Source organism: Lathyrus oleraceus, chromosome 6 (assembly GCF_024323335.1).
Source record: "Lathyrus oleraceus cultivar Zhongwan6 chromosome 6, CAAS_Psat_ZW6_1.0, whole genome shotgun sequence".
Lineage (NCBI taxonomy): Eukaryota > Viridiplantae > Streptophyta > Magnoliopsida > Fabales > Fabaceae > Lathyrus > Lathyrus oleraceus.
In genome coordinates, this window is record NC_066584.1 from 308,801,377 (window position 1) to 308,853,241 (window position 51,865).

Here is a 51,865-nt window from a genome sequence, read left to right on the forward strand (position 1 = left end):
AGTGATAGAATCGTTACCTCTTGTGACGATTGAAACCTTTGATGCAGATCTACGGAGCGATCACGAAAGTTGAACGATGACAACGCCTTTACTCAGTCCACACGAACAGATTCCTTCAATCTCAGTGCTAGGTGCTACAAATGAAGGCTTTGAGTGTGTGTGTGTGTGTGTGTGTGCATGTGTGTGTGTGTGTGTGTGTGTGTGTGAGAGAGAGAGAGAGAGAGAGAGAGAGAAAGAGAGAACTAAATTGCAACTGCAAAAATACTTCTACACAAGGGTTCTATTTATAAAACCACTTGTGTGGGCTGCAAGCTAAAAAGCCCACTCAAGTGTATGTGACCCATATCTCATAATATGCCAAATTCACTTAAGCACGTGGTACCTTACCATATTTCGTATTCTACTTAAGTACATCGTACCTTACGATGTTCTACAATTCACTTAAGTGCACCGTACCTTACGGTGTTCCTTAGTTACTCTATCTCTCATCAATCCGTCCTTTTGTGTGTGACCCCGTAGGTTTTCGCGGCATTGACAATTATATTAAATCACGCATTTAACATAATAAACAGTGAGCGGTATCTAGCAACATATCACTGCTACCTAAGACACGAAAAATGTCATGTGATCTAACAAATCCTTCTGTGATAATACTTATGTGTATAATTACCCTTTTCCCCTTATGTCTATATTTAACACAAGGCATAGACTGTGTCATCCTTGTCCAGTTCAATATTGGGCCCATAGACATTTATCCTGTTACGCAGGATGGGCAAATTCCATCTAGGTCACTCATGTCCCTTAGCATGCTTCGTGGAGTACCCATCAACTGTCTTTATGGTCATCTAGTTACAGACAATGTTTGATCAGCAACAAGGCACTCAACTCTACATCTAGGGTCCATAGTGGTTTCAGGTCGAAGGGTGGTATACACCATTATCACCATGAGAATAACTTATGATACTTTGCATAACATTCTATATAGTATTCTCATAGCGGGTCAATCCAGTATAAATATTACTCTTAATATTCATACCTATGTTTAAGACTTGATAACTCCTTATCCATGATCCATGAGATGTGATCATCAGTCTATATACATAATAGTCTTATGCTTTAATGTTATCCCACTTCACAATAAAGCTCGACTACGGATACTTTAAGAATAGTGTCCTTATGTTTAATGTGATCTTATGATTAAGTCACACTTGATACATTAAACGGACTAGCTATCCTAGGGACTTTATTAAACAAACATTATAAAGGAAAAGCTTTTTATAATTAATAAATAATTCGATACAAGTACCAAAAGTATTTGCCTCTAGGGCTTACACCAACATGGATATCCTTAATAAAGGTGGAAACCCTTGGGATTCTAACAAAACCTTTATAAGCCTCGTTCCTAAAGTGAAGAACCCTATTAATCCTACTGAATATAGGCTTATAGCCATGTGAAATGTTTATATGAAGATTATTACTAAGGTCCAAGCTAATAGAATTAAACACATTCTCCCTAGCATCATATCTAAGAACCAAAGTTCCTTTGTCAAAAATAGGCTTATTACAAATAATATTATGATAGCATTTGAGATACTTAATTACTTAAACAAGTCCAAAAGCAAGCAAGGTTATGTTGGGATTAAAATGGATAGGGAGAAAGCTTATGACAAACTAGAATGAAATTTTATAAATAAGACGTTCTCTAATGTTGGTTTTCCTAATAGATTCATCAACAACATCATGCAATGTGTGACTACAATTACTATGCCTATACTTATCATTGGCTATCCAACAAATTGGATTATCCCCTCTAGTGGAATTCATCAGGGAGATCCTTTGTCCCCTTATCTTTTTATATTATGTGTTGATGTTTTTTCTAAACCTAATCATAAAGTCTCAAAGAAATAATTAGTTTATAGGTATGGCTATTGCTAAAAGTGCTCCTAACATAACTCACTTATTCTTTGCATATGATAGTCTATTTTTTTTTGCAAATCAAATGAAAAAAAGGCACAAAATGAGATGATGTTCAGTAAGAACATAAATCAGAGTCAGAAGCAGAATTTCAAGAATTGGCTTGGTATTCTTATTGTGAGCAAGATTCAGAATTATCTAGAGATGCCTACTCTTATTGGCCATTCTAATAATATTTGCTTCTCTTGTCTTATGGATATAATCAGGAATAAATTCAAGGTTTGGAAAACCAAAATTTTATCTTATATTGGTAGAACCATCCTCATAAAAGTAGTGGCAAGTGTTATTCCTATCTATGAGATGAGTTATTTCCAACTTCCTAGGAATCTTTGTCACAAGATGGATAGTCTTTTAGCTTAGTTTTAGTGGGGTGAATCTAAAATCCATTAGAAGAGATGGAGCTATTTGTGCATCCATAAGAGTAAATGTGGTAGGGGATTCATAAACTTTGAATATTTTAATAAGGATATGATAGTTAAGCTAGTATGGAGGCTTCACACTGACCTTAAGGCTTTGATGGCTAAATTGCTAAAGTCTAAATACTACCCCAAGTTGTAAGACCCCAATTTTGTCCCTAAGATCCCTCATGGCATCATAACATTGCATTGCATAGCCTCAAGGATCATTGAGCATCTTGGCTCCCTTTCCCTTTGGGTAGGGATCTCTTGTGAGTGGTTTGAGATCACCAGGCATGCTTGAATTGTATATCATTGCTTTTCTTGTTTTATTCACTAACCAAAAGCACAAAAATATGTCATTAACATCTTTGTTTGTAGCTTAAGCAGTCACCAGGTCAAGAGCTTCAAGGAGATCCTTTGTGCAAGAGATGAGGTATTTTCTTGGGATGAGGACCACATGATTATTATATGGAGCTTACATGAGCTAGGATTTCATTTTGAAGCAATTTCCCCAAGTGGCTCTTCTCGCATTTTTCTTCTCATGACATTTAGAGCACTGGGCAGAAATTACATTGCGTCAACATCCGCAAGGACCATCGCAATCTTTCATTTTCAAATACAGAATCTCCTCGTCTGGGAAGTCGTACTGAACAAACTGATGATCTTCAATCGGCTGGTGTGCCAAATGGTCAGCCAAGATACTACCTTTGATAGCTTTCTGAGCTCGATACTCGATATCATACTCAGATAACAACATCTGCCAACGGGCAAACCTCCCGGTTAAAGCAGGCTTCTCAAAGATATAATTGATTGGATCCATTCTGGATATCAACCAAGTTGTATGATTTATCATGTACTGGCGTAAACGCTTAGCGGCCCAAGCCAAAGCACAACACGTCTTCTCAAGCATAGAGTATCGAGACTCACAATCAGTGAACTTCTTACTTAGGTAGTAGATAACAGATTCTTTCTTTCCTGATTCGTCTTGCTGACCAAGGACACAACCCATCGAGTCTTCAAGAACAGTCAGATACATGATCAGAGGTCTTCCTTCCACAGGCGGAGACAAGATTGGAGGTTCAGACATATATTCTTTGATACTGTCGAAAGCTTTTTGGCAATCCTCGGTCCAATCATGAGACTGATCTTTCCGGAGGAGCTTGAATATCGGCGCACATGTGGCAGTCATGTGGGATATAAATCTGGAAATATAATTCAAGCAGCCAAGAAAACCTCGGACTTGCTTTTCAGTTTTGGGCGCAGGCATCTCTTGTATTGCTTTGACCTTTGCAGGATCAATCTCAATACCTCTTTCGCTGATTATAAAGCCCAATAACTTGCCAGAACGGACTCCAAATGTACATTTGTTCGGATTCAGACGAAGTCTAAACTTCCTTAAACGCTGAAAAAGCTTCAACAAATGCTCAACATGTTCAACTTCCGTTCGTGACTTAGCAATCATATCATCAACATAGAGCTTTATCTCCTTGTGCATCATATCATGGAACAAGGTAGTCATAGCTCGTTGATACGTGGCTCCGGCGTTCTTCAAACCGAAGGGCATCACTCGATAACAGAATGTTCCCCAAGGTGTGATGAATGTTGTCTTCTCCATATCCTCGGGTGCCATCTTGATTTGATTATATCCGGAAAATCCGTCCATAAACGAAAAGACTTTGAATTTGGCTGTATTGTCTACCAACATATCAATGTGTGGTAGAGGGAAATCATCTTTCGGACTAGCTTTATTCAAATCTCTGTAATCAACACACATACGGACTTTTCCGTCTTTCTTAGGCACAAGCACAATATTGGCCACCCATTGAGGATATGTGGAAATCACCAGAAACCCCGCATCAATTTGCTTCTGAACTTCCTCTTTGATCTTCACTGTCATATCTGGATGAGTTCTTCTGAGCTTCTGCTTCACTGGCACGCACTCAGGCTTCAAAGGCAGGAAATGTTGCACAATATATGTATCTAGACCTGGCATGTCTTCATATGACCAAGCAAAGATATCAGAATATTCTCGCAGCAAACTGATCAACCCCTTCTTGACAGACTCTTCCAGGAGTGCCCCAATCTTCACCATTCGAACACAATCTTCAGACCCCAAGTTGATTGTTTCCAGATTCTCGAGATGCGGCTGAATGATCTTCTCTTCGTGCTCAAGAAGACGGGTAATCTCATCAGGAATCCCTTCAACATCATCTTCCTCTGCTTCGAATACAGGGAATTCAAAATTGGGAGATGGCGTTGGATCATTATGTTCAATGGGTTTTAGAATCAACCTGCATAATGATTTTGGTTAATGAAAAACTTTAGAATTTAAACAAACAAATCATTATGCAGATGAAAAGATTGCTTTTATTCTTGTTTTTAGGGTTTTTTGTGATCACCAATTTCATGCAAAAAGCGAAAAGGGAAAAAAAATGGAAAAATAAATGTTTAACATGCATTAATCGAATGAAAACATCATTGTATAAATGCTGCCAACAATGTCATCATTTCTCCTTTTGGCATGGGAGAAGGGTTTTTAAACAAAGTGAACCATTACTCTGATCTATGAATGACCGTAGGAACATCTACATCGACCCAATTGTGGTAGATCCCGCCAGGGATGACAAAATTGCCAGCATCCTCTGCATCCTCTTCCAAGATAGCAGCGGCTTCCTCAGCTTGATCGGCGTGGATGAAACCTCCACTCTTGAACAACCCTTTGTCGTTGAAGACCCCAGAAGAATAGCCAATGCCAGCCCGGGATTTATTATCTTCAAGCTCGATCATCTTTCCTAGACCAGCAACTGCACCACATTCAATGGCCAGTTTCGCACCTCGATAGGAAGCAAATGAAGGAGACTTCTTCTCAATTGGCTCAGCAATAGACAAAGCTTGGAAGGGAGTTCCAACTTCATCCTCAGCATCAATGTATGAGAAAGAAGACAAGTGGCTAACCAGGAGAGCCTTTTCTCCCCCTACCACAACCAGTTTCTTATTCTTAACGAATTTTAGCTTCTGGTGTAGGGTGAATGTCACGGCGCCAGCCTCGTGAATCCATGGTCTACCAAGGAGACAACTATAAGATGGGTGGATATCCATAACCTGAAAGGTAATTTGGAAATCACTTGGTCCAATCTTGATTGGGAGATCAACTTCCCCAATCACGGTCTTATGCGACCCATCGAAAGCTTTCACAACAACACCACTCTGCCTCATGGGAGGCCCTTGATATGACAATCTAGAGAGAGTGGATTTCGGCAATACATTCAAAGATGACCCAGTGTCCACCAGCACGTTGGACATGGCGTCGCTCTTGCAATTCATGGATATATGTAAAGCCATATTGTGGTCTCTTCCCTCCTCAGGGAGATCAGCGTCACAGAAACTCAAAGTGTTGCAAGCAGTGATGTTTGCAACAATACTGTCAAACTGTTCAATAGTGACATAATGATCAACATAAGCCAAATCCAAAACTTTCTGCAGAGCCTCCCTATGGGGTTCTGAATTCAGAAGCAAAGATAACACGGAGATTTTGGACGGTGTTTGTAGAAGCTGGTCTACAACGTTGTACTCACTCTTCTTGATGAGCCTCAGCATCTCATCACAGTCTTCATTCACTGTGCCACTAGGGACAACAAAAGAAGTAGGAGTCTTTTGTACAAAGGAGGGTTTAACAACAGGTGCCGGATTCGGAGAATTAACCGCATTCCCAACCGGACGCACATCAGAGTCAGCAACAACCTGAGGCTTCAGAGGTGCAGAAAACACACGACTGCTACGGGTCAACCCACTGACATTAGCTATATTCACAATAGAGGATGAAGGCAACGACACTTCTTTCCCATCTTCAACAGCAACTGGATTATAGTGGAAGGGCACTGCTTTGTCAGACGAATAAGGCACAGGACCTGCAGGCTTGATAATCAGCGAAGGAGAAACCTTATGCTTGCTACCATCGTATCGGATGACAACAGGCTCAGGTATCTTAAACACAGGAGAAATCACATTCACCTCTGGTTCATCTTCATCAACATTTATGTTCTGAAGAATCTCAATAGTCCCATCATCTAGCAATTCTTGCAACTCTCTACGCACTTGGCGACAACCCAATCTGTTGACAGAGCAGATACGACATTTGTCATGGTCGTGCTCCATATGACTGTAATCACACAGTAGACGATGCAACTCAACCAACGAATGTCGAATATGGCTTACATATTTGACTTTGTATTTGCCAGGGCAACCCTGGACCATGTTAACCGACTTCCCATGCTCGGGCAATGGGTTCTTCGTAACATTAGGGCCTGAGTCCTCAAAGCTCAGAATGCCGCATCTCATAAGGTCTTGAACCTTAGTCTTCAAAGGAAAGCAGTTTTCCACATCATGACCCGGAGCATCGGAGTGGTAAACACAATGTTGATCAGGCTTATACCACCACTGCGGGTTAACCGATACAGCCGGAGGATCCCTTGGAGTAATCAATTTCCGCTCTATCAAATAGGGATACAGCTCTGCATATGATACCGGAATCGGATCAAAAGTGATCTTCTTCCTTTCATAACTCGGACCAGCTGGATTACTATTGCGAGGCTGGTAGGCCTGCTGTTGAGGGCGATGTTGTTGCTGATGATACTGTTGAGATTGTTGTTGATTGTGCTGATTATCACGGAAAACAGGTGCTATGTGAGCCACCTGGTGCTGATTGCTGGCATGACGCACAGGCTTCCTCTTGACAGAGGGTCTTCTGGATATGACATGGGATTGCACAGCATGTGCCTCCCCATCTTTCTTCTTCGCAAACGCCCCATACCGCTTGCTAGAAGAGCCTTCATCCTTGGATAACCGTCCTTCACGGACTCCTTCCTCCAATCGCATCCCCATGTTCACCATCTCGGTGAAATCAGAGGGAGCACTAGCAATCATCCGCTCATAATAAAATGAACTAAGAGTCTTCAAAAAGATCTTAGTCATTTCCTTCTCTTCCAGCGGAGGAGTAATCTGAGCTGCCAGCTCTCGCCACCTCTGGGCGTACTCTTTAAATGTCTCTTTGTCCTTCTGAGACATGGCTCTGAGCTGATCACGGTCGGGAGCCATATCCACATTGTATTTGTATTGCTTGACGAAGGCTTCGCCAAGATCATTGAAGGAACGGATATTTGCACTGTCCAAACTCATATACCATCTTAGTGCAGCACCGGACAGACTGTCCTGGAAATAATGAATCAGCAGTTGATCATTATCCGTTTGAGTAGACATTTTCCTGGCATGCATAACCAGGTGGCTGAGAGGGCATGTGTTCCCCTTGTACTTCTCAAAGTCTGGGACTTTGAATTTGACAGGTATTTTCACACCGGGAACTAAACACAACTCGGCTGCAGACTTGCCGAACAAATCCTTTCCTCGAAGGGTCTTCAATTCCTTACGGAGTTCAAGGAATTGGTCATTCATTGCATCCATCTTCTCATGAAAATCTGGGCCCTCAGACGGCTCAGAATGATAGATGGTGTCGTCTACCCTAGGAATGGTATGTACGACAGGAGGAGGCATTGCAAGGACCGGGCTAGATGCCGGCATGGAAGCAAATGTTGGAGCTGGAATATCAGGCATATAACCAGGAGGCATCCCCCACGGAAACCCGGGCGGCATGGCTGTTGGCATAAAATGGGCACTGGCAGCTGGCACAGTTGGCATAATCGCATATGGAAAATATCTCATCAAATATATTTGAACAAAGAAGTACAACATTGTCAATTACACTACAAGAGAGAAGGAAAATAAACATCCTATGGATCCCTAAAAGCTCGGGATGCCGGAAGATAAGCTGCACGAAGCCTCTTAATCTCTCTCTCTCATATGCCGCTTCCATATCCGCCTTATCTTCGGCGAGTCTGTCATACCTCCTTTTCCAGAACTGGGAAGACTGAGGAAGTAGAGAAGTCCAAGTATCGTTCGGATCGTCAATGACCTGATGCTCAAGGAACTCGATCAGAGCATCCTTCTCCTTAAGTTGTTGAAGCAACTCTTCTCTTTCACGGATCCAGGCACGTGAAAGGTCTTCGTCTCTCAACTCCTCTACGCCTTGGTTAGGGAGGGTTGAAGGCCCAGCCACAACCAAAGGTGTAGGTCTCGGATAATCATAAGGCATGAGATACTCAGAGGCTCTCTTCCTCACCCAAGTAGTATATAGCTCCAAAGCAATGCAGTTCTTCGGACCCAACTCATTTCTACCCTTCTTGTGAATCTTGCGCCAAGCGCGGACCATCCTTGCTTTCAAGCCTTGGGGATCTTTACCCTCCTGAAAGAACACACCTTCTAACAGAATGTTATTAGGTTTATCCTTTAGGGGGAACCCAAGCTGACGACGTGCTAACACAGGGTTGTAGCTAATCCCACCACATGTACCAAGAAGAGGCACATTGGAGAATTCACCACAAGAATCAATAATCTGGACACCGTCATATGCACGATCATACCAAGAGATATCATCATTAGTGAGAGACATGAGTCTCGTAGACCACCGTAGACATCCCCTGTTCTCCTTAAAAGCAACCGTCTTAGGTAAGTGAGAAATAAACCACTTATACAACAGAGGCAAACAGCACACAATAGCACCACCACTCTTTGCATTCCTCAAGTGCAAAGAGACATAGGCATCACCCAACAGAGTCGGAATGGGATTAAGAACAGAGAAGATCCTAATAGCATTCACATCCACAAATTTGTCGATGTTGGGGAACAATACCAGTCCATAGATGAGAAGCACAAATATGGCCTCAAAGGCATCCTCACTCATGGCCTTCCCATAAACGGTAGCTTGAGCGATGAGGAACTCAGAAGGGAGACCTTGAATTCCACCTTTGGTAGTCATATGAGCTTTAACCAATGATTCATCTATGTGCAACATGTCATCTATCTCTTGAGAAGTAGGAATACTCTCCAAGCCACTGAACGACACCTGATCCAGAATCGGGATACCCACAAGATGAGCATATTCCTCAAGGGTAGGCAATAGCTGAAAGTCTGGAAAAGAGAAGCAGTGATACAAAGGATCATAGAACTGCGCCAAAGTACTCATCAATCCTTCATCAACCTGAGTAGTCAGAAGAAGCAGAAGCTTCCCATAACGAGCTTTGAAACCCAAGGGATCTAATACATAAGATGTCAGATTCCTTAACTCTTTCAAATCGGGTTGTCTGAAAGCTGTACTTCTTTGTATGCCTTTTTGGTCTTTCCATATCTGAAAATTTTGCAAATAAACCCCTTAAGTTCCTTGAAAATTTTCTTTTTCTGATGATATGGATGCAGATGAATGCATGAATGCATGAGTGCAGCAATCACACTCAAGGATCAAGCAAAGCACACCAGACAAAGGTCATGGGATAGCTCGTATTATCCTTAATATCAATCATCCATTTTAGTGGATTATGGTTTTCACCTTATCGACACCCAAGTTCCATTGATATTAACGATATATGAACGGTTCAACCATCTTTAATATCAATCATCCATTTTGGTGGATTATGGTTTGCACCTTATCAACACCCAAGTTCCATTGATATTAACGATGGGTGAACGGATCAACCATGAATCACGGGTTTGTTGTGAGTCACGAGCATGGAGTCTCGGTTAAGAACCACCCAAAGGGAGTGTACTATGGTTTAAACCTGCCGAACATGTTCTACCAGAGGTTCCCATAGTCATCATCCCATCTTTCGAATATTATCGGAGGAACGAATACTCGTATTCCAAAAATATTCTCAAGAGAGACTCTTATGAGTGTAGTATCGCGTAACAATCGCATCAAATCTGACATCTGAACGACCTCCGCACTACATCCTAAAAATAGGCCAAGATGGGCTTGGTAAACTAAGGTCCTTGGCTTCTACGACACATATCGGAAGAATAATGCCTAACCACAAATAACTTGTGTGACACCATTAATCCAACATGACCTCCACCAAGTGAATGGACTCGCAAGTCAACTTGCTAAGGAATAACTCCACACAAGTCGACAAGACTATGCCATTCTCCTATCATAGGGTGCACTCGAGTTCGGGTATAGAACTCATCTCACAGAGATCACCAAGCAAGCAAGCAATTGATATATCAAGCAAATCAATCATTACAAGCAATACAGTAATCCCAAATTGTACAAAAATATGTCATAAACAATATATCACAACAAATGTGAAAAGTTGGCAAACCCGCCAGGAAGATTCTCTCCCCAGCAGAGTCGCCACTTTTCTGTAGCGGTGTATTCGTCACTTTATGATTTATTGACTAAATCAAAAGCAAAGCATACAAAGATAGAGTCGCCACCGCACTTTTATTTATCCAAAGGAATGGCTAAAAAGCGAACAAAAGCCTAAGAAGTTTTACACGAGAAAACTAATGAAAAGGTCAGAGATCTGGGTAAGGGGGTAATTATGCAAAAGGAAGGTGTTAGGCACCCAATGCATCCTAGGTACTCCTAGGGAGCCCTTTTCACAACTTGTTGTACGAATGTTATTTGTTTATGAAATTTTATTGTGCAAACATGATGGAAGAGATGAGAAAAGAATGTACAAATTTTATTATTTTTGTGTTTGGATGGAAACATCCATTGCCTACGTACCTTTACAGGATCAAAACCTCGTAGTTCGGCTAAAAGATTTCCAAAAAGTAAGTGGATTGATTTTAAACAAAAGCCCTAAGGTCTTTCATTATCCATGGGAGAAAACTCAACCTATACAACCACAAGTCCACCATGTGAGAAAAGCTTCAACTTGCTAGTGAGGGACCGTGCCCTATAATAAGCAAGGAAGTCTTACAATTCAATCACTAAGGACAAAAGGTGAGATTCACATCAACCACTAAGATAATTGAGATCTATGGCTAATGTACGAAAACTTATCAAGAAGTGGACAAGGGCCACAAAAGCAATTTGAATGAGTGGAATTAACCATTTAGGAATATTCATAAAAGATGGTCAAAGTTGGTATTAGATTCAATTCAGAAGAAGTATTGTGAAAATGAAGTTTGAAAATCAAAGGCTTAAGGCCTAGGTTTCTAATTTGAAAACAGATGAAAATGTTTGCACAAAGTTTTCTGGTTTCGGTTAACATGCAAATGGAGGTTGTAAAGAAACAAAAGGTGGGGATGAGGAGTAAAACTTCTTAGGAGTTCACCTCTTGAGATCATATGTAGATGATCCAAGTGATTCCTTTGGAATAGGCAACAAAGCAATAAGCAAATAAGCAGGCTCAAAGGAGCAACAAAACTGGAAATGGATTGCCAATAAATGGTCTTATACCCAACTCCACAACAAGAAACAAAATAGGTAACCAGTTGCCAATCAATGGTCTTATACCTACTCCACAAAAAGAATGATCACAGGAAACGGATAGCCAATCAATGGTCTTACATCTGACTCCTCACAAGACAAAACTAGGAAATGGAGTGCCAATCAATGGTCTTATATCCTCCTCCACAAAACAAAGATGGATACCAGATGCCAATCTATGGACTTACACTAGCCTCACAAAGCAAAGAAACAAATGCAATAAGCAAGAGGAAACAAGTTGCCAATAAATGGTCTTACACTCGACTCCTAGGAAATGGAAAGCCAATCAATGGTCTTAGTTCCAACTCCTACCAAATCACAAGAAACAAATGCCAATAACTGGACTTACAATTGACTCCTCAATGGATAAAACAAAATGTCACACAATATGAACAATGATCATGAAATGATATACAATTAATACTCAAAGATGAAAACAATGCACAGAGGCACACACAAACAAATATGCACAGATGGCCAAACAAGCCAACAAGCAGTCAATTAGCACACACTATACACAAGCAATGGGCTCAAGCAAGGTTGGGCTTTAGTCAAGGGGTCACATCAACCTCGACAAACAAGCCAACTAGAAATGGGTGTTTTGAGCTCTTAACCCTAACATTGAGAGTTAGGGTGAAGTAGATGAAATGGAGATGAGGGTTATGCCTCATAGCTCTTATCCCTGGCCTGGGAAAGCTTTAATCAATAGAAAGTGTGGGAGTTCAGAATGAAGGAACTCTTCTCCATAATGACTGACTCTATGTACAAGATTTTTGGTTTTATTCAAAGTGCATCAACACATGGTGTGAGCAAAATGAATGACACAACTGAGTAGCAGGGGATGGATTGCACATCCCTTGTATCTGCCAATTGCCTTTTAAGAGGACTAAACCTGCTTGGCACAAAATTTAAACAAACAAAGACATGGCCTCTTAAGGAGGGCTTTAGACAGGTGCCTGCCAATAACAGCAGGTCTTCCAGACTACATGAAGAATAGGGATTATACCTAAGTGATATGCCAACCACAAGCAAAGCAAAGCAAAGTTCAAATGAACTTAAAGCAACTTAGGTACCTGTGTAAACAACTAAACAAATCAGTACAGTATTCAGACAAACAGACAACAGTCAACAACAAACAGACAATCCCAATGTACAACATATAAGCCATAAGGCAAACTCAAGTGAATTATCATCAACCTACAAAACAACCAAATGTTAGCAATCAATAGCAAATATCAACACTCAAATGATGAGGCAACCTCAATCATGGAAATTGAGTGCTTGGTCCTGAAATTCAAAGCTCACATGTAAGTACAAACCACTAGGGTCAAAGGTGAAGAAAAAATTCAAAACAGGAGCTAATATTCAACACAATGCAACTTCAAACACATATTAACATGTCCTAAAAAGGACCAAGTCAAAATCATCAAGCAAAGGCATTTCATAAGCAAGAGAAGTCAAAGACAATTTCAAAGCTCACATTTGATCATTGAGAATGAAAATTCCAAATCAAAACAGAAATGATTCAAATAATTCTGGAAAAATTCATGAGAATTCATCACATCCAATAAAATCATCATACAAAAAATCAGAATCAACAGAAGTCATTTGATATGGAAATGAAATTGCACAAGTTGATCAACCAATTGTGTGACACAAATTGACACACCATACAAACATGTACATAAAACAGAAATGGTAAATGAGAAAAATACCAAACCAAGCCTAAAACATCCATCAACATGTTAGGAACAATCATGCAAAATTTCATGGCATTTGGATCAATATTGAGCATTTTACACTAGCATGAATGAGGCAAGGTCACAAATGTACACATGATCACAAAGTCTAGCACAATTCAAAATCCAGCCATGCACAACTTCAAAATTTATCATCATCAAATAGAGGACATCTCAAGGATCAAGTAGCAAAAAACCAAGGATTTTTTGGAGCATTTTTCAATTTGTTATGGATTTTTAAAGTTGGAAAAAAATATGAAAATCAAAATGATCACATGTACATAATTTGGAGGGAAATGGCATAATGTGCATTAATTTGAAAATGTGATGCGCCAGGAATCGAAGCCGGTACAAATTTGAAATGAGCGCGCGCCAACACGAAACGATGTTGTTTCACACGCAAAACCCTAGCGAACAGAGTGGACGCTAAGACGGACGCTAGGCCGTCGCTAACCTGGAAAACATCGTCTTCCTCGTGAAGACGATGATGAACAGTATGATCTTCATACAAAAATTTCCAGAATTTCCAGAATTTTCCAGAATTCAACAAAAATGATACCAAATCAAAGCTCATGCAACGTACATCATGGGTCAACTCATAACTAAGCTTAATTCAACATCAATTAAGAGAATCGAACAAAAGAAAATTGGTGCATCAAACTTGAATCACACATAACTCACTCGATAATGCACTATTTTTCATGAAATTTTCACCAGAATCATCAGCAAGAATAGATCTACAAGAACATGCTAATGAATTGCAAAATTATGAGATTTGAATACTTGACCTCTTGAAGAGCAGATTCTTGAAACGCGCGATTCAAAGCCTTGAATGATCCAAATCCACTCTATAACACTTGTAATGATGTTTGATGAAGAAATTGAAGCTTGGCAGGTGCTGGATCTAGCTCAAATCAGAATTTCCATCTTCACCTTCATGAGCTTGCTACACTTGATTCTTGCACGAATTCCACAATCCAAAGCTTGATCTGCACTATATCAATACCAGAGAACAAGAATATGAAATAAAATTGCAATGTTATTTGAAGAAAATTTGAATTATGATTGGAAGAAAATTTTGGAGGGAGAGAGAATTTGGATCTTGAAATGGTGAAAAATGATTAACCTCTCAATTCTGTTATGATTATGGTATTTATATGCTGTACTAATCATACTGAAATGTTAATTAGCAATTGGTTAATGATGATTAGCAAAATAAGGTGTTTTAGCAAAATTTGAAAAATGCATGGTGCATGGACTAATCCCACGTGAACAATACCAATGGCAATGGTGGAAAGCTCCCATGATGCACCATTTTTGAATTTTCAAGTTTCCCTCCAAAAAAGACTTGAAATAGCAAATGATCATGTGATGCAAATTCATGCAATGTGATGGATGTTTTGGAAACTTCATGTCATGACAAGCATTTTAGAAAAAGAGGCACCAAATTTGGAGTTATGAATCAAAAGATATGGCCATTTGAAGTTCCATGTACACTTGGCAATGATTGGACCATATCTCCTCAACCATTTATCAGATGCTCATGATCTTGGACTTTTTGGAAATGGGAGAGAGAGATATTCAACTTTCATGTTGGACAAAAATTCATTTGAACCTTATTTGATGTTGGAAGGTTGAGTTGAAGTTGAACCAAAAACTTTCCATTTTTGGAAACTTGAAATTATAGGTCACTTTCCATTTTTGGAAACTTTTGACTTGACCTCAAATTCTTCAACCTTGATCTTTGGAATGATGAGTAAGAATGATTTGAACATGAATGGGATGAAGAAACTCAATTCTCACACTCAAAACCCACAGTTGACTTTTCAGTTGACTGCTTTGGCCCTTAGATGACCTGAAAACATTCTGATGAACTTGAGCTTCAACCACTTGGGAAATTTGCTCCAAAATGAACCTATAGCTCATATAAGCTCCATATGATGATCACATGATCCATATCTCAATGGAAACTTCATCTCTTGCACAAAGGATTCACTTGCATTGCCTTGAACTGTTAACTGCTTAAGCTGCAAGACAAATGTTAGATGACATATTTTTGTACATTTTTGGTTAGTGATTAAAAGAAAAACAATGATATACCAATGCAAGAAATGCTTGGTGATCAAGAACCACTCTCAAAGAAATCCCACCCACAGGGAAGGAAGCAAGGTGTCTAATGATCCTTGAGGCTATGCAATGTTATGATATGATGCCATGAGGGATCTTAGGGACAAAATTGGGGTCTTACACAAAAGATGAGGTATTTTCTTGGGATGAGGACCACATGATTATTATATGGAGCTTACATTAGCTAGGGTTTCATTTTGAAGCAATTTCCCCAAGTGGTAGAGGCTCAAGCTAATCAAAACATTTCAAGGCCATCTGAGGACCAAAAAGTCAATTGTGCAGTCAACTGAGGGCTATGAGGTGGGGAAATGAGTTGATACACCTCAATCATGTTCAAATGAGGTCCATTCATCATTCTAAACATCCATCTTGAAGATTCAAAGGTCATGGCAAAAGTTACTAAAAATGGAAAATGACCTGTAATACAAAGTTTCCAAATTTGGCAACTTTTTGGTCCACATTCAACTTAACTTGTCAATGTCAAATATGTTTCAAATGGATTTTTGGTGAACATGAAAGTTGTAGATCTTTGTCTCCCCTTTCCAAAAAGTCCTAATTCATATCCATATGATGAATGGTTGAGAAGTTATGGTCATTTGATCACAAGGTGTGCATGGAAATTCAAAATGGCCTAACTTTTGATACAATGCTTCAATTTGGTCCATTCTTTTTGCAAAATGCTTCTCATGTCCAAGGCCTCTCAAAATTAACTCATTTGGCTCAATTATGCAAAGGAATCATGGCTTGTATTCTCACTATTTCACACATGTGCATTTTGAAGAAAATATTCATTATTCATTTTTGGCTTAAGGTACAAGCAAATTGATCATCAAATCTTGACCCTTGGATGTCCATGAGTAAATTCCAAGCCTTGCATGAGAAAGAGCACGTGGATTATGGGCTCATGAGCTTAATGTGCATTTTTGCAAATTGCCTTACATCTCACTAATCATGATTAATGAATGGCTAATATGATTATATGTGTGATTAGCATGGAGTATATAAGCCAAACCCTAACCATAACTGCAAAAGAGAAGCATTTTCAGATCTGAAATTTGAAACTCCCTCCAACTTTCTCTCTCTTCGAATTTTCAATTTCTTCACACAAACACCAAAAATTCTTGTGGATTCTTGATTATCATGCTTCATTGAGCAAGAATCAACCATTGTTTTGAGCAATTCAGCTAGGTTTCGAACAATTCATGTGCAATCTCATGTTGATGGAATTTGAAAATTGAGGAAGATTCAAGTGGTTTCAAGTGATCCTATTTGCATAAAGCTTCAAGGCAAGTGTAGTGGAGTAGATCTGGAGCTGTAGAGCGCTTGAGAGCACGAATTCAGCAACCTTCACTTTAAGGTGATTCAAAATTCATCATCTCTTTTTACTGTTTTCTTGATATAGATGTGTAGATCTTGATTAGTAGAGAATGTATATGTGTTTAGATTTGATTATGGTTGAGTATTGAGCATGATATGTTGACTGAAAGTTTTGATTTCATAAATGTTTTGCTTCGATCTGGAAAATCCATGAGGAATTAGATGAAATTGATTGCATATTTGGAATGTACATGGAAAACTGGTTCGAATGATGTATGCCTCGATGAATTCTGGAAATTTTTGGTCTGGATGTCGTCGGAGATGGCCGAAGAAGACGATCGGAGACTGTAGCTCCGGCGTCTGTAATTTCTTAGGGTTTGTGCCATGTGGATGCCATGTACGCGCTTGCTTGTACAATTGATTGGCTGCAGTTTCTTTGACCTTGCCACGAGTGAGTTGAATGCTGACCATGCATGCCAACGCGTTTAATGAAACGCAGCGCTTTGATGTTTGAATATGAGCCGTTTGATTGCCATGCGCGCCATATCTAATGGCTCATGTATTTTCTGATTTTATTCAAATATTTGAATTTCCCTCCATATTTCCATGATTATTCCATTTATTTTGTTCACTTTGAAAAATTCATAAAAAATTCAAAAATGATCCAAATGAGCTCCAATTTTTTTTCATAGTTTTGTTTTGATGTCTAGTTTTTTATGGTATTAATTTCATGAATTATTGATGTCTGGTTTGTGATGTGTGAATTTTTGAATCCATGTGGTACTAATTTGATATATTGTGTTCAATGCTTTGTGAAATTCTATATGTTGAGCTTCTTGATCCAATTTTTTATGTGCATGATATTCATACATGATGTGAATTTTTGATCACTGGTTTGGAATTTTTCTCATATGCTATCATTGTTTTTGACACATAGAGAAAAGTGTGACAATTTGTGTCACATTTTTGACATTGAAATGTTGCATTTTTGTTCATATATCATTTGAATCTTTCTGGATTTGATCTTTTGCATAATGATTGTTCGTGACATGAGGAACTTGTATAAAAAATCTCCAAGCCATTGCATACATTTCTGATTTGATGTGAATTTTCTAAGTTGGAAGTTCATTTTGTGCCCATTTTGTGATCATTGCATAACATAGGCCATTTGAGATATTTGCTTTTTGATTTGATGTTGGTCCTTTTGAGAACATTTTGTGGATTGTTTGAATGTGCATTGTGTAAAAGATTGGGTTCTGTTTTGGTCATTTGATTTGGTTTTGAATCTAGTCTTTGCACTAGTGTTTTGTGCATAAACTAACTGTGCTTTGTCTTTCAGGTTTGGAAATTTAGCATTGATGGTTGATTTGTTCTCACTTTGTGAGATGCAAATGATTTGAGTTCTAACTTGTGTTTGTTTTGTAGGATATTAAGTGATGTGCATGAGCTCATGAGTTCATTTGAATGCTTGGGCATTGTGCATTGAATTGAGTAACTGTGAATGGTTTCACTGTTTGTTTGTTGGTTTTCTGACTAAAGTACTAATTGTTTAGTCTTTGTACAGGTACCTTAGTTGCTTTTTGCTCTTGCTTGAGCTTTGAATTATGGTTGATACACCACTTAGGTAGTTATCTTCTTACTTCATGTAGTCTGGAAGTCCTGTCACCTTTTTGGCAGGCATTTGGCTGGCAAGCCCTCCTTCAGAGGCTTTGTTTGTGTTTGTTTACAATTGTGCCAAAGACCTCCAAGATGAGGCATGTGTTACTTGATAAGACCTCCAAGAGTTGAGGCAATTGACGGATAGAAGGGATTAGTAGTCAATCCCCCGTTATTCAGTGAGTCGTTCTTTATGCTCGCACTACGTGCTGATGCTTCTGAACATGTACCCAAGATCTCTGTCCAGTGTCTGTCAAGTGGAATAGGATCCCACTTTCTGGATCCCCACGCTTTCTTTGTCATGAGCTCACCCTGGCCAGGGTTAATAGCATGAGGTCTCATCCTCATTTCCATTTTGATCAGCTTCACCCTAACTCTCAATGTTAGTGGTTAAGAGTTACAGATTACCCATTTCAGTTTGGCTTGTTTGTCGAGGTTGACATGACCCCTCTTGACTAAAGCCTACTCATTTGTTTGAGCTTCTTGTATGTATATAGTGTGTGATGATTGTTTACTTGTGAACTTTTGATGTGTGTGCTCTTGAACTATGAGTTTTCCCTTTGAGCTTAATTTGAGAACATTATCATGTTCATCCATGTGGAAAATGCGTTGAGGATCTCTTATGAGACTTGTGTGATTGCTTATGCTTTGTGCTTGCTTATTCCAAAGGATGCGAACCACTTGGATCATCTATATGATCTCAAGAGAGGAACTCCTAGTGTGGTTTCATTTCATATCCATCATCTTTTTGCTCTTTAGGACTTAGCCCCTTCTTCTTCATCTCTCCATTCTAACCCAAGCTAAAATCTTTTTTTGCAAACATTTAACCTTTGTTTTCAACATTAGACACCTAAGCATTATGCTTTTGATTTTCAAACTTTCTTTTCATAACACTCATTTTGAATTGAATCTTTAAGTCAACTTTGACCGTTTTTGTATATACTTCTAATTGGTAAATGTAACCCATTCAAATTTCTTTTGTGGTTCCAATGTCCACTTTCTTAATCAAAAAATTTCATAACCTTTAGCTATTAGGTTTGAGTTATCTTTGTGGTAGATGTAATACTCACCTTTGACCTTAGTGATGGACAATGAGCCTTCCATGCTTATTATAGGGTTAACCCCTCACTAGCATGTTGAAGCTATCCTCACATGGTGGACTTGTGGTTTTTCAAGTTGAGTTTTCTCCCTTTGATAACAAAAGACCTTAAGGCTTTTGGACCAATCAATCCACTCATTTTTTTTTGAGATTTTTTACCCGAACTACGAGGTTTTGATCCTAATCTTTTTATAAGAGGGTACGTAGGCAATGGGTTCATCCATCCAAACACAAAATGTAAATAATTTGTATATTCTCTTTTCATCTCTTCAATCATGTTTGCACAAATAAAATGTTCACAAAATAATAACCTTTGCAACAAATGTGAAAAGGGCTCCCTAGGAGTACCTAGGATGTTTTGGGTGCCTAACACCTTCCCATTGCATAACCAACCCCCTTACCCAGATCTTTGTTTCTTTTACTAGTTTTGTTTGTAAAACTTTTAGGTTTTTGTTCGCTTTCTAACCATTCCTTTGGATAAATAGAAGTGCGGTGGCGACTCGACTTTGTATGATTTACCTTGGATTTAGTCAATATCTCCAATGGTAACGAATACACTGCTACAGAAAAGTGGCGACTCTGCTGGGGAACAAATCCCTAGTGGGTTTTGCCAACTTTTCACCTTTGTTGTATTATATTGTTTGTGACATATTTTTTGTGCAATTTGGGATTACTGTATTGTATGTAATGCTTGATTTGCTTGATATTAATTCCTTGTGTGCTTGGTGATCTTTGTGAGATGAGTTCTATACCCGAACTCGAGTGCACCTAGGATAGGAGAATGGCGTAGTCTTGTCGACTTGTGTGGAGTTATTCCTTAGCAAGTTGACTTGTGAGTCCATTCACTTGGTGGAGGTCATGTTGGGATCAATAATGTCACACAAGTAAGTTGTGGTTAGACATTACTCTTTCCAATATAGACCTTAGAAGCCAAGGACCTTAGTTTACCAAACCCATCTTGGCCTATTTTTAGGATGTAGTGCGGAAGCCGTTCAAATGTAAGATTTGATACGATTGTTACGCGATACTACACTCAAAAGAGTCTCTCTTGAGAATATTTTTGGAATACGAGTAGTCGTTTCTCCGATAATATCCGAAAGATGGGATGATGACTATGGGAACCTCTTGTAGAACATGTTTGGCAGGTTTAAACCCTAGTACACTCCCTTTGGGTGGTTCTTAACCGAGACTCCATGCTCGTGACTTGCAACAAACCCGTGATTCATGGTTGATCCGTTCATGTATCCTTAATATCAATTGAACTTGGGTGTTGATAAGGTGTAAACCATAATCCACCAAAATGGATGATTGATATTAAGGATAATATGATCCATCCCATGACCTTTGTTTGGTGTGCTTTGCTTGATCCTTGAGTGTGATTGTTGCATTCATGCATTCATGCACCCATTTGCATCCATATCATCAATAATAAAGAAATTCTCAAGGAACTTAAGGGGTTTATTTGCAAAATTTTCAGACATGGAAAGACAAAGAAGGAATACAAAGAAGTACAGCTTCAGACAGCCAGATTTGAAAGAGTTAACGAATCTGACATCCTATGTATTAGATTCATTGGGTTTCAAAGCTCGTTTTGGGAAGCTTCTTCCTCTTCTGACTACTCAGGTGGATGAAGGGTTGATGAGCGTATTGGCGCAGTTTTATGATCCTCTGTATCGTTGCTTCACGTTTCCGGACTTTCAGCTTTTGCCTACCCTTGAGGAGTATGCTTATCTTGTGGGTATACCTATTCTGGATCAGTTGCCGTTCAGTGGCTTGGAGAGTATTCCTACTTCTCAAGAGATAGCTGACATGTTGCACATAGATGAATCTCTGGTTGGTGCTCATATGACTACCAAAGGTGGAATTCAAGGTCTCCCTTCTGAGTTCCTCATTGCTCAAGCTACTGTTTATGGGAAGGCCATGAGTGAGGATGCCTTTGAAGCCATATTTGTACTTCTCATCTATGGGTTGGTATTGTTCCCCAACATCGACACGTTTGTGGATGTGAACACTATTAAGATCTTCTCGGCTTTTAATCCCGTTCCGACTCTGTTGGGTGATACCTATTTCTCTTTGCATATGAGGAACGCAAAGGGTGGTGGTGCTATTGTGTGATGTTTGCCTCTGTTGTATAAGTGGTTTATTTCTCACTAATGATGATATCTCTTGGTATAACTGTGTATATGATGGTGTGCAGATTATTTACTCTTGTGGTGAATTCTCCAATGTGCCTCTTCTTGGTACATGTGGTGGGATTAACTACAACCTTGTTTTGGCACGTCGTCAGCTTGGGTTCCCCCTAAAGGATAAACCTAATAACATTTTGTTAGAGGGTGTGTTCTTTCAGGAGGGTAAAGATCCCCAAGGCTTGAAAGCTAAGATGGTTCGCGCTTGGCGTAAGATTCATAAGAAAGGAAGGAAAGAGTTGGGTCCTAAGAATTACATTGCTTTGGAGCTTTACACTGCTTGAGTAAGGAAGAGAGCATCTGAGTATCTCATGCCTTACGAATATCCGAGACCTACACCTTTGGTTGTGGCTGGGCCTTCAACCCTCCCTAACCAAGGAGTAGAGGAGTTGAGAGACGAAGACCTATCACGTGCCTGGATCCGTGAAAGGGAAGACTTGCTTCAGCAAATTAAGGAGAAAGATGCTTTGATAGAATTCCTCGAGCATCAGGTTATTGATGATCCTAATGATGCATGGACTTCTCTACTTCCTCAGTCTTCAAGTTTTGGAAGAGGAGGTATGACCGACTCGCCAAGGAAAAGGCAGATATGGAGGCAGCTTACGAGAGAGAGGTGAAGAGGCTTCGTGCAGCTTATCTTCCTGTGTCCCGAGCATTAGATGATTGTTTCTAGGGATCCATAGGATGATTATTTTCCTTTTCTCTTGTATATGATTGACAAATGTTGTACTTCTTTTCCCTGATGATATTTGATGATATATTTCCATATGTGATAAACAGTTAATATTTCCAAAATTTGCAAATAAAACCCTAAAGTTCCTTTGAAATAAAAACAAATCATATGCACAAACATTGCATGCATCATGTGCATAAGCAGGTTTTGTTCCCGGCTTCTGGTCCTGTGGTCTAACTCTGTGCTCTTCATTTATTTTGAAGACAAGCTGACTCACCGGTACTACACTTGAGCCAACTCTTCCAGACTGATGGATCATCTAGAGAAAGAGAACCGTGAACTCAAAGAGGAAGTCGCCAGACTGAGTGCTTTGATGGAATCGTTCTTGGCTGCCCAGAGCCCGTCTTCTCCGACACCTTCAACTCCTCCCCAGAGGGCAGTCATCTCTGAGATTGTTTCCTCAACTGTGCCTGCAGCCAGTGCACACTTTGTGCCGACAACCATGCCAACCGGGTTTCCGTGGGGGATGCCTCCCAATTTCATGTCTGAGGGCCCTGCTCCAACTTTTGCTTCTATGCCGGCATCTACCCCGATCCTTGCTGTTCCTCCTCCTATCGTGCATACCATGCCTAGGGTAGACGACACCATCTATCATTCTGAGTCGTCTGAGGGCCCAGATGTTCATGAGAAGATGGATGCTATGAATGACCAATTTCTTGAGCTTCGCAAGGAATTGAAGACTCTTAGAGGAAAGGATCTCTTTGGCAAGTCCGTTGCTGAGTTGTGCTTGGTTCCCAATGTGAAGATTCTGGTGAAATTCAAGGTCCCTGACTTTGAAAAATATAAAGGGAACACTTGTCCTCTCAGCCACCTGGTCATGTATGCCAGGAAGATGTCAACTCAGACTGATAATGACCAGTTGCTCATCCACTACTTTCAGGACAGTTTGTCTGGTGCTGCCCTGAGATGGTATATGGGGCTTGACAGTGCGAACATCTGATCCTTTAATGACCTTGGCGAGGTCTTCGTCAAGCAATACAAATACAATGTGGATATGGCTCCCGATAGGGATCAGCTAAGGGCCATGTCCCAGAAGGACAAGGAAACATTCAAAGAGTATGCCCAGAGGTGGCGAAAGTTGGCAGCACAGATCGTGCATCCGCTAGAAGAGAAGGAAATGACCAAGATCTTTCTGAAGACCTTGAGTTCATGCTATTATGAGCGGATGATTGCTAGCTCTCCTTCTGACTTCACCGAGATGGTGAATATGGGGATGCGTCTAGAAGAAGGGGTTAGAGAAGGACGTCTAACCAAAGAAGAAGGCTATTCTGCCAAACGTTATGAGGCGTTTGCAAAGAAGAAAGATGGAGAGGCACATGCTGTGACCTCCCATGTGAAACCTAGAAGACCCTCTGTGACGAGGAAGACTGGGCGTCCTGCCAGTAACCAGCACCAGGTGGCTCACATAGCACCTGTTTTCAGAGATAATCAACAATATCAGCAGCATAGCAACAATCAACAATCACCTCGGCAGTATCAACAGCAACAACACCGACCGCAACAGCAGGTCTACCAGCCTCGCAGCAGTAATCAAACCAGTATGAGTTATGAGAGGAAGAAGGTCACTTTTGATCCGATTCCGATGACATACGCATAATTATATCCCTCTTTGATAGAGAGGAAGTTGATTACTCCGAGAGACCCACCAGCTATACCTGTTAACCCTCAGTGGTGGTATAAGCCTGAATTGCATTGTGTATACCACTCTGGTGCTCCCGGCCACGACGTGGAGAATTGCTTTCCTTTGAAGACTAAGGTTCAAGACCTTGTGAGGTGTGGCATTTTGTGCTTTGAGGATGTATGTCCTAATGTGAAGAAGAACCCATTGCCCGAGCATGGGAAATCTGTCAACATGGTCCAGGGCTGCCCTGGCAAATATAAGGTCAAATATGTCAGTCATATTCGACAATCTCTGGTCGAGTTGCACCGTTTGCTGTGTGAGTACAGTCACTATGAGCACGATCATGATAGATGCCGAATCTGCCCTGTTAACAGATTGGGTTGTCGCCAGGTGCGCAAAGATCTTCAGAAAATGCTGGACGAAGGAGTTATTGAGATCCTTCAGAATAGGAATGTTGACGAAGATGAGCCAGAGGTCAACGTAATTTCCCCAGTATTTCGGATACCCGAACCTGTTATTATCAAGTACGATGGTAGCAAGCAGAAGGTTTCTCCTTCCCTGATCATTAAGCCTGCCGATCCTGTGCCTTATTCTTCCGAAAAGGCAATTCCCTATCGTTACAACGCTATTGCTGTAGAAGATGGGAAAGAGGTGACTTTGCCATCCTCCTCTGTTGTGAATATTGCTGATGTAAGTGGTTTGACCCGCAGTGGTCGTGTGTTTTCAGCACCACCGAAGCCCCAGGCTAATGCTGATTTTGTTGAGCGCCCGATTGGGAATGCTGTGAGCACCCCGAATCCGGCACCTGTTGTTAAACCCTCCTCTGTACTAAAAACTCCTGCTTCTGTTGGCCCTAGTGGCAATGTGAAAGAAGACTGTGATGAGATGCTGAAGCTCATCAAGAAGAGTGAGTACAATGTTGTAGACCAGCTTCTACAAACGCCATCCAAGATATCCGTGTTATCTTTGCTCTTGAATTCAGAACCGCATAGAGAGGCTCTGCAGAAAGTTTTGGATGTGGCATATGTAGATCATGATGTCACTATAGAACAGTTCGATAGCATTGTTGCAAACATTACTGCTTGTAACAATTTGAGTTTCTGTGACTCTGATCTCCCTGAGGAGGGAAGAGACCACAACTTGGCTTTACACATATCCATGAATTGTAAAGACGACGCCATGTCCAATGTTCTGGTGGACACTGGGTCATCCTTGAATGTATTGCCAAAATCCATTGTTTCCAGATTGTCTTATCAAGGGCCTCCCATGAGGCAAAGTGGAGTTGTTGTGAAAGCTTTTGATGGGTCGCGTAAAACTGTGATTGGGGAAGTTGATCTCCCAATCAAGATTGGACCAAGTGATTTCCAAATTACCTTCCAGGTTATGGACATTCACCCATCGTACAGCTGTCTCTTAGGCAGACCATGGATTCACGAGGCTGGCGCCGTGACATCCACCCTACACCAGAAGTTGAAATTTGTGAAGGATAAGAAACTGGCAGTGGTAGGGGGAGAAAAAGCTCTCCTGGTTAGCCACTTGTCTTCCTTCTCATACATATACGATGAGGATGAAGTTGGAACTCCTTTCCAAGCTTTATCTATAGCTGAGCCTGTTGAGAAGAGGACTCCTTCATTCGCTTCCTATAAAGATGCGAAGTTGGCCATTGAGTGTGGTGCAATTGTTGGTTTAGGAAAAATGATTGAGCTGGAAGACAATAAGTCCCGGGCTGGCATTGGTTTTTCTTCTGGGGTTTTCAACGAGAAAGGATTGTTCAAGAGTGGAGGTTTTATCCACACCGGTCAGGAGGAAAAAGTTGCTGCTATCTTGGAAGAGGATGCAGAGGATTCTGACAATTTTGTCATCCCTGGAGGGATCTGCAACAATTGGGTCGCTGTGGATATTCCTACAGTTGTCCACAAGTCAACGTAATGATCACTTTGTTTAAAAACCCTTCTCCCATGCCAAAAGGAGAAGTGATGACATTGTTGGCAACATAAATACAATGATATTTTCATTCAATAAATTCATGTTAAATGTTTGTTTTTCCAATTATTTTCCATTTTTGCTTTTTGCATGAAAATGGTGATCACATAAAACCCTAAAAATATAGAATAAAATCAATCTTTTCATCTGCATAATGATTTGCCTTGTTTGATTTCTAAAAGCTTTTCATATCTAAAATCATTATGCAGGTTAATCAAACCCATTGAACATAATGATCCAACACCATCTCCCAATTTTGAATTCCCTGTATTTGAGGCAGAGGAAGATGATGTTGAAGAGATTCCTGACGAGATTACCTGTTTACTTGAGCATGAAAAGAAGATCATTCAGCCGCATCTTGAGAATCTGGAAACAATCAACTTGGGGTCTGAGGATTGTGTGCGAGAAGTGAAGATTGGGGCACTCCTGGAAGAATCTGTTAAGAAGGGGTTGATCGAATTGCTACGAGAATATGTTGATATCTTTGCTTGGTCGTATGAAGACATGCCGGGTCTAGATACAAATATTGTGCAACATTTCCTGCCTTTGAAGCCTGAGTGCGTGCCTGTGAAGCAGAAGCTCAGAAGAACTCATCCTGATATGGCAGTGAAGATCAAAGAGGAAGTTCAGAAGCAAATTGATGTGGGGTTTCTCGTGACTTCTACATATCCTCAATGGGTGGCCAATATTGTGCCCGTGCCTAAGAAAGACGGAAAAGTCCGGATGTATGTGGACTATAGAGACTTGAATAAAGCTAGTCCGAAAGATGATTTCCCTCTACCACATATTGATATGTTGGTAGACAATACAACTAAATTCAATGTCTTCTCATTTATGGACGGATTTTTCGGATATAACCAGATTAAGATGGCACCCGAGGATATGGAGAAGACAACATTCATCACACCTTGGGGAACATTCTGTTATCGAGTGATGCCCTTCGGTTTGAAGAACGCCGGAGCCACGTATCAACAAGCTATGACCACCTTGTTCCATGATATGATGCACAAGGAGATTGAGGTCTATGTTAACGATATGATTGCTAAGTCGAGAACGGAAGTAGAACATGTAGATCACTTGTTGAAGCTTTTTCAGCGTCTGAGGAAGTATAAACTCCGTCTGAATCCCAACAAGTGTACATTTGGAGTCCGTTCTGGCAAGTTATTGGGCTTTATTATCAGCGAAAGAGGTATTGAGGTTGATCCTGCAATGGTCAAAGCAATACAAGAGATGCCTGCGCCCAAAACTGAGAAGCAAGTCCGAGGTTTTCTTGGCCGCTTGAATTATATTTCCAGATTCATATCCCACATGACTGCCACATGTGCGCCGATATTCAAGCTCCTCCGGAAAGATCAGTCCCATGATTGGACCTAGGATTGCCAGAAAGCTTTCGATAGTATCAAAGAGTATCTGTCTGAACCTCCGATCCTGTCTCCGCCTATAGAAGGAAGACCTTTGATCATGTATCTGACAGTTCTTGAAGACTCGATGGGTTGTGTCCTTGGTCAGCAAAATGAATCAAGAAAGAAAGAGTATGATATCTACTACCTGAGTAAGAAGTTCACTGATTGTGAGTCTCGATACTCAATGCTTGAGAAAACATGATGTGCTTTGGCTTGGGCTGCTAAGCGTTTACGCCAGTATATGATAAATCATACAACTTGGTTGATATCCAGAATGGATCCAATCAAGTACATATTTTAGAAGCCTGCTTTAACCGGGAGGATTTCCCGTTGGCAGATGTTGTTGTTTGAGTATGATATTGAGTATCGAGCTCAGAAGGCTATTAAAGGTAGTATCTTGGCTGACCACTTGGCACACTAGCCTATTGAGGATTATCAGTCAGTTCAGTATGACTTCCCAGATGAGGAGATTCTGTATTTGAAAATGAAAGATTGCGATGAGCCTACACTCGATGAAGGGCCAGAGCCTGGTTCCCGATGGAGTATGGTATTTGATGGTGCTGTAAATCAGTATGGAAATGGTATTGGGGCAGTGATTATTACTCCTCAGGGCACATATATTCCTTTTACAGCAAGGCTAACTTTCAAATGCACGAATAATATGACTGAGTATGAGGCCTGTATTATGGGATTGGAGGAATGCATTGATCTAAGGATCAAGCATCTCGATGTTTATGGTGATTCGGCCCTCGTTGTCAATCAGATCAAGGGTGAATGGGAAACGAATCAGCCTGGTCTCATTCCATATAGAGATTATGCGAGGAGGATTTCAACGTTCTTTACTGAGGTTGACTTCTATCATATTCCTCGAGATGATAATCGGATGGCAGATGCTCTTGCTACGCTTGCTTCGATGATTGTGGTTAAATATTGGAATGAAGTTCCCAATATCACTGTGATGCGCTTGGATAGACCAACTCATGTATTTGCAGTTGAAGAAGTAAAAGATGATAAGCCATGGTATTATGACATCAATTGTTTCCTTCAGAGTCAGGTTTACCCGCCCGGGGCATTTGTGAAAGATAGGAAGACTTTGAGGAGACTGTCAGGCAGTTTCTACCTCAATGGTGAAGTGCTTTATAAGAGAATTTTTGACATGGTTCTGCTCAGATGCGTTGATAGACACGAAGCAGACTTGTTGATGACTGAGGTCCATGAAGGTTCATTTGGTACACATTCCAATGGACATGCCATGGCTAGAAAGATGTTGAGAGCAGGCTACTATTGGCTGACAATGGAGTCTGACTGTTGCAAATACGTGAAGAAATGCCATAAGTGTCAGATTTATGCGGATAAGATTCATATTCCTCCGACACTTCTGAATGTGATTTCATCACCATGGCCTTTCTCTATGTGGGGAATTGACATGATTGGCATGATTGAGCCGAAAGCGTCCCATGGACACAAATTTATTCTCGTAGCAATTAATTACTTCACTAAGTGGGTTGAAGCAACGTCATCTGCAAATGTGACCAGGCAGGTGGTCGTGAAGTTTATCAAGAATCAACTCATATGCCGTTATGGTGTGCCAGATAAGATCATTACTGATAATGGATCTAACTTGAATAACAGGATGATGAAAGAGTTGTGTAGTGAGTTCAAGATTGCGCACCATAATTCTTCTCCTTATAGACCCAAGATGAATGGGGCTGTTGAAGCTGCTAATAAGAATATCAAGAAGATTATCCAAAAGATGGTTGTTACGTACAAAGATTGGCATGAGATGCTGCCATTTGCTTTGCATAGATATCGTACATCTGTCCGCACTTCAACAGGGGCAACCCCTTTCTCTCTTGTTTATGGCATGGAGGTCGTACTCCCAATAGAGGTGGAGATCCCATCAATGAGAGTCTTGATGGAGGCCAAGTTGACTGATGCTGAATGGATTCAGAGTCGTTATGACCAGCTGAATTTGATAGAAGAGAAGAGATTGACTGCCATGTGTCATGGTCAGTTGTATCAGCAAAGAATGAAGAAAGCTTTTGATAAGAAGGTCAAGCCTCGTGTGTTCCGAGAAGGTGACCTTATGCTCAAGAAAGTCTTGTCTTTCGCGCCGATTCCAGGGGCAAGTGGACTCCAAACTATGAAGGTCCATATGTTGTTAAGAGAGCCTTTTTAGGTGGTGCTTTGATACTTACAACTATGGATGGGGAGGATTTCACTCGTCCTGTGAATTCAGATGCAGTCAAGAAATACTTCGCCTAAAAATAAAAACAGAATGGCTCGCTAAGTTGAAAACTCGAAAGGGCGGTTTAGGCAAAAATGAGCGTCTCAGTGGATTGAAAACCCGAAAGGGCGATCCAGGCAAAAGTTAGAGACATAAAAAATGAATACATGCATTCCGCTAGATTGAGTACCTCATCCTGGGGCAATCTAGGCAAAAATTAGGGATTTGGCAAGTAACTGCATCCTGACAAGACTGTGTTCTACAACTGTCATCCATCAGAGATTCTTGTTCATTCGTCGTCAACCAAAGCTTCGAATACATCGAATCCAGAATTGGTGAAGAAATGGTCATTATGTTTAATGTAGCCCTTTTCCAATATATATCATCAATTTCAAACTTGTAAAAATCTATGGAGTCTTGCCATTTGCAGGCTACCATTCCATCAAATAAATTTGAGCTTTTATCCAATTATTTGCACTCTTATTTGTTTCTATTCAACAAATGTTTTGCATGTTTTAATTGAGAAAATATCATTGTTTTAAAATAAATAAATGGATTTTTCACAAATTGTTTTTTAACAAAGTGAACATTCACAATGATGAAAGGATACTTAAGGGATCCTCAGTGCTCTCCCAAGGGTGGCATGATTTCCAACAGGGTAAGACATTTTATTCATATCCCTGCCATTACTGTATCCTCTTCCTCCAGAGCCTTTTGTGTTTTTTCTCCCGAGCAGAGTGCTTGTTAAGGTTATTCACCTCTCCTCCCTTCAGTAGAGCAGTGGTCTTCCCTCCTCAGCAGATGTGTCCTCTTTGGAAGGTTCGGTATTTGGTGGTTGATCCCCAGTTTTCCTTCATATTCCTCGGGTAGATTCCCCAGTAGAGTGGCTTGTGTGGCAGTTTCTGCCTGTGCACTTAAGCTCTTCTCCCCAGCTGAGACTTATGGATCATCCCCGAGTGGTATGCTTGTTAAGATGTTCACATTCTCCCCTTCAGCGGAAGAGCGATCTTTTCTCCTCAGCAGGTGTGATTTCCTTGGTGAGTTTGGTACTTGGTGTTGGATCACCAGATTCCTTCATGTCCTCAGATAGATCCCCAGTAGAGTTGTTGGATTTTATCTGTGGTGATGTTATCCCCTGCAGAGATTGTTGTTTCCTGGTATCTCTGATCCCCAGTAGAGTTGCTTTTGTGGCAGTTTCTGCTTGTGCACTGAACTCCTTTTCCCAGCTGAGACTGATGATTCATCCCTGTAGAGATATTGTTATCTCTGACCCCCGGCAGATTGGATATTCTCCGGTGATCCTGGCTTTCTCTCTTGAGATGTAGTATCGGGTGGTTGATTCTTGGACCTGTGTGTGTTAGATATGTCTGTTTGTCAGCATTCATCATACATAAATCACGCATATACATGCATAATTATAACATTCAGATATTCATGTTGCATTCTTTGCCATATATCGTTGTTTGCTGTCTCCTGCTATTTGGTGATATATATATTCCCCCAAGCAGATGTGTGTGTCTGATCTCTCAATATAGAGTCAGCCCCTTAAGCAGAAAGTCTTTATCTTTCCTGCCATTTCCCCACTGAGTTATATCCTCGTGGACGACGGTTGTTTTTGCTTCCTCCCAACACATATATTGGGATGGGTTCCCCTATTGAGTTATATCCTCACTAGGATGAGTCTCGATTCAGTTTGCCTTTTTGGTTTGATCCTAAATTGGCCTCTTGTGACTGTCTCTGGTGTTTCCCTGTGGTAAATGAATAATTGTTCAGTAATCAATAATTATTCACCTTATCCTCAGCGGAGTTTGTGGTTTTCTACCCTTATACCGGTAGTTGTAAATCCTATTTTTTCCCCTCCCCAACGAAGTTTGTGGTTTTCTACCCTTATACCGATAGTTGTAAACCCTATTTTCCTCCCCTTCGCAGAGTTAACCATTGTTGTTCATCCTAGTTGATGACGGTTACTCTTCCGCGGTTTTCTACCCAGTATCCGGTAGGTGTAATCCCTCTTTGATGGTTTATCTTCATCCAGTATTCGATGTTGATATTCCCCTCTTTTTCCTGGATAATTGCCTTGCGCTCGCAATTTATCCCCAGCGAGTCATCTTTCGTCTACCCTGTTGTTGTTGGTAACGATTGTTTCTCTCCTGAATTGGTCATCATTATATACCTAGTTTTGGTATCCCGATGCCTTTTCCTTTTCGGTTGATTTATCCTTTATTAACCCAGTAACCGGTTGTGGATAATCTTCTATGCGAGTATACTATCTACGTTCCGACGATAATATATAGTATATCTCATGCACTCTCTGGTCAAAGCTTTTTGTCCTTCCCCAGTTGAGTAAGATTCATTACCCCTTTGTAGAGTTAACCATTGTTGTTCATCCTAGTTGATGATGGTTACTCTTCCGTGGTTTTCTACCCAGTATCCGGTAGATGTAATCCCCTCTTTGACGGTTATCATTATCCAATATTCGGTATTGATATTCCCTCCCTCTTTTGGATAATTGCTCTGATTAATCAATTTTATCCCCAGCGGGTCCTTTTTCATTTACCGTTTGTCAGTGATGTTTGTTGCTCCCCTTGATTGGTCATCATTATATACCTAGTTTTGGTGTCCCGATGCCTTTCTCTTTTGGTCGACTTATCCTTCATTAACCCAGTAACCGGTTGTGGATAATCTCTCACCCTTATACCGGTCTTAGATATTCATTCTTCCCGAGCTTGTTGTTCTCTCACCCTTATACCGGTGACCAGATCACATGTCTCATTGAGCTTGTTACCCAGTAACCGGTAACACCTCATCTCGCTGCTCCCCCAGGAGAGTCTTTTTTAGGCATCCCCAGCGAAGTCCCTTAGTGGATTGTTTTATCTGGATTTTTTATCCGAAGTATCCATTGCGGATAGTTTTGCTGTGTTGACATATTCCCCAATACATGCATTTTCCCCGGCAGGGATATTTTGTTCAGATTTTTCCCCAGTTTGAGTCCGGATTTTTATCCGAAGTATCCGTTGCGGATAGTTTTACTGTGTTGGTATATTCCCCAATACATGCATCTTTGAGTCAGCTCGAGTCTTTCCAATGGATTTATTCCCGTTTGGAAACTCTTTTCCCCAGCTTTGAGTCGTGACCTACTCACACATTTTCAGTCCTTTACTCCCTGAGTTCTGAGTCGTGACCTGCTCACGCATTTCTTTCTACCCCCATAAGAGTCCCCGGTAGAGTCTCTGTCCCAGTGAGTGTATTACTCATATGGATTGTCAATTTCTCCCGATGTCTTTTCTTCTTTGTGGACACATATCACCACAGAGTTTGTTTGTTTTGCATACATACATTTGCATCATGAGGTCTCTTAAGGACCAAAATTTGTCTCTTTGTTATTATTTAAGCCCATTCTACCTCGTCGAGACGAAGATTTTAACCTTCACTTCTCCGTCTATAATGACCTTAAATAGGGGCATCTGTAAGACCCCAATTTTGTCCCTAAGATCCCTCATGGCATCATAACATTGCATTGCATAGCCTCAAGGATCATTGAGCATCTTGGCTCCCTTTCCCTTTGGGTAGGGATCTCTTGTGAGTGGTTTGAGATCACCAGGCATGCTTGAATTGTATATCATTGCTTTTCTTGTTTTATTCACTAACCAAAAGCACAAAAATATGTCATTAACATCTTTGTTTGTAGCTTAAGCAGTCACCAGGTCAAGAGCTTCAAGGAGATCCTTTGTGCAAGAGATGATGTATTTTCTTGGGATGAGGACCACATGATTATTATATGGATCTTACATGAGCTAGGGTTTCATTTTGAAGCAATTTCCCCAAGTGGTAGAGGCTCAAGCTAATAAAAACATTTCAAGGTCATCTGAGGACCAAAAAGTCAACTGTGCAGTCAACTAAGGGCTATGAGGTGGGGAAATGAGTTGATACACCTCAATCATGTTCAAATGAGGTCCATTCATCATTCTAAACATCCATCTTGAAGATTCAAAGGTCATGGCAAAAGTTACTAAAAATGGAAAATGACCTGTAATTCAAAGTTTCCAAATTTGGCAAGTTTTTGGTCCACATTCAACTTGACTTGTCAATGTCAAATAAGTTTCAAATGGATTTTTGGTGAACATGAAAGTTGTAGATCTTTGTCTCCCCTTTCCAAAAAGTCCTAATTCATATCCATATGATGAATGGTTGAGAAGTTATGGTCATTTGATCACAAGGTGTGCATGGAAATTCAAAATGGCCTAACTTTTGATACAATGCTCCAATTTGGTCCATTCTTTTTGCAAAATGCTTCTCATGTCCAAGGCCTCTCAAAATGACCTCATTTGGCTCAATTATGCAAAGGAATCATGGCTTGTATTCTCACTATTTCACACATGTGCATTTTGAAGAAAATATTCATTATTCATTTTTGGCTTAAGGTACAAGCAAATTGATCATCAAATCTTGACCCTTGGATGTCCATGAGTAAATTCCAAGCCTTGCATGAGAAAGAGCACGTGGATTATGGGCTCATGAGCTTAATGTGCATTTTTGCAAATTGCCTTACATCTCACTAATCATGATTAATGAATGGCTAATGTGATTATATGTGTGATTAGCATGGAGTATATAAGCCAAACCCTAACCATAACTGCAAAAGAGAAGCATATTCAGATCTGAAATTTGAAACTCCCTCCAACTTTCTCTCTCTTCGAATTTTCAATTTCTTCACACAAACACCAAAAATTCTTGTGGATTCTTGATTATCATGCTTCATTGAGCAAGAATCAACCATTGTTTTGAGCAATTCAGCTAGGTTTCGAACAGTTCATGTGCAATCTCATGTTGATGGAATTTGAAAATTGAGGAAGATTCAAGTGGTTTCAAGTGATCCTATTTGCATAAAGCTTCAAGGCAAGTGTAGTGGAGTAGATCTGGAGCTGTAGAGCGCTTGAGAGCACGAATTCAGCAACCTTCACTTTAAGGTGATTCAAAATTCATCATCTCTTTTTACTGTTTTCTTGATATAGATGTGTAGATCTTGATTAGTAGAGAATGTACATGTGTTTAGATTTGATTATGGTTGAGTATTGAGCATGATATGTTGACTGAAAGTTTTGATTTCATAAATGTTTTGCTTCGATCTGGAAAATCCATGAGGAATTAGATGAAATTGATTGCATATTTGGAATGTACATGGAAAACTGGTTCGAATGATGTATGCCTCGATGAATTCTGGAAATTTTTGGTCTGGATGTCGCCGGAGATGGCCGAAGAAGACGATCGGAGACTGTAGCTCCGACGTCTGTAATTTCTTAGGGTTTGTGCCATGTGGATGCCATGTACGCGCTTGCTTGTACAATTGATTGGCTGCAGTTTCTTTGACCTTGCCACGAGTGAGTTAAATGCTGACCGTGCATGCCAACGCGTTTAATGAAACGCAGCGCTTTGATGTTTGAATGTGAGCCATTTGATTGCTATGCGCGCCATATCTGATGGCTCGTGTATTTTCTGATTTTATTCAAATATTTGAATTTCCCTCCATATTTCCATGATTATTCCATTTATTTTGTTCACTTTGAAAAATTCATAAAAAATTCAAAAATGATCCAAATGAGCTCCAATTTTTTTTCATAGTTTTGTTTTGATGTCTAGTTTTTTATGGTATTAATTTCATGAATTATTGATGTCTGGTTTGTGATGTGTGAATTTTTGAATCCATGTGGTACTAATTTGATATATTGTGTTCAATGCTTTGTGAAATTCTATATGTTGAGCTTCTTGATCCAATTTTTTGTGTGCATGATATTCATACATGATGTGAATTTTTGATCACTGGTTTGGAATTTTTCTCATATGCTATCATTGTTTTTGACACATAGAGAAAAGTGTGACAATTTGTGTCACATTTTTGACATTGAATTGTTGCATTTTTGTTCATATATCATTTGAACCTTTCTGGATTTGATCTTTTGTATAATGATTGTTCATGACATTAGGAACTTGTATAAAAAATCTCCAAGCCATTGCATGCATTTCTGATTTGATGTGAATTTTCTAAGTTGGAAGTTCATTTTGTGCCCATTTTGTGATCATTGCATAGCATAAGCCATTTGAGATATTTGCTTTTTGATTTGATGCTGGTCCTTTTGAGGACATTTTGTGGATTGTTTGAATATGCATTGTGTAAAAGATTGGGTTCTGTTTTGGTCATTTGATTTGGTTTTGAATCTAGTCTTCGCACTAGTGTTTTGTGCATAAACTAACTGTGCTTTGTGTTTCAGGTTTGGACATTTAGCATTGATGGTTGATTTGTTCTCACTTTGTGAGATGCAAATGATTTGAGTTCTAACTTGTGTTTGTTTTGTAGGATCTTAAGTGATGTGCATGAGCTCATGAGTTCATTTGAATGCTTGGGCATTGTGCATTGAATTGAGTAATTGTGAATGGTTTCACTGTTTGTTTGTTGGTTTTCTGACTGATGTACTAATTGTTTAGTCTTTGTACAGGTACCTTAGTTGCTTTTTGCTCTTACTTGAGCTTTGGATTATGGTTGATACACCACTTAGGTAGTTATCTTCTTACTTCATGTAGTTTGGAAGTCCTGTCACCTTTTTGGCAGGCATTTTGCTGGCAAGTCCTCCTTCAGAGGCTCTGTTTGTGTTTGTTTACAATTGTGCCAAAGACCTCCAAGATGAGGCATGTGTTACTTGATAAGACCTCCAAGAGTTGAGGCAATTGACAGATAGAAGGGATTAGTAGCCAATCCCCCGTTATTCAGTGAGTCGTTCTTTATGCTCGCACTACGTGTTGATGCTTCTGAACATGTACCCAAGATCTTTGTCCAGTGTCTGTCAAGTGGAATAGGATCCCACTTTCTGGATCCCCACGCTTTCTTTGTCATGAGCTCACCCTGGCCAGGGTTAAGAGCATGAGGTCTCATCCTCATTTCCATTTTGATCAGCTTCACCCTAACTCTCAATGTTAGTGGTTAAGAGCTACAGATTACCCATTTCAGTTTGGCTTGTTTGTCGAGGTTGACATGACCCCTCTTGACTAAAGCCCACCCATTTGTTTGAGCTTCTTGTATGTATATAGTGTTTGATGATTGTTTACTTGTGAACTTTTGATGTGTGTGCTCTTGAACTAGGAGTTTTCCCTTTGAGCTTAATTTGAGAACATTATCATGTTCATCCATGTGGAAAATGCATTGAGGATCTCTTATGAGACTTGTGTGATTGCTTATGCTTTGTGCTTGCTTATTCCAAAGGATGAGAACCACTTGGATCATCTATATGATCTCAAGAGAGGAACTCCTAGTGTGGTTTCATTTCATATCCATCATCTTTTTGCTCTTTAGGACTTAGCCCCTTCTTCTTCATCTCTCCATTCTAACCCAAGCTAAAATCTTTTTGTGCAAACATTTAACCTTTGTTTTCAACATTAGAAACCTAAGCCTTATGCTTTTGATTTTCAAACTTTCTTTTAATAACACTCATTTTGAATTGAATCTTTAAGTCAACTTTGACCATTTTTGTATATACTTCTAATTGGTAAATGTAACCCATTCAAATTTCTTTTGTGGTTCCAATGTCCACTTTCTTAATCAAAATTTTTCATAACCTTTAGCTATTAGGTTTGAGTTATCTTTGTGGTAGATGTAATACTCACCTTTGTCCTTAGTGATGGACAATGAGCCTTCCATGCTTATTATAGGGTTAACCCCTCACTAGCATGTTGAAGCTATCCTCACATGGTGGACTTGTGGTTTTTCAGGTTGAATTTTCTCCCTTTGATAACAAAAGACCTTAAGGCTTTTGGACCAATCAATCCACTCATTTTTTTGAGATTTTTTACCCGAACTACGAGGTTTTGATCCTAATCTTTTTATAAGAGGGTACGTAGGCAATGGGTTCATCCATCCAAACACAAAATGTAAATAATTTGTATATTCTCTTCTCATTTCTTCAATCATGTTTGCATAAATAAAATGTTCACAAAACAATAACCTTTGCAACAAATGTGAAAAGGGCTCCCTAGGAGTACCTAGGATGTTTTGGGTGCCTAACACCTTCCCATTGCATAACCAACCCCCTTACCCAGATCTTTGTTTCTTTTACTAGTTTTGTTTGTAAAACTTTTAGATTTTTGTTCGCTTTCTAACCATTCCTTTGGATAAATAGAAGTGCGGTGGCGACTCGACTTTGTATGATTTACCTTGGATTTAGTCAATATCTCCAATGGTAACGAATACACCGCTACACAAGTCTGACATCTTGGAAGTCAAAATAGGCAGGAATCTTAGTTATCTTTGGAGAAGTATCCAGAGCAATATTTGGGTTACTAAAAAGAGGAAGTTATTGGAGTGTTGGTAATGGTAATTACATCAAAGTATGGAAAGACAATTGGGTTCATAGTTTATGTAGGTTTAAATTCCTAACATAAAATCCATTGGAAACAACGACTTTTAGAGTTGTGGACCTCATAGACAAGGAAAAAGGTTGTTGGAAGAGGGATATTAAAACTAATAACTTCATTCATATAGACCATGAGGAAATAACAAAAACTCATTTATATCACTTAGACAAGGAAAATTGGTTACGTTTGCATGGCAAGAAAGATAAATACTGTGTAAGAACTGGATATCATTGAATCAGAGAAGAATTTAGGAACAATGGAGTGGAAGGTTCTAACGAGATTTTTGATAAGGATCTTTGGAAGAAGATTTGGAGTCGTAAAGTGACTTATAGGAAACAAATATTAATGTGGAAAATCCTAAATAATTATTTACCTACTAAGGAAAATCTGAACAACAAAATGATCAATTGTGGTCCCTTTTGTCATAGATGTAACTCAAGTTTTAAGTTTATCCAACATAGTCTCAAGGACTGCTTTATTACTAAGCAAGTGTGGATCGTTAATGTTGAGGGTGACAATAATTGCGATTTTTTATTTGTTTCGACTTTGCTCGGTAAAGGAGAAGATGATCACACACTTATCCGCCATCAACTTATCCATAATATGAGGATCCATAAAGAATCATACACGTGACTTTACAGAAAGAAAGAAAACTATGATACAAATTATGAGTCTCTTGTTCCTTGCATTAGTGGACTGACACCAGAGGAACAAGGGATGCACTTCCCTAAAGATAGGTTTTTTCAAAAACTTTTTTTCCACTACGCACCATCCCACCTCAAAATCCAAATGATCGTATTATGTATATTTGGTGGACGTCTCATTCAGTGGAGTCGGTGACTCATTCAACAACAAAAGTCGAGACTTTGTCAGGCCGATTTATGGAAAGGATGCAAAAGTTCACCAAATTGAGCGACATTGAAAGAGAATCAAATGCACAAAAGTCAAAATGAGAATCACACATACTTATAGATTTAGTCAACGACAAATTTTTCGATTGGTTTTATTTTTTTTGTCGTCAATTAAATGTATGCAATTGTGTATTAATATTAATGAAGTGTAATATATACAATTTCAAATATTTTAATACATTTTGATGTTTGTCAAAAAAATTATCCATTTGTCAAACAGAACATACATGTTTTATTTTCTGTCTGGATCAGGAGAAGTTCCAGAGATGCATCTTCGGAATAAGAGAATAGGGTGGTACCGGAGATGTATCTCTGAAACTTATGTTGATACAAGATAGAATTTTTTAGGTCTATATTTGTCTACAACTACTATAAATATAGGCTCTTGTGTCATGTCTAATTCAAATAGAAAATGTCAGAAATGTCTCAAATGAAAAACATCTGGTATGTCGCAAATGTCTCTTTTTCTAGCGCAACACTCAGGCGAGAATTTGCAAAAGGTAGTGAGGCTAATAATAGAGAAGATCAAAACAAGCACCATCGTTTAATCAAGGATTTTCTATATCACCATAATCCTAACATAAAAAAGAATATTAACAATTGCAACAATCATAGGGGAAGTAAAAACAAGCAGGAAGAGATATCTTAATGCGAGTAATGTAAAGGCAGTGGACTTTAATGTTGTTGATGATTATCCTAATTGGTTTTAAATGTTGTTCAAATTATAGGTGCTTAACCATCAGTGACAAATCTTAGCATGAAACTTTTTGACAGCTTACAAGATTTTCCATTTTGGTTATTCTTTCTGTTGGTTAATCATTTGTTTTAGTTTTGTTGTAAAATTATAAGGTTGTGCCATTTTGGCTTTGCATCTGGTGTAAGCAATTAATATTTGTGGTACAATATTTATGTTTGAGAAATTGGAAAAATGTACAAGTTTATGTTTCAGAAATCCGCAAAAAAATATGGTTTTATATGTAACGATTTCTTATTTTTATTATAATAATTATTAATAATAAAAAACCAATTTTAATGTGATCCATAGTTTTGGGATTTTGGTTCTGAAAAGGGTATGATTTAGTTTGGTTTTAATGTAAATTGATATGACCATTTAATTGGGTGGTAGTGAGTTTTAATGACTTTAAATTTTTGATGGTAGAATCAAGCCTATAAATAGTCTTGGTCCCCAAAGCTTTCTCTCATCACAAAAGAAATACACCATCTATATTGAGAGAGCAAAAGCTTGGAAGAATCAAAGGCAGTGCACTCATAACACTGCAACAATGGCTAGAGGTAAAACCTCTAATTTTATTGATCTAGTTGTTCTTTTGTTATCAGGAACATAAGATCAATATATATATTAATTTAACATTTGGTATCAGAGCCTCTACTGCCTCTGCCTTATTTTCAAATGATTCTTCCATATTCGGTATTTTTTTATGATTTAATTTTGAGTTTTGAATTTTAGAACATTATGTTTCAAAACATATCAAAAGATTAAATAATTTACTTTCTATTTTTTTTTCTTCTAGAAACTTACGGCATGAACAGTAATCGCGTGAACAGTAATAAAAGTATTTTTCTGTTTTTGCTATGGCTTCGTATTGAACCCAGAAATACACCAAAGCTTTCTCTCATCACAAAAGAAATACACCATCTATATTGAGAGAGCAAGAGCTTGGAATAATCAAAGGCATTGCACTCACAACACTGCAATAATGGCTGGAGGTAAAACCTCTAATTCTATTGATCTAGTTGTTCTTTTGTTATCAGGAACATAGGATAAATATATATATATATTAATTTAACATTTGGTATCAGAGCCTCTACTGCCTCTGCCTTATTTTCAAATGATTCTTCCATATTCGGTATTTTTTTGTGATTTAATTTTGAGTTTAAAATTTTAGAATATTATGTTTCAAAACATATCAAAAGATTAAATAATTTACTTTCTAAAAAAAAAAAATCTGAAAACTTACGGCATGAACAGTAATCGCGGGAACAGTAATAAAATTATTTTTCTGTTTTTGCTATGGCTTCGTATTGAACCCATAAATACACCAAAGCTTTCTCTCATCACAAAAGAAATACACCATCTATATTGAGAGAGCAAGAGCTTGGAAGAATCAAAGACAGTGCACTCACAACCCTGCAACAATGACTAGAGGTAAAACCTCTAATTTTATTGATCTAGCTGTTCTTTTGTTATCAGGAACATAGGATAAATATATATATTAATTTAACATTTGGTATCAGAGCCTCTACTGTCTCTGCCTTATTTTCGAATGATTCTTCCATATTAATTTAACATTTGGTATCAGAGCCTCTACTGCCTCTGCCTTATTTTCGAATGATTCTTCCATATTCGGTATTTTTTTTGTGATTTAATTTTGAGTTTAGAATTTTAGAATATTATGTTTCAAAACATATCAAAAGATTAAATAATTTACTTTCTAAAAAAAATAAATCTGAAAACTTACGGCATGAACAATAATCGCGTGAACAGTAATAAAATTATTTTTCTGTTTTTGCTATGGCTTCGTATTGAACCCATAAATACACCAAAGCTTTCTCTCATCACAAAAGAAATACACCATCTATATTGAGAGAGCAAGAGCTTGGAAGAATCAAAGACAGTGCACTCACAACACTGCAACAATGACTGGAGGTAAAACCTAATTTTATTGATCTAATTGTTCTTTTGTTATCAGGAACATAGGATAAATATATATATATTAATTTAACATTTGGCATCAGAGCCTCTACTGTCTCTGCCTTATTTTCGAATGATTCTTCCATATTTGGTATTTTTTTGTGATTTAATTTTGAGTTTTGAATTTTAGAATATTATGTTTCAAAACATCTAATTTTATTGATCTAGTTGTTCTTTTGTTCCCAGGAACATAAGATCAAAATATATATTAATTTAACATTTGGTATCAGAGCCTCTACTGCCTCTGCCTTATTTTCGAATGATTCTTCCATATTCGGTATCTTTTTGTGATTTAATTTTGAGTTTTGAATTTTAGAATATTATGTTTCGAATATTATGTTTCAAAACATATCAAAAGATTAAATAATTTACTTTCTAAATTTTTTTCTAGAAACTTACGGCATGAACAGTAATCGCGTGAACAATATTAAAATTATTTTTCTATTTTTGCTATGGCTTCATATTGAACCCATGTCCTAATCCATGACATTCATGAATGTTACCACTGCGCTGCTTTGTTAAACATGTATTTTGATTTTGTTCATATCCATATAATTTTGTTTTTACTGATTATTATGTCTTATTATTTAATTTTTGAATTAAATTTGTGCATAAATTAAAATTGATTTATAATGTTATTATTTTGTTAAGCAATTGTATAAGAGATTTTATTTATTTATTTTTGTTCTCTCATATAATTGAGTTACTATATCCAGTGATTATTATAATTTTGATTAATTTGGATTAGCCACAACATCTTTAAATTAATTGAGATTATTTTTTTAAAGTTTTGAGATCACATAAATTATTAGACATAAAATTGTAATTAATTATACGTGGTATAATGAATTTTATCCTACAGGAATTTTTATTATATTTGTATGATTAATTAGGATAAAATGTCAAAATATTTTCATAACTTGCCCACAGGAATTATGAATTGGTACATAATTTGATAGTTTTATCAGAAAGTATTAATTTTGGATAGAAAAACAAAATTATATCATGCACGTAAAGTGTGAGGTTTGAAATATCTATCGCTAGTTTTTTAAAATCTTATTACATTAAAATTTAGCCCACAGGTAATTTTTATGTTGCAAGATTTATTTTATGGTATGCTTATATTGATAATACATATAATTTGGATACTATTTATGCCTTAAATTTTGACATCAATTTTGTTTATCTTTTTAGCTTCTCAACCTGCTAATTTTTCTAATATCCGATGTGATATTCCCGAGCTCAAAGGAGATAACTATAAGGTGTGGAAGGAAAGAATTCTCCTCCATCTAGGATGGATGGACATAGATTATGCTATTAGGAAAGACGAACCACTTGCAATTACAGATGAAAGTACTCCAATTGCAATTGCACTATATGAGCGGTGGGAGAGATCCAACCGGCTCAGTGTGATGTTCATTAAGACTAAGGTCACAGGTGAAATACGTGGTTCTGTCGATCAACATGAGAATGTCTGTGATTTGCTGAAAGTCATTGACGATCAATTCGTCACTTCTAAAAAGGCTTTGGCAAGCACATTAATTATGAAACTTTCCTCCTACCGACTCACTAGTGTGAAAGGTGTGCGTGGGCACATAATGAAAATGCGTGACATTTCAGCTCAACTTAAGGGACTTGAGGTTGATATGTCTGACTCCTTCATGGTGCACTATATTCTGAACTCTCTTCCGTTTGAGTATGGGCCTTTCAAGATCTCCTATAATACACATAAAGATAAATGGTCAATCAATGAATTAATGACCATGTGTGTTCGGGAAGAAGGCTTGTAATGGAACAGAGTGAGAATGCATTACTGACAAGCACTCGCGGGAAGAACAAAGCTTTCAAAATTGACAAGTCACAAGCCAATCAGAAAGGGAAATTCAAAATACCACCGCAAGGTGATATCAAGAAAGAAGCAAAGTGTTACTTCTGTAAAAAGGGAGGACACATGAAGAAGGAATGTCGTGGATTCAAAGAATTGCTTGAGAAGAAAGGTAATTTATTCTCATTTGTTTGTTATGAATCTAATATGACCGATGTTAATATTAACACCTGGTGGATTGATTCTGGATCAACAATCCATATAACAAATTCCTTACAGGGTATGCAAAACCTAAGGAAGCCAGTGGGAAGTGAGCAGACTGTCCTATCAAGAAGCAGGATGGGCTCACATGTGGAAGCTATTGGAACTTACAGTTTAATTTTGAACAATGGTTTTGTTTTGAAATTAGAAAGGACCTTTTATGTACCAAGTTTCTCACTAAACTTGATTTCAGTTTCTAGACTTGTACCTTTTGGATATTCCTTTAATTTTAAAGATACCTTGTTTGAATTATTTTATAATTCGAAATGTGTTGGGAATGGTATATTGTCTGATGGTCTTTATCGTATTAATTTACAAATCGAAACCATTTATAGTTCAATGCATGTTCAAACTGGCACTAAGCGGTGTAATATTAATGAGAATTCTTCTATGTTATGGCATCGGAGATTAGGACATAACCATAGAGAGGAATTGTTTCACCTCATGTAGAAAACCTTTATCATTGGTTGCAAGTAGTACGTCATCCACATACAAAATGAGAAAACAAATTTTACTCCCACTGACCTTCTGGTATATACATTGATCCATGGGGTTTTCAATAAACCCAAATGCAGATATCGTTTCATGGAATTTAAGATACCATTGACGAGAGACTTGTTTTAAACCATATATGAATCTCTTAAGCTTACAAACCAAATGCTCACCATTATTAGAAGAGAAACCTTCAGGTTGTTTCATATAAATCTCCTCCTCTAAATCACCATTAAGAAAGGTTGTTTTCACATCCTCTAAGCCTTCAGGTTGTTTCATATAAACCTCCTCCTCTTTCTTAATGCTCACCATCAAATGGATGTGAAAACAGCCTTTCTTAATGGTGATTTAGAGGAAGAGGTTTATATGAAACAACCTGAAGGTTTCTCTTCTAATAATGGTGAGCATTTGGTTTGCAAGCTTAAGAGATCCATATATGGTTTAAAACAAGCCTCTCGTCAATGGTATCTTAAATTCCATGAAACAATATCTTCATTTGGTTTTTTTGAAAACCCCATGGATCAATGTATATACCAGAAGGTCAGTGGGAGTAAAATTTGTTTTCTCATTTTGTATGTGGATGACATACTACTTGCAACCAATGATAAAGGTTTTCTACATGAGGTGAAACAATTCCTCTCTAAAAACTTTGATATGAAGGATATGGGTGAGGCATTTTATGTCATTGGCATTAAGATCCATAGAGATAGACTTCGAGGAATTTTGGGTCTATCACAAGAAACCTACATCAATAAAGTTTTAGAGAGATTTAGAATGAAAGATTGTTCACCAAGTGTTGCACCCATTGTCAAGGGCGATGAATTTAATTTGAATCAATGCCCTAAGAATGATTTTGAGCGGGAACAAATGAAGAACATTCCATATGCTTCTGTTGTTGGAAGTCTTATGTATGATTAAGTATGTGTCATACCCCAATTTTGTTCGGGCATTTTAATTTCTTTTATAAATTCGATTTTTAATTCCAGTTTGCATCATATGTATAGCATGACATGCATTTCATTATTAATAATATCTAAAATATCAGTCGGAATAAATTCTTGAAAATACAGACAATTTGGTTAAATCGTTCCTCAAGTACGTGCAAAATCAGCGGATAAAAAGTTTCAAAATTAAACTTGCAGACGCCAGTATTATTAATCTACGGTCCGCGTAGTTCAGCCTGGTGTGCTCGTTATATTTTTCGATGACTTTTTCAGCTGCATTTTAATCCGTTTGAGACTTTTAACCGGTGGAAATTTATTTCAAAAGTTAAAGAAACGTTGTATTTTTTCAATAAGTATATTTCGTACTGATCATTTTCATGCATCCGATTTAATTTTTCGAGCAAATTTTCACCCGACTTTTATTCTTTTTTAGTCGTTTTAATTTTGTTCTTTCGTCAAAATAGTCAGATTAAATAAATAGAATTTTCCATGTTATTATTTTAATTTTATCATGATTATTTTAAAAGTTGTGAATTTTATTCGATTCAATTGATTAAAATTATTTTAAATCGATTAAGTCATCTAAAAAAGGCATTATATGCATTTTGATTTATTTAAATAGTGTGTGTTTCTTGGTGTGCTTTGATTCAATCCAAACCATCGATTTAAATTAATCAGTGACCATTATTAGCAATCCACACTTATCCCATTTATCCAATCAAAATTAGGATTTAATTAATACTATTATTAAAGAAAATCTGAAAATAAATAAATAAATAAAAAATCTCTCTCCAATCCACACTCTCTCTCGCTGGCAAAAGTAAAAAAAGGATTTTATAGTTGGTGACAGCTAGCACACACATTACCTCCACCAACGTCTCTCTGCTCACAAAAGGACAAAAGAAAAAGGAATGAGAGGATTTTTTGACCCTCACCAATCGGAGGACACTCGCGGGCTGAATATAAAAAAAGAAAAAGAAAATAAAAAAGGGAACCCACCTACTCTCCAGGGACTCCCCTTGGCTGGAAAATGGAGAGGATAGAAAAATAAATATAAAACAGAGAAATAAAGGAAGCCTCTTCGTCTTTCCCTCACAACCACACGCCGGTCTTTCCCTCACAACCACACGCCGATACTCACTCTTCACAACCACACGTCGGTACTCACTCCTCCACCTCCGCCACACTAACACCTCACTTCGCTTCCGTCAAAACGACCTAATAACAACCCACATCGTCGGATTCAAACCACACACAGTCACCTTCCTCCTTCACCAACCGGCTGCCGCTTCTTCCATTTCCGTCCAATCTCACCGGCGAATGATACTGTCGTCGCGTCACCTCTTGCGCGTCTCTCTTCATTCACCACACCCCGACCGCCGCGAACAACCCACACTTCAAACCCTCCGTCACCGACGAATCCCCCACGAACTCTTCTTCACATTCACCTCTACCGCACTACAACCACATATCCGTCGTCATGTCGTTCATCCAATGACTTCACGATTGACATTCTGCCTCAGCAACACGAGTCAACAACAACGTCAGGACGACTTTTTACAACAATAACAACGGCTTGATATTGTAGTAAATGGTTAGCGACATGTTTGCTTGATAATATACTGCCTATTATGGCCATCATTTCGTTGTTTGATTTCAGGACAATTGCGTTAATACATGTTGATGATAGAGTGTTGTGTCTCTCCTTTCTCCTTTAAAATGTTTGGATAAAATCTGACTCATCTCATTGTTATGTTGCATGATTAAGCTATTGTATTTGAGTTTAAATATCAACCGCAACCGCCACCTATAACGTTTTCAAACTATAATTTTGTATTTAATATTAGCACTGAAAGGCCAAAAAATATTGTTTGAGGGTTGATGTTGTTTGTGCATATGTTGTTATTTAAACTCTTGGTATTGCTTATGTTTTAGTATTTAGTGCAAAGCCGTTTTTGTACGCCATTTCAAATCTTAGTACACATGAATGCGCAGTGACTATTGTTGCAGTCGAAATTTTTGTTCTCACTACCTTTGGCCACGTTTCGATACCATGCGGGATTCATGTGTGTTGTTGGTAGTGCACTTTCTGCAGCACAGGTAATAGGTGACCGTTTTTTTTTGTTATTAAGATTGAAAGGTCAAAAGTATTGTTTCCTCTCTTAGTAAATATTTTGGGATGTTTGAATAACATTGGTGTGAGGACAGCTTGCTATTGGGCCTAACATTCTTTTTCAAAGCCCATCCATACTTATCATTTATTTTTATGAGCTTTGTAAATATGATTGTCTTTGTTATAAATGAATTGTACAAGTAAATATTGATTTACTTTGATGCATTACATGTTAAAACATATTCTTTTCTATCTAATGGACTCGACAATTTCATGTCGTCATACCATCAAAGCTTCAATAAATTAATAGAATATTTTTCACCGCATTTGGATTTCGCCAATGACAATGGTCATGTTGTCATTTCGCACAAACCGGTTTGAGCACACCGATCCAATTAAATATATCAACATCACTTAATCCTTTCTCTTTAATTATAATAAATTAATTAATTAAATTTTGACCAATTAGTTAATTACTATTAATTAATTTTAATTAAGTTGATTATTTGATTTAATTAAATAATTTTGATAATTAATCTTAATTAATTTAGTTAATCAATTTAATCGAACTTTAATCAATTAATTTTGATAATTAAATGTTGATCGACTTCTTTCGTTCCATTTCATCATCAATACAAAACCATGATTAAACCACTGAAAAAATTACACAACTCTCGATTCAAAGTTGAGCCCATTTTCAAACACCTTTGTAAGTCGATCGCTTTTAAAGCATCGCCATCAACCTCACATAGCTTACTCTTGGGCTTTCTTACAACGAGACCTATTCGGTTATTAATTAATCGAGTAGATGATTGGTACACTAAAATAATCCAATTTATTCACAAATACAAATTTAAAACCCCGACCCAACATCGAGTATTTTTATTCAAATTAATTTAAAAATACCTAACTCCGATTAAACGCCTTTTTATTTAGAAATGAAAAGGGGGATGGTTTTGAGTTTTCAACTCCTCTCCTCGATTATTCGAATACGAGTTATTTTACTCGGTTAGTCAGATAATTGGCGTTTCTAACTCGCCTAAGCACAATCAAATTATTTTCATAAATGAAAAAGGGATGGTTTTAAGCCTTTAACTCCTCTCCCCGATTGTTTGAATACGAGTTTTCTTACTCGGTTAGTTAGACACTCGTCACTTCTTTGCAAACCTCTAACCAGCTTAAATCAAAATACTTTTATAATAAGCTAAATGAAAAGGGACACTACGCCAAAAACTGGAATAGACAGCGCACCTTAGAGGGCGCTTTATTACAAAAACGCACTCTAAAGTGAAGCAAAAAAATAAGGAGAATAGACAGCGCACTTTAGAGGGCGCTTTTGTAATAAAGCGCCCTCTAAGGTGAAGCGAAAAAATAAGGAGGAGATAGAGGGACAACAATACAGGGCGCTTTTTAGAAAGCGCCCTCTAAGGTTACCCTTAGAGGGCGCTTTTAAAAAAGCACTCTATAAGTCCATGTGCATTTCCAGTTTATAAAGCGCTTTTGGAAAGCCTTAGAGAGCGCTTTCATAAGCGCCCTCTTAGGCCCCATTTAGAGGACGCTTTTTTTCCACAAGCGCCCTCTAAGGTCCCCTTTAGTAAACATTAAAATTATAACATACTGCGCGTTTTGTTATTTCACTCTCTGTTATTTTCGTTCTTTTTCACGTTAGGGTTCTCACTGCTACGATTTTCCCTACTTCTAAGGCGTTCTCCTTCCACCTCTGTTAGATCTACGACGTTTCCTCTTTTTATTAATTCGTTGTTAGCTGTTCGATTTTGACACCATAGGTATTTTTCTAATCTTCATATTACTTGGTTTCTCTTCTGACGTTCGCTATTGTTCATTTTTGGTTTCATTTTTCTTGGTTCATACATTTATTGAGTATTCTCAACAATAATGATTGTGTTGCAATGCTAGCAATGGAGACTAGGCATTATGGGTTAAATTTCACCAACTGAACAATATTTACCAGACCATAATCTGAACAATATTTACATGTCATTTAGGTTCTTGCTACGATTTTAACTTTGTGGTTAGCAGACAAATCTGGTCGCCGGCTTTTACTTATTGTGAGTCTGAGCTTTTTCGATAATTTTTGCATTCACATTACTATTTGTTTGGAGGGTAATAAGAGATTAATCAAAATCTCCTATTGCAGGTTTCTTCATCTGCAATGGCTTTGAGTCTTTTGGTTGTTTCAATATCATTCTACTTGAAGGTAATAATAATTTTTTTGTTTGTTATATTTTTTGAACATTTTTTTTGTTTATTTTTATATATACATAATACATTAACTAGATATTACACATGCATTCATGCATAAATGTTCAGAAATTTGTAACACAGATTCACAGGATTATATATCAGTAAATTCTTCTTTATATTTTTGGTTTTTTATATGGATAATATATTTTATGTTGAATTTGCTCTCAGGAATGTATATCACCAGATTCTGATTTATATGCGACATTGAGCCTCGTATCGGTGGCTGGAGTTGTGGTGTGTAAATACAACTTTATTACACAAATGATGGTTTCTATTGTTTGTTTCCCTAACTTCATTATTATAAACTTTCAATTTCTTTCAGGTCATGGTTATTGCATTCTCTCTGGGATTAGGAGCAATGCCATGGATTATAATGTCTGAGGTACAATTTTCTTCAATAATAATATGCATGACAACCCTATATGAACAAACCTTTGTTGTAATATAATGTGATAGTTGATGTGTTGAATATATTTTACATAATAGATTCTTCCGATTAACATCAAAGGCCTAGCTGGAAGTTTTGCAACACTTGCCAATTGGTTCTTTTCCTGGTTGGTTACATTAACAGCAAATTTGCTCTTGGATTGGAGTTCGGGAGGTTTGTGTGCATTGCCTATGTTAATTTTCTATAAATATCTATTGTTTCTAACCAGAAGCTTCCTATGTTTTTATCAGGAACCTTCACAATATATACTGCAGTGTGTGTTTTCACAGCAGGATTTGTTGCCATTTGGGTCCCCGAGACAAAGGGAAAAACTCTTGAAGAAATACAACAGTTTTTCAGATGAAGTTTCCTTTCGAGTAGCACTTCAGCTAGTGTTCACTCATGTATTCACATTCATATTTTTTTTTCTGAATCAACTCAATTCATTTTTGTGCTCTTTGGTCTTGTTAAATATGAAAAATACCAAAACAGTGTGATTTTCTAATCTAGCAGCATACTTGCATTTTTGTTGTAATTGATTGATTATAAACAAATAAATGAAAGAGAGTGGTTATTATACATTTCAATTAGAGTAGCAGTGGTTTCGGTTCATGACATTTCAAATAGCAAGAGGATCATATAAACAATAAACATATATCAGTATTTGTATTTTAATATTATAAAAGCATAAAAAGAACCTTTAGTTGCTCTTGTGAATTATAACAAGCAGCTGTATGCCATTTTCTTCTGGTTACCTCTTGTGGCTGCAACATAACCTGAAATGAGAATATGGTCACAGAGACATGTGATGCATGTAAATGTTAAATAACCACCCACTTTAGAGGGCGCTTTCCAAAATAAGCGCCCTCTAAACCCTTTAAATTTCCACTTTAGAGGGCGCTTTCCAGTAAAAGCACCCTCTAAACCCTTAAAGGTTTCCACTTTAGAGGGCGCTTTCCAGTAAAAGCGCCCTCTAAACCCTTAAAAGTTTCCACTTTAGAGGGCGCTTTCTTTAAAAAGCGCCCTCTAAAGTGGCCCTTAAAGGGCTTAAAGAGCCACTTTAGAGAGCGCTTTCACCAGGAAAAAAAGCGCTGTCTTTACCTATGCCAGCGCCAGATTAGAGGGCGCTTTAAAGCGCTGTTATAGGCCAAAAAAAGCGCCCTCTTTTCCCTTATTTGGCGTAGTGGGAGATGACTTTGAGCCTTCAACTTCTCTCCTAAATTGCTTGAATACGAGTTCTCTTACTCGGTTAGTCGAACAATTGTCGTTTTTACGCAAATTAATTAATCAAATCATTTTTATAATAAATTATACGAAAAGGGAGATGGTCTTGAGCCTTCGATTCCTCTCCTCAAATGCTTGGATATGAGTTGTCTTACTCAGCTATTTGAGTACTTGTCGTTCTTTCTAAAAATACATTAACCTATTTTCATAGTCACTCAGATGAAAAAGAAAGTGGTCTAGAGTCTTATATTCCCTTTCTCGGTTATTAGGATACATCTTGTCTTACTCGACTATCCGAGTAATCGTCATCCATTCAAAACACCTTAACTATTAACAATTCCTTTTACAATTAAGGATGAAAAAGGAGATGGTCTAGAGCCTTCGATTCCTTTCCTCGACTATTAGGATACAAGTTGTCTTACTCGACTATCCGAGTTACCGTCATCCAACAAAACATCTCAACACATCAAATATATATCTTTCTCGCCCCGTGCGATCAAAACCA

General features: G+C 38.3%; 1 protein-coding gene and 1 long non-coding RNA gene across 2 annotated transcripts; both read left to right on the top strand.

Moving 5' to 3' along the window:
* Positions 1-40,379: 40,379 nt before the first annotated feature.
* LOC127095367 (uncharacterized) lies at positions 40,380-43,599 on the top strand. The gene is made up of 4 exons (XM_051034071.1): positions 40,380-40,389; positions 40,629-40,661; positions 40,711-40,824; positions 43,004-43,599. The coding sequence occupies exons 1-4, from the start codon at positions 40,380-40,382 to the stop codon at positions 43,597-43,599; spliced, it is 753 nt and encodes a 250-aa protein (XP_050890028.1).
* Positions 43,600-50,109: 6,510 nt separating this feature from the next.
* LOC127098602 (uncharacterized) lies at positions 50,110-50,713 on the top strand. The gene is made up of 2 exons (XR_007793390.1): positions 50,110-50,310; positions 50,388-50,713. It is a non-coding gene; the product is annotated as an uncharacterized LOC127098602 (long non-coding RNA).
* The last annotated feature ends 1,152 nt before the right edge of the window (positions 50,714-51,865 follow it).

Excerpts from the sequence above, each read along its gene's own strand:
- LOC127095367 (XM_051034071.1), top strand. Across the intron at positions 40,662-40,710 it reads GAACAGTAATCGCGTGAACA|AAATACACCAAAGCTTTCTC; the intron begins GTAATAAAAGTA and ends TATTGAACCCAG. Across the intron at positions 40,825-43,003 it reads CACTGCAATAATGGCTGGAG|CTTCTCAACCTGCTAATTTT; the intron begins GTAAAACCTCTA and ends TTATCTTTTTAG.